Source organism: Melanotaenia boesemani, chromosome 13 (assembly GCF_017639745.1).
Source record: "Melanotaenia boesemani isolate fMelBoe1 chromosome 13, fMelBoe1.pri, whole genome shotgun sequence".
In the NCBI taxonomy this organism is placed as follows: Eukaryota; Metazoa; Chordata; class Actinopteri; order Atheriniformes; family Melanotaeniidae; genus Melanotaenia; species Melanotaenia boesemani.
Genome location: NC_055694.1, coordinates 30,852,481 through 30,924,569, shown reverse-complemented (window position 1 = coordinate 30,924,569; position 72,089 = coordinate 30,852,481). Strand labels below are relative to the sequence as shown.

At 39.9% G+C, this 72,089-nt stretch overlaps 3 protein-coding genes, 1 long non-coding RNA gene and 1 other non-coding gene across 5 annotated transcripts; all 5 read right to left on the bottom strand.

Annotated features, from left to right (window-relative positions):
* Positions 1–19,460: 19,460 nt before the first annotated feature.
* On the bottom strand, positions 19,461–22,315 carry LOC121651938. Its single transcript, XM_042004413.1, has 3 exons — positions 22,051–22,315; positions 20,472–21,376; positions 19,461–20,207 (listed from the first exon to the last, which is right to left on the bottom strand). The coding sequence occupies exons 2-3, from the start codon at positions 21,300–21,302 to the stop codon at positions 19,869–19,871; spliced, it is 1,170 nt and encodes a 389-aa protein (XP_041860347.1). The 5' UTR covers positions 21,303–21,376; positions 22,051–22,315; the 3' UTR covers positions 19,461–19,868.
* A 13,580-nt stretch (positions 22,316–35,895) lies between these two features.
* LOC121650998 (flocculation protein FLO11-like) lies at positions 35,896–36,719 on the bottom strand. Its single transcript, XM_042002839.1, has one exon. It carries the CDS (start codon positions 36,697–36,699, stop codon positions 35,896–35,898), a length of 804 nt encoding a protein of 267 aa, XP_041858773.1. The 5' UTR covers positions 36,700–36,719.
* A 6,580-nt stretch (positions 36,720–43,299) lies between these two features.
* On the bottom strand, positions 43,300–62,865 carry LOC121651950 (inositol 1,4,5-trisphosphate receptor type 3-like). Its single transcript, XM_042004429.1, has 15 exons — positions 62,748–62,865; positions 61,210–61,264; positions 60,967–61,132; positions 56,690–56,821; positions 51,820–51,939; positions 50,271–50,393; positions 47,532–47,732; positions 47,341–47,456; positions 45,822–45,957; positions 45,618–45,743; positions 44,720–44,845; positions 44,520–44,640; positions 43,681–43,862; positions 43,452–43,600; positions 43,300–43,375 (listed from the first exon to the last, which is right to left on the bottom strand). The coding sequence occupies exons 1-15, from the start codon at positions 62,848–62,850 to the stop codon at positions 43,306–43,308; spliced, it is 1,926 nt and encodes a 641-aa protein (XP_041860363.1). The 5' UTR covers positions 62,851–62,865; the 3' UTR covers positions 43,300–43,305.
* Positions 54,037–54,109, bottom strand: trnak-uuu. The gene has a single exon. It is a non-coding gene; the product is annotated as a tRNA-Lys (tRNA).
* Positions 62,866–68,803: 5,938 nt separating the features above from the next.
* Positions 68,804–69,244, bottom strand: LOC121651956. The gene is made up of 3 exons (XR_006012544.1): positions 69,171–69,244; positions 68,970–69,059; positions 68,804–68,863 (listed from the first exon to the last, which is right to left on the bottom strand). It is a non-coding gene; the product is annotated as an uncharacterized LOC121651956 (long non-coding RNA).
* Between the last annotated feature and the right edge of the window lie 2,845 nt (positions 69,245–72,089).

The window sequence follows — 72,089 nt, the reverse complement described above, 5'->3', positions numbered from 1 at the left end:
AAGTCTTACTAAAAGAAAAAAATAAACACTGCAGAGAGAAATGAAAGCAGTAAATGATTTGGGATCAAGGAGAGATCTGACTTCTTTTTTTTAGAGAGAGAGAGTCTGTAAAAAAAAGCCTGGTTTTCAAATTATTAATTAAAAAAAAGAAAAAATAAGGGGAAAAAAGCATTGCAGCACCCATGGAGGAAAAACCCAACAGAACTTCCACCTCCAGATGTATTTTCATCCTGTGAAGCTCTTTGGTTAACCTGGTTGGTTTTACATGTTCTGTACAGATGAATGTTACTTGATTTGATGTTACTTGCATCTAGCATCATTGCAGAACTTTGATTTGATCTGATTTTAAATTGTTCAAGAGAAATGAATATAAATATGAATATAAAAGACGCATCCAGCACAGGGGGTGTAATGCAGCTCAGTGACGGTCAGGGAACGTCCCACCAAAACCGCCTGGATATTCACTGGAATTTTAGATGATGTAACTCTGCTCAGAAATGATGTCAGCGATCAGATCAGCTGATCGTCTGACGATGCTCACAGCAGAGTGTAAGTTTGAAGTATTATTTGATATTTGATGAGTTTTCACCTGTCTGTCACAGGTGTCTTTTGTAAGTTTTGAAAATAAGTAAAATCTCTTGTTGTTTTTCTTCTAAAAGATTAACTAAGTAATTATTATTTCCACCAAATAAAGACTGCATATGCTTAGATCACTATGACACCTGCAGAAATAATGCTTTTTCCATTTTCTACCACTAGATTCTGTGCATACGTATGTCGGAGCTGTTCTTATATTTCAGAACATTTCTAAATATATACACTTTGCGTAAAAATGCACAAAATGCCTGCAACTGTGCATAAAAGCGATTAATAAATGAGAGCCCAGGTTTGTGAGAGTATGTGACATGAGAATTTGGATTTGGGCTGCCTTGTCTTTGCTTAAGCTCCACTAGAATCTGTGACGGTGTTTATCTGCTGAGCCTCCCTGTCTGACTGTATTTTGTTAATGAATCTGGTTTTCAACAGCTCTGTGGGGTTGGGATGGAGGATAGAATTGGATAAACCAATCACGGAGTGGCCATATGTGAATTAATCTTTTAAACGTGATCTTTAAGGTGAGATCCATAAAGGCCAGAATGCCTGATGCTGGATGTAGGCTGGTGAAAGGAGGTCTGCTGGCCATGGGACACCGTGTCACATGGAGTAGAGTCAAGTCATCCTTGCAGCGTGTTGATGGAGCAGGCGTCGTCTCAAGAATGATCCAGCTGACATGCACTGCCAGACGGACATACTCTGTCCCGGCTCCATTGTCTCTTGTCCACATTGATACCAATCACAAGTTGATCAGGTAGTGTGTGTGTGTGTGTGTGTGTGTGTGTGTGTGTGTATATACATATCCTATATTATGGTCCTTTTTAACGGTTCTTTAAAATGGAAACAATTTAAACTCCGCAGGGAAAACGGCTTCATGCTTGCTGTGTTGATTTCTGGGTCCAGCATTTTATCCTGAACAGGTGTTCAGCTAAAGCGTGTCGTTCTCTTGTGAAAGAGGCGGGGCTACAGGGGGAGCGGATCTTAAACACAACGGAACATCATACATAATTCCCTGGGAAGCCGAAGTCCTGACAAACATGAGATTTTAATAACAGATTGGGATCTTCAAGCTCTGGTTTCATCTTGAAACTGTTGCTAGTCATAACGTCCACTCATCAGAGCCACTGGCTGTGTCCGAATGTGCACCCTACTCCCTACATAGTGCCCTATATAGGGAACACGCCATTTTGTAGGGGTGTCCGAATGTCCAGAAAGAAAAAAGTAGGGCACTCAAAATTACCCACAATGCATCTTGAAAAGTAGTGAGCCTCGATGGTCACTAGACGGGCTAATATAGACCACAATGCATTGCGGGCAGAAGCTCAACATGGCGCAAGGAGGCGAAAAAAACGAGTGGCGCGAAATGACCTATAAGTGTAAGTATTTTATTAATCATATTCAATAAATGAGTGTTGTTAATGCATTGAAATAAAAAACAACTTGTGATGTGAAGGTTTTTGGTCATTGTGACCACGTATATATATATGTATATATATATATATATATATATATATACATATATATAAATAAATTGAGGATAGTCAACGATCGCATTCAGCTTTTGTTAGCTTTCCGTGTATCTGCTCAGCGATGTTCATGACATCTTCTAACACTAATTATTAATTAACTGCTTATCAGAAAATAAGTTGGGTACATGTTTAGGTTATGTTGTAGTATATGATATATGCCGTTTTTTGTCTTTTTAGGGATGGATGAGGACGTGGAGAGGCTGGTCCGCCACCTCTTTAATGGGAGGAGGTTTGCTTCGGCTGCCGGCTGGAAGTAAGCTTATTATTTTAATTTAATGTAAGTACTACTGCTGCTGCAATTATTTAATACTGTGTGTGGTGTGTGGTTTAAGGGCTGTGCTGCAGAAAATGGGCCTGAGCCGGGAGGTCAGTCCTGCCCGGGCAGCCAAAGAGTGGGAAAACCTTAAAAAAACCTACAAGGTTTGTGACTTTTGTAGTTTCAAATGTGATCGGTATATACAGTACACTGTAAATACCATGTTACAGTTACTTAAAATTCCATGTTTGAAGGAGCTCAGGAAACCACCCACAGGAACTGGTACTGAGACGGAGGAGCCCACTGCTGCATCATGGAAGTGGTTCTCCCTGATGGACCAGGCGATAGGCAGCAAGCTGTCTGTACGGCCTCCCTGCCTTATTGCTTCATCCTGGGAGGAGAGCCCTTCCACGTCTGTGGCACCCTCCTCTGTCTCAGTGCCACATGATGAGGAAGATGAGGGCGAGAGCAGCACCCCTGCCAAGCGGCCGAGGCGCGAGAGTCTTCTCCATTTTCTGGAGAAGGCAGAGAAGAGAGAGGAAGAGAGAGAAAAGAGAGAAGAGGAAAGGGAGAAAAAGGAGGAGAAAAAGGAGGAGAGATTGTTGTCATTATTAGAAAAAATAGTTCAGAAAATTAAATAAAATATTGGAACATTTAATGATGAGTTCTTTTTATTTAAAATAAAAATCTCAGTGTTGTTTGTTGTTAAGCATGTTATTCTGTTGGTTAATTTCCAATGTGGTGTATTTTTTTAACCAATAAAGTTCATTCTATGTAAATAGTCATTTCATTTAGTGTCTCAATTTATTCTTTGTTTAAATCCAGTGTACATACAATTTATAACATGTATAACTAAGATGTGATATAAGCTGGAGTTGAGGCCTGTTCATGGTCGACATAAAGGCCAACAGTGTTCTCTATAGAGAAAGGAGACTGATCGCCCATAAAACTAGCTGTAACATCAGCTTTTAATTTGAGATGAGGACCAAAAGTACATTTAACTTTGCCCAGAAGATGGCGTTGTCTGATTGTGATAAACAGGATACAAATAAAAAAACTATTTACTTACGTGGTGTCTTGCTAACACAACAAGTGCCATTCTCCTCATCCGTATTCTCCTCATCACATGTCTCCTTAGTCTTCTCTGCCGTTGTTTACTTATTTGGATGATTAAAAGCTGGATTAGCGTCAATACGAAGATATTTAAAACTTGTGCCATTTCTCCGATGGAGAATACTGCATCGAGTCAGGCGGGTTGTTGTTGCCGTGGTGACGGCGGTAGTCACGTGGTTTCCAGCGAAGAAAAAATAGGGAGCTTCGTGTCCGAATCACTAAGAGAATGAGTCACTATGTAGTGTGCTATGTAGTGCAGCCCTATGTAGTGAACGAGGGGTTAGGGAGTAGGGTGCACATTCGGACACAGCCACTTTTTTTGAGGATATGTCTGTAACGCAGTTACTTTTCCGTGTGGGAACGTTCGGTGTGCCTCCGTTACATACAAAAAAAAAAAATCCGAATACGGATAAATATACCGTTACACCCCATACACTGTCTTCATTACTTATTTGCACATAGCCTATTATGGACACGTATGTATAAAGAGTATATTTACCAGCCATCTAGTGTTTGCACTGCCAGCAGTGAATAAAGCTAAAAAGCATCACTTTTTCTATTTAAATTAAGAGCTATTATGGTAAATGTACAACTGCAGGAACTATAAACCACCACCAGATGGCACAACACTAAACCCTGGTTGAAAATCAAGTTGAACTTCCAGCTCTATATTTTTATCCTGTCATCTATCCATGTACCACACCAAACATATTACCTTTTATCAATAGCCAAAACCTTTAAGCCTGAGGGTTTTTGGAGGTGTGGTTTGCCTGAACAGACCTACCCAAATTAAATCAACAATAACTCTGTAATTTTTAGGTCAATATACATAAGCTTGGTTTCAATGGATAAGTAAGACCCTATGGAATATAAATCCAGTGTCAGAAACATTGTGAATGTTAATATGCCTGCGCAAATTGTCATAAACCATAGGTAAAACAAAAATATCCATGGCAAATGTTTTTGTTTTTTTGTACACCGATGAAAACATCATGATAGAAATCATTCTGTGCATAAAGATACCACTGCATGCATTCAGCAACTCCTTGACTACAACTGTACAAAGTTTCATGAGAACAGAACAAAGCTCATAGCTTTTATGCAGGTTTTAGTGTGGATAGGACCAGGTGGACTTTCTATTTGTTCACTTGGATACGCAAACTGTGCCAGATTGTGCTGTGTCTGTATTTTCTCCACAACTTCCAACACTGTGTATTTGGTTTTTTGTAATTTCTTGGACATGTTTCTGGCTTTTATCCTTCGTTCTAAATGGATAAAAAGTTATAATGAAGCAAAGACATGAACGCTGTTCGATATTCGCTCTTTCCGGTGCGCCCACGTGCGTAACTACAGCAAAATGGCAATGATGCTCCTTTGTTTACGCGCAAGCATTTATACCTGACAGATAAAGTGTCGTTCAAGTGTAAGATATCGTTGGAAAGCTTGTAGGATGTAGAATTTGACCGAACTTTATTTACACTGCCAAGACCCACAACAAGACAACAAAATGGTTGTGAATGGGAGCACATGAAATGTTAGCGCGTGACGCAGTTTCATAATTATGGATTACTACGCTGTGAGTTTTGGTCGAAGAACAATGTGGATAGACTGAAAATGACCACAAAAAGGTAAGGAAATAAAAAATATCGCTGTTTGTGAGAACAGCTTTGGGATTTGGTGCTGTATTTGGTGATAAACATGCTGTCTGATAAGGCTGCCGTGATATGCGACGGTTAGCTTTGTGTTTGTTTTGAGACTGACGGGAGGTGCTTGGTGAATATCTTTTTAGTCTTGGTATCATATGAAAGTGCAGCTTTTCTAGTTTCATTTGATACCCAATATGTTTGGGTGGAGTGAACGGATTACGCGTTGTGTTGCATTTTGTTTCGGGTGTTACTGGTTATGGTGGCGCTGTTGTTTGTGGCATACATATTTTAAAGTTGTTATTAAACAAATTCTTTGTTGACCAAATGCACTTGAAGAGTTGATTTAGTGGCATTAGGTATTCTTCTTTAAGACACATTATAAATAAAATATCCTAACATCACTACTGTTACAATCTGTCCTGTCACTCCAGCACTCCCCTGTCCTGCCGCTCCTCCAGTCTCTCTTCACTTCCCTGATCCTCCACACCAGTTCCAGATCCTCATCAGTAATCTAGTCAACCTGCCACACCTGTCTTCCTTTGTTCCCCAGTCCTTTATATACCCCACCAGTTCAGTCACTCCTTGTCGGACCTTAAACCACACACCTCAAGGACTCACTCCCGTTCTGTCTCCAGATTCCTCACGTCCCTGTTGGTAATTGTATGTGTATCTGCAATATTCCATTCTGTCAATAAATCTGTTAAACGTCCCCTTGTCTCCCCGGAGTCCAAGTGTAACAACTACAGTAACTCTTTTTACACACATGAACTTGTTGGACCCACTGGTGGGTTCGTCGGGCTTAACAGGTTAATGAAGACTGAATGTAGTCTCAATTGATAAACTGGTACAAACAGCCTATTAGCCCATTTATTAACTACATACTTCATTGACCCTCCTGCTAGGATTTTAGAATTTTAGAGGTATTTATAAAAGTTTTTCTTGTAACAGTTTATAATTACAGTTTGCATGAATGTAAATAGGCAAAGGTACAGGTACACATATTCACGGGCTGCTAATGTAGCCCTAGACCTGCAATTTAACTTGTCAGTTCTAGACCTGGTCAGCCGGTGCGCCACAAAAAAAAAAAAAAGGCCCCGTGGAGCTGCGTTCGTGAACTACACATGTAGTGAGATTAAACGTGTAACGTTAGTACAACAACCAGACTCAAAACGAGGTGGGACACCTGCAAGCGGTAGACATCCTTGGAAGCGCTTACTGTACACAGACTTGTCAAAGCACCGGCATTATTAAAGTACCATTAATATCTAAGTATAAAGTAAAAATCTAAAAATGTGACCTGAATGTTCCGCCTATTGTGATTTAATTTGGCGGTCCTAAATATCCGATCTAAATATCCCTTTTAAAGACTTGCCTGCTTATCATACTGTATGGCCTGGTAGTGCTAAGTGTGCTCTGAGTTATATTTGGTTGTATGAGAGGCGCCATAAAACAAACGGAGCAATTTCTTTTGAGTTAATCATTTCTTTTTACAGCTTAAAGCATTTTTTTAGAATGTAACACAAAATAGTTCTAATATTTGTTATTTCCAAACATGTTCAAGGCAAACATGAGCTTGTGCTCGGTGAATCACCAGGTTTAGCTAGCTAAGTTAACACTAGCTTGTTATTATAGTTACAGAGGATCTCGGTGAAAACAACTCATATAAAAAGGGGGATAATGATTATAGAAATTATTTTTATAATCAACTTACCCAAATATTAAAGTCTCCGCCGCCAAAAACAACAGATTATGGCTTATATGTCCACCATGCAGTTTTTGACATCAGTAAGGCAAGGCAAATTTATTTGTATAGCACATTTCATGTACAAGACAATTCAAAGTGCTTTACATAAAACATTTCAACAGGGTGCACAAAGCAATAAAAAAATAAAAAATAAAAAAAACTATTAAAAGATTAAAAGAAATGCAATTAATGAAATCAAACAGATAAAATGCAAGAAATAAAATTTCAGTGTGGGGAAAGACAATAAAATAATAAATTACATTAAAATGATTAAAAGCAAGATAAGTTAAAAAGTTATCGTGCAGATTTCATTCATAGGCGCATGAGAAAAGAAATGTTTTTAACCTGGATTTAAAAATGTCGACATTTGGTGAAAGTTTAATCTCCACTGACAGTTTGTTCCACTTGTTTGCAGCATAACAGCTAAATGCTGCTTCTCCATGTTTAGTCTGGACTCTGGTCTGGACTAGTTGACCAGAGTCTTTGGATCTAAGAGCTCTGCTAGGTTTATATTCTCTGAACATATCACAGATGTATTCTGGGCCTAAACCATTCTGGGATTTGTAAACAAGCAGAAGGGTTTTAAAATCTATTCTGTGACTGACTGGAAACCAGTGTAAAGATTTCAAAACTGGTGTGATGTGTTCAGATCTCTTAGTCCTGGTTAAAACTCTAGCAGCAGCGTTTCGGATGAGCTGCAGATGTTTAATGCTCTTTTTAGGAAGTCCTGTTAAAGACCATTACAGTAATCCAGCCTACTACATACGTAGCTTATCGAAGAATTAGGATGAATTTGTACATTTACTATATACACTCAAACATGATTTTACTGCAATAGCCTTGTCAGAAACGTGGCTCTCAGAAGATACTAAAGATTTTTTTAAATTGTCAAATTACCAGTCCTGCCACTATGTAAGAGAGGCTAGACCAGGAGGTGGTGTGTCTCTTTTCATTCATAATGATTTTGAATTTCAGCTAAGAAATGATTTAATCCTAAATTCTGACAATAGGGAAATACAATCATTGTTTGTTGAGCTTGCTGGGGCCTCTGGTGGCAAAAATGTGATTATTGGTGTCATTTATCATCCACCAGTTTCATGTATCAGACATTTCATTGAAAGTTTATCTGCAACCCTTGACTTAATAAATTCTGAAAATAAATTATGTTATCTTTTAGGTGATTTTAATATAAATATACTAAAAAGTAAAATTAATGTACAGACTAATGAATTCACTAATATTTTGTTTTCCAATTACTTTATTCCTCTAATTAATAAACCAACTAGAGTGAAAGATAAGTCTTTTTCATTAATTGATAATATTTTTACAAACAATCTTAATAGTGAAACTAAATCAGGGGTTATATATTCAGATTTGTCTGATCACTATCCTATTTTTCAGCATTGCTCTCTTAAAGTAAAGAATCTGGAACCCAACAAGAAGATAATGATAAAGAGGAACATGAGTAAACAAAATATGGAAAGATTTAGGCTTAAAATTAGTCATACTGCTTGGGATGAGTTATATTCAATAACCAATGCTAATGATGCATATAAATGTTTCATGCAGCAAATTGAAATGCATTTTAATAAATGTTTTCCAGCTTGTAAAACTATTAAAAAAACAAGTCAAAGATCTAAAAAGCCATGGTTTACATCTGATTTGTTAAAAATGCTAAGGAAAAAGAATAAATTGTATAAGAAATATATATTGAATCCTACACCTCTTACCCACAGCAGTTACAAAGAACAAAGAAATAACTATATTCATTCTCTTAGATCAGCAAAAAGGAAGTATTTCTTTGACAAATTTAAAAAGTGTTCCAGTGATATCAAAACTACATGGACAGTAATCAATGAGTTGCTGCAAAGAAATACTTTACCTACAGCACTACCTCAGGGATTTGTTGATGGTCAAACAATGTTAGAAAATCAATATTTTGTAAATTCTGGTTTAGAACTGGTAAAAAATATGTCAGCCTCTTCTGAGGATCCATTAGAATACATCAAATCATGTTGTCCTCCAATTTTATTCTTTCAGTCACCAAGTACAAATGAAATAAGTGAAATAATTGATGAATTAAAGCCATCTTCAGCTGGGCACGATAACATGTCTGTAATTCTAATGAAAATAATTAAACAGTCTATACTGAAACCATTAGCTTACATTTATTCCTTATCTTTAAACACAGGTGTAGTACCAGAAGACCTAAAGATAGCCAAGGTCATTCCTTTGTTTAAAGCAGATGACCAACAGTGTTTTAATAACTATAGACCCATATCAATCCTGCCATGCTTTTCAAAAGTATTAGAAAAAATTGTCTATAAAAGAATTTTTTGTCATTTAAGCACACATTCCTTTTTTTATAGACATCAATGTGGCTTCCGAAAAAATCATAGCACCTATATGGCTTTAATTCATTTATTAGATAATATTACCTCTGCATTAGACAATAATAAATTCATTTGTAGTATCTTTCTTGATTTATCAAAGGCATTTGATTCTGTTTCACATGACATTTTACTTGCAAAATTACATAAATATGGTTTTCATAAAACTGCATTTAAATGGTTACAAAGTTATATTTGCAATAGATCTCAGTTTGTTTGTTTTAATGGTTGCAATTCTGACAGGGCAGATATTCAGTGTGGAGTTCCACAGGGATCCACATTAGGTCCGTTATTATTTTTAATTTATATAAATGATTTATCTAATGTTTCTAATGAACTTACTCCAATAATGTTTGCTGACGATACAACATTACTTATATCTAATTCAAATTGTAATTTACTTATGAACCAGGCAAATGCCAGATTGTCTGCTTATGACAAATTGTTTAAATTGAACAAATTATGTCTGAATTTAAAAAAAATCTAATTACATTATTTTTAGTGGTAAAAAAAAATATCATATTTTAACAAATAAACTTAAAATTGCTTCTGCTGAGCTAACTCAGGTCTCTGCCACAAGATTCTTAGGTGTAATTGTTGATGAGAACCTGAGTTGGAGGGAACATATTGATTGGGTTACTAGTAAACTCAATAAATCATTAGGAATCATATGGAAAGTTAGTCGTTTGGTTGATACAAAATGCTTACTTACTCTATATTACAGTTTGATTTATCCTTATTTATCATATTGCAATATTGTTTGGGCAAGCACCTATCCATCTGCTTTGAATAAAATCTTGATCCTTCAAAAGCGTTTTGTCAGAATTGCAACTCATTCTAAGCCTTTGACTCCATCCCATGGTTTATTTTACAAACTTAATATTGTTAATATTTATGATCTCAATATTATGTTTCTTCATGTATAAAATGTAATTCCATCCAAGTACTATTCCTGAACATTTTATACTTTATTTTAAAACTAATGCAGAGGTTCACAGGCACAATACTCGTCAATTACAACACTTTCATGTACCTAAATATGTCACAACCAGAGCTCAGTTTTCTTGAAGATACAGAGGCTGCATATTATGGAAACAATTTTCACATCTGGCGGAAAGTAATAGATTATTTAAATCTTATAAGAAATGTTTGAAAAAAGTTCTAATTAAATCCCATTGATCTGTGGAACTGTAACTTATATTGTATAAATTGTAAATTAACAAAAATGTAATTCTTCTGTAAAGTGACTTTGAGGTGGAGGCTTTAAAATAAGCCCGTATGGGTTTTTTGCCTCTCCCTGCACTTGTACTGTTTTTTATATAAATAATCTTTGTATTATGTCTTTTAACATGTGCTAAATAAATTTAAAAAAAAAAATAAATAAATAAATAATAAAAATGCATGGATGAGTTTCTCTTGGTCTTTCTGGGAGAATAAACTTTTAATTCTGTTGATGTTTCTGAGCTGGTAAAAAGCTGTCTTAGTGACAGCTTTGATGGGGCTGCTGAAAGTCAGGTCTGAGTCTATCAACACTTGGTATCAACACAAGGTTACAAACTTGGACAGTGATTTTAAGAGCCCGAGTCTCCAGGTGTTTGCCAGTGCTGACCCTCTTCTCTTTGCTACCAAACAGAATAATCTCAGTTTTGTCTTCATTCATTTCATTGGGGCGGCAGTGGCTCAGGCGGTAGAGCAGGTCGTCCAATGATCGGAAGGTCGGCGGTTCGATTCCCGCTCCCGCAGTCATCTGTCGTTGTGTTGCCTTGGGCAAGACACTTAACCCTCCTTGCCTCCAGTGTTGGCATCGCTGGTGTATGAATGTGTGGATGAATGTTCGGTGATGGTCGGAGAGGCCGTAGGCGCAGAATGGCAGCCACGTTTCCGTCAGCTTGCCCCAGGGCAGCTGTGGCTACACACGTAGCTTACCATCACCAGGTATGAGTGAGGAGTGGATGAATAATGGATTCACACAATGTAAAGCGCTTTGGGTGCCTTGAAAAGCGCTATATAAATCTAATCCATTATTATTATTTAATTGTAGGAAATTCTCCTTCATCCAGGTGTTTATTTGCTCCAGACACTGACACAATAAGTCTATTGGACTGCAGTCATCTGGTGACAGAGACACATAAAGTTGTGTATCATCTGCATAACTTTGATAATTAATGCTATAGTTCTGTAATATTTGACCCAAAGGGAGCATATACAAGTTGAACAGAAGAGGTCCAAGGACTGACCCCTGGGGGACTCCACCAGTCATGGCCACTCGCTCAGTTCATAGCTGCCGATCGTAACTAAATAACTCCGGCCTTTTAAATAGGACCTGAACCAGTTAAGGACCGCTCCAGAAAGTCCAACCCAGTTTTCTAGCCTGTGCAACAGGATTCTGTGATCTACAGTATCAAACGCAGCACTGAGATCCAACAGAACCAGGACTGATACTTGACCAGAATCAGTATTCAACCTAATGTCATTTAACACTTTGACCAGAGCTGTTTCAGTGCTGTGATGAGGTCGGAAGCCGGACTGAAATTTATCAAGATTTCCACATTTCATTTAAAAAGTCATGAAGCTGGTGAAATACAACTTTCTCAATAGTCTTGGAAATAAAAGAGAGTTTAGAGACAGGTCTATAGTTGTTCATTATAGAGGCATCTAGAGTCCTTTTCTTTAGGAGTGGCTTAATAGCAGCTATCTTTAGTGACTTGGGAAAAATGCCTGATGCCAGTGAGCTGTTAACTATCAGTACTCACTTTCTACTGAGGTAAAAACTGAGGTAAAAACTGTTTTTAGAAAGTCGGATGGTATCATGTCCAGAGTGCATGTTGTTGATTTCAAATGCCAAACTGTTTCTTGTAGGATTTTTAAATCAACCGTTTTAAATTGTGACATAACATCAGAATTATTTCTGGGTTTTAGACACAGACTACTTTTCTTGTGTGACTGTGTGGAATTAATATTTTGCCTAATTGTTTTAATTTTTTGGCTAAAAAAATTTGCAAATTGGTTGCATTTCTCAGTGGAAAGGAGCTCTGGGCTTATCTGTATAGGAAGATTTGTAAGTTTTTCAATCATAGCAAACAGAGTGCGAGAATTGTTGACATTCCTGTTAATCATTTCAGATAAATGCAGCTCTCTGGCCTTGCAATTCATAGTGAATTTGAAGTTTATTTTGCCGCCATTTCCGCTCAGTTTTTCTGCTTTCTCTCTTTAGGCTGGTAACCACAGTGGTGTTTCTCCATGGTGTTTTCTGTTTGCTCAAGTTGCTCTTGATTCTTATCGGTGCAACAGCATCCATTACATTCAAGGCTTTCAGATTGAAATGATCCAGGAGTCCATCAACTGACTCTGCACTGGTTGTTGGTAACATAGCTATGGCCTCCACAAAGTTAGCACTTGTTCTTTCATTAATGTACCTCTTCCTAACGGAGAAGCAGGTTGGTTGGACATTCTGAGTGATCAGTAAATCAAACGAAATACAAAAATGGTCAGACAAGGCCAAGCCAGCGACTGCAACAGAAAAAATATCAACACCCTTTGAAATGACCAGGTCCAGAATGTGACCTTGAATGTGGGTCGGTTCTTTTACATGCTGCCACAAACCAAACATCCAATATGGAAGAAAATTCCTTGACATTGCCATCCATCATGTTATCTATGTGAATGTTTAAATCCCCAGTTAAGATGAAATTGTTAAAATCAGTAAAGATAACCGACAATAATTCAGAAAATTCATCAATAAAATTTACACAGTGTCCTCGACGTCTGTAGATGATTAGAAATAGGATTTTAGGAATGCCCCTTAAAATAAAACTAAGATATTCAAAAGAAGTAAAATCACCAAATGACATTTCTTTACACTGGAATGAATCTTTAAATAAGGCAGCTTCTCCTCCCCCTTTCCTCTCGTTTCGACATTTATTCATAAAACTAAAATGAGGGGGGGCTGTTTCATTAAGAACTGTAGCACTTGTGTCTTCTGTTAACCATGTTTCTGTCAGAAAAAGAAAATCTAAACTGTGAGAAATGATGAAGTCATTAACTAACAGTGACTTGTTGGACAGAGATCTAACATTTAGTACAGCAGCTTTATGAAGTTTACACTGGTCTCTGTTGTATTCTGAGTTATACAAGGTACAGTTAACAGATTAGATCGATTCACCCCACAAACTGACCGTGTTCGATTCCTTATTTTACTAACACAGGAATCCTACTGGGTCCAGGCTTGATCTCAGAACAGCTGTCAGCAGTAGCAAAACTACAGCAAGGACCCTGAACGCATCATGGCATGTTATCTTTGTTGTGAATTCTGCTGCTCTGTGAACCTCCTACACTTCCTCCCATGCCCTGGTCTGCCAGGACAGATGATCTAAGAGGAGGATGAGGAGGGGGAGCCCTGTATTTCTTGGTAGATGGTGGTCGCTGGGGTTCAGACCTGGATAGAGACATCCTTTTAAGACCTTGGGTGATGTGGAGAAGAGGGTCTGGTGAGGGGGGAGAACTGGCAGTTGATCGCTTCTCTGCTGTGTCCTTCGCTCTTATCTGTACACTCATGTTTGGGTTTGCCGTCCCAACAGCATGACGCAAGTGTGCACCAAGTAATCTGCATCCAGTTAGATTTGGATGCACACCATCAGGTCTGAATCGCTCCTTACAGTTCCAAAAGATATTGAAGTTATCAATGAACTTTATCCCATGGGTGATACATGCGTTTGATAACCATGTGTTCAGACCAGGAAGTCTACTGAAAAGTTCAATTCCTTTACCCGCTGTAGGAATGGGTCCTGAAATGTAAACATGGTGCTCCAAACTGACACAGTCTCTCCAACAGCAGAGAAAAGTCTTTCTTCCGGATCTCAGAGCCAGTTTTCCTCCTCAGAATATCAAAAGACCCAGTGTGGACAATAATCTTCATACCATCTGGATGTGAAGACAGAATGGTCGGCAACATCTCTGTCAGTTCCCTGACTGATGTATCAAAAAGTGTTAAATTTTCCGTCTTTGTCATCCTCACATGCTGTTATGGAGTCCCCAATCAGAACTGTGTCTATTTGTTTTTGTGTGGAGGCGCCGATAGCTTCTCTAGTCCTCCTGTTTGTGGAATTTTGGCCTCTCCTCCTGGTCTGGTTAGCCCTGGGCTGAGTTTTAGGGCTATTTCTTGAATTTTGATATATCCTTGCATTACATTCATCATCATTCATTTTAATATGACTCAACACATCATATTTATTACACAGTGAGACTTCAGGTGGTGAAGTGAGTGCTGGAGCTTTAAATTTCAGACCACGTTCTGGCGGGGGTTGATGACTTTGGTCTGGCACCAACAGTGTTCCAGAAGGAGAGATCAGTCTGATGTTCCGGATTTTCCTCAGCTATTCCAATGTCATTTGAACACATCCAGGGAAGTGTATCAGCCAGGTCTGTAGTGGGAGGCTCCACATTCGACATGCCTTCGCGTATGAAGATTTGACTCAATCCATTTGACAACTCAGTAGCTTGTACAGAAGCTACTACAGAGTCAATAAATTCTTCATTCACACGAATGTCTTGCAGTGTTTCAATCCTCTTCTCCAGCTGTGTTATCCTCAAAGAAAGTTGCTCACACTCGATACTGCAGGGTTAGGAGACATCATTCCACTAGTTCCCGATGGCAATCAACTAAATTTATCAAAAAATAAATTCGTTCCAGTGATTTATAAGTGACCAAGAGTCCTTGTTCCTAAATTTCTTGCCGGTAAAGATAAGAAAAAAGAAGAAAAAAAGAAGAAAAATGCAAGCAGAAAGGAGAGCAAAGCAGGAAGCGTCCGCACGGCAGCAAAGCATAAACATCTACAAGAGCTAAACAATAATATCATAATAAATGTTTTATTCACCAGTCACAAAATGATCCGAACAAATTGTCAGAAGTTAACATGCTTAAAAGCTGCTAGTCAGTCATAGCATTTTTCTTTTTATCTGTAGAATAATTATGTTTATTGCAGCCAACCACAACACAATTTTTGACATATTTATTAGAATTTTCTTGATCATCAAAGACAAATCAAAGAGGGTTGACACTGCAAATCCAGTGGTTTTATGTTTTATCAGCCCTGCGGTTTCACCGACAAAAGAACCCAATGTGACAAAATTCAAGGAAGTTCACAGATTTTTGCTCCTGCCCAAAATATTTTTTCCCTCCCATATTATTTTGTGAGTATTGTTGGTAACCATCTGGTTTGTACTTTCTAAGTCAGGTCAGGCTTTGAGCATCAGTCATTTGGAAATTTAAAAGAATAACTGAATGAATCCATCATGATTTTTACAGGAGCAAAGCGAGCCTACAGATGTTGATGAAGACAATGAACATGACATTTGTGAGGGGCATGAAACAACCATGGACGATTTGGGGGAAAGAGAGCTATTTTTACATATGGATTATTAAGAGAGTGGAAAAGTGGGATGATTGTTTACAGTGTATAAAGTTTCACGTTTGGTTCCTCGTTTTTGCCTTTGTTTTGATTTTACTCTCGTCTATTAATGTACAGATCTGCCCAACATGCCAGGGGAACTTCTTAAAGTAAGTGCTCCCTTATCATGCCAGTGAAAGCTGTGACAAGCATTAGAATTATTGTTTGTTTTTTGTTGTTTTTGTTTTTGTTTTTATCAAAACTAAATTGGTTTGTCATAATGTGCAAAAGAAAAGGAGTTTACCAAAAAATTGGCCTAAAAAGTTATAATGAACTTGTAGACAGATATGCTTGTAACTTAGTGCAAATATCTAAATCTCAGAATATTATATTTATTTTAAAGAGCATTCAACAGTGAAGCAGTGTTGGAGGTAGTCCCGGACCTTCCAGGGCCGTCACCTGTAACGCCTGTACCTTATTCACCAGCAGAAACTGGAAATACTAAGGGTAAACATGGCATTATTTAGTGAATTATGGTTTTTCTTTCTCCAAAGGTCACAGCTCACTTTATTAATTGATGCAGGATGGCTGGTTTTACTGTCTGAATGGTAATTTACATAAACAATAGGGTCTTGATGTATGTTGTAGGATTTTCTTTTGATGTGTGATCATTTTTTTAATGAAGGTGCTTCCTAAATAAATACTTTGTGGTCATGCTCAGTCAGCCTTGTCCATTTTCAAAGTTCCAGCTCTTACAGCTCTGTGGCTCGATGTAGCAGATTATCATGAAAGTAATCCTAAAAAAGACATTTTGCTATTTCGCCCTAACATTAAAGACTGGATGTATAAATATTCTAATTAGCAACAAATAAAGCTTTTGTTCAAATCAATTTGTTAGTGTGGAAAGAGGTGAAGAAGTGCTGTAATCTTTAACAACCTGACAAGAAATAAATCCCAGAGACAGGCACACGAGATAGTAGTTGTTGTGTTGTGTATTTGTTGTGGATGGAAGTAATAAAACCCAACATTTGATGTGTAAAATGTAAACTGCTCAACAAAGGAAGGCACTACATAATCATTAGCATGTAAATAATTCAGTCCCACTTCTGGGATTTCAATCTGTCCTGTTAGGAAGGAACACTGATTATGAATCAATATCACCTGCTGTTGTACAAATGGAGCACACAACAGTGTGTTTAGTGTGAGGCCTTGTTTAATCCCAATACAAGACACAGAAAGATACCAGAGATCATTCCTGCCAGCAGCCATCACCCTCAAGGCCTTATCTAATTAACTGTTTTATTTTAAAAAATAATAAAGAAAAAAAAAAAAAAAAACAGCTCTATGACAACATTGAAATTTCCCTCTGGGACATAAAATATATATATATTTTTTTTTTCTAGGAAATGCTGCAGTGACTGCAATGTTTGAAGGGGAAACTGATCATCTTGTACCAACCACATCAGCAGTGCTTGTTGAGAGTGAGCATTTTGTGATTTCTGGTCGGCTGATTAGCCGCTCAGTGATTAACGGAGGTGCAGCCCTGTCAGGGCTCAGCTTGGCAGTGGTGCATGCCTGGACAGATGGTTCAAAGGAACTGGCCACAACATACCTTTCTCTAAAGGACTGCCCAGATATCGACCACCGGGAGACCATTGGTCTTGTAAACACATTAAATTAACTTTGTCACACTTTTTTTAAAATATCATATAAGGCAGAAAGAAGGAATCCACTAATCTCTGGTTCTGTTCAGAAATATAATAATAGTGTCTTCTAGCTGCTGAAAGAAGAAATGACTGAGGAAGAGACTTCAAGGGCGTCCAGTCTATGTATGGAATGGTATTTCCCTGTACCAACCAAAGGGACAAATAAACTCCTCCTCTTACAGCAGCTTCTCTCTCATGTGGTAGGAAATATGTCCCCTTCTTTCTTTATGTTATTTATTTTATTATATCAGCTAGTTTCAGTAAATTCCCTAGTGTACCTGGAGAAATAAGTAATGTGTTCTGAAAGCTCTTGAATAGAACAAAAATGAAGTTAAAATCAACAGGTCCTCAGTCGACTCAGTGTGCAAGTAAAGCACCTTAAAAAGGGATTAAAAGAAACGGGCATCTGGCCACCGATTACCTCCAGACCTGATGTGGTGCCACTCCTTTTCCCCTGAGAATGTGAAGCTGAAATCACCCCCCAGGTACACTGACAGCACATTACAGAGAAATATATCTAAATAGTGTGTGTTGTATTCTAAAGAACAGTTTTGTAAGGTACATATCTTGGCTATTTATTAAAAACTTTTCCATCAAATTATTACAGATGTTCCTGCAGTCAATCATTTGGCCTCAGGCGAGGCAAACTGATGAGTGAGGACAGCGATGACCTGGAATCAGAATCCATGCAGGTGGCAGGGTTCTTCTGTCAGTTTGTCCAAGAAGGTACAATGTCTGTAGAAATTTGGGCAATATGCTTGTCTTTGTTTTTCTAAGATCAGTTAAAGGTATGTGCATTACAAACCAGAGTTATTAAATTGCTTTTAAGTTGGTTCTGAAGATAATCATATTGGACAACTACACAGATTGGCCAAAACATTAAAACCTCTGCCAGGTAACTTGGGTAAATGTCCATGTATTTACAATGTAATGCTCACTGAAAAAAAACTGAAAAAACTGACATTTTGACATTCCAAACAAAAGTGCCAATTGCCCTAACGGCAAAATATGTATGGACACATTTTTGGTCAACATTAAAGCAAAATTTCTACATATGTTGTGTAGAGACATGCAAATTTATGATCCAGTAATGTACAATTTTCACAAAGCTGCAAAATGCTGACAGGAAAAGTTAACATGCATCTGAAATGCCAAATGTCTTTATTAAACCTTTTCATAGCATCTTCAGACAATCTGCGCCAGCTCATGAGATTCTAGGTTGGCTGGGAGGTTCCATGCCAAGACCTCAAACTGGAAATAATGCAGTCCACTGGACCAAGACACCTGCCCTCCTCCTCCACCTGTAACAAGCGTTTACTCCTTCCAAGCTATTACAGTACTTATTCTGCTCTACTGGCAGACATGATGGTGTGTCTTAAATCTGTAGAGACAGGCTTTGGTCTGGTTTGAAAACTGAGTTCTGGTATTTTCTTTTGTTAAATGATCAGTTAAAAGTTGAAAAGATGTTAAAAAGACATTTAAATGTTAACCCAGTCACTTTTCACACACTGTTCATGGTTCACTACATTAAGTCTGACATTACTCTTTTGTGAAAAATGTGTATTCCTGGAAGCAGCTATTTGAAGTACTTAAAACTTTTTGAGTTAGAAAGATTTCTCAACCACCGAATTAACTCTTTGTAGCTAATTTGTTGAGTTTCAAAAAAAGTTTGGAGCAATCATAAAAATGGTTAATCTGCACCTTGTGTGCATTGAGGTGTACATTAAAGTCCATTCAGTAAACATTTTTATTGTGGTTTTTTTGTCCATACTGAAATATGCCTTTGTCTCACACTCAGCTTTCACAGGTGATATGTAGGAAGTTGAAATCTTTACTACCAGGAAAGCTGCAAACAATCAACATCTGGAAGTTACGGAGCCCGTCTAGTGTCAGTGGTGAAAAAAATAAAGACCGGTAGGATTCCGTGCACGCGGATTATGAAACCGTGCTCACAGTTTAACAACCCGTTAGCACAGATTATGAAACCGTGCTCACAGTTTAACAACCCGTTAGCACAGATTATGAAACCGTGCTCTCTGTTTTGCAAACGGTGCGCGCGAATTGTGCGCATGGACATCTGCGGCAGATTGTGCAGAGCAAAATTTTAGTTGTTTTCCATTGTTATTGAAACATTCAGATATGTTTCCAACTGAATCCAGTAGCACAATATTTCTCAGTCATAAAAATGAAATAGGTGAATGTACGTTCACTGATTTGAGAAGACGTGGTTTCTTTATCAACCAACCCCAAGCCCCAATAAAAAAAAACTGTATATACACTTATGAAGATATAGATGTGAAGACTGAATATCAATGAAGTTACTTTGACTTTATCAATGATTTTTTTTTTTGCATTCATCTTGAAAAAATATGTTCACTTCAGAAGTCCAAAAATTCATTCCTTTATTCGTTTTCTGTAGCGCCTGATCCAGTTCATGGTCACAAGGAAGATAGACTCTATTCTAGCAATTGGTTTGTTTACATCAAAAAACACTCCATTTGCTATTATCTATCAGGATTTAAAATTGTGATCAGTTCTCTTCTTAAAAAAAGATAGAGGTCTATGGCCATGTGTACATCAGCAGGAATGGGAAGATTGTTTTGTGCCATAATGTGGGTGCAGAGGATGAACACATCTTCATCACAAGCAATGTCACTGCGGTGAATACAGTCATCTTCACACCTGATCAAATCCTCTTCTGACACTTTGCATAGATAATCTTGAGTATCATAAAGTTCAGGAATCAAGTACATTGCATCAGGACGCCCATGTGGAACCAATTCATTACTTGATGGACGTATTACATGGCTGTTCCATGATTCCTTGGTGGAATCTAACTCATCCTGCAGAGGTGAGAACAAAAAGATCAATATTAAAATACTGGAATTAATAAAATGAGCAAGTCATGAAAATACTATAAATACATATTTTCTCTTTAAATATTTTTGGAGGTATATTTCCTCATACGATTCTCATAATCCAGTTAAAACAATAGCTCCAAATACTGCAGTGTGTGTTATCCATTTTTTTCACTTTAAAATGATAAATCAAGAACAAAAGGAGGCTGGACATATACACCGCATCATGCAGTCATTTTCGTCACTTACCTGTATCAAACCACAGAAGCAGAACAACATGAGGTTTTTGTCCAAAAAGTCCCCAGCATAATTCCCCTCATGTTTCAGTCTATGAAAGTGGTCAAGCCAAAAGTCCACACACTCTTTTCGGAGAAAGCCCCACCAGCTTTCAATTCTCTGATTAGCTGTGCTTCTTCCATAAATAAAGCTTTTGTCACCAGCCTGATTATCATCATCGTTACGACGAAGGTAACGCTGCATATCCCGAACTGAGCTGTTTTCTGTCCCCATATCTGTCCTCAGGATACAAGCACATCCACCTATCTCCCTTATAGTTTCAAGGAAATAACCTCCAATAACTTTGGGGTCACTGCTGGTATGGTATGCATTAAGCCACAGTATTCTTCTTGAAAATCCGTCAATGGCTCCATTGATGCAAATACCAAAGGGTTTCAGCTTGTCATACGAGTCAGCATGCCATACAAAATTTGGTCCTTTGGCAAAGTATGTTCGTCTTTGCAGTCTTCTTCTTCGTCGTGTTTCTGTGCCGTCTGGGTCCAAAGTTGAAAGAATGAGGCGTACATCCTCTTTTCTGACATGCAAACCATTTTCTTTACATTTAGCATACATCCACCTGTAGCCATGCAAAGCACCTGAACCTTGGAGCTGCTCCCTAATGAATCCAACTGTTTCCTCTAAAGTGTCAAAATGGATTCGACGAAATAGTCCATTCTGTTTCAAAATTCGCTTAAGGGTTCTCAAACTGAGAATAGTTTGATGTTTTGTACTCAGAATATACAGTATGTCTTTATAGTTCAGGCCCAACTTGAAGTAAAGTTTTATTAAGTTGAGTTTTTCCATTGTGGAACGACTGACAAACTTTGAAGGACTAAGAAGTCAAGGGTCAATTGTCCCAGCTCTCACAAAGGAATTGCCTAGGGAAAGAAAGGGAGAATTATTACTATGGTTTAAAAACAATCTTCATCTTATTCTAGCACCTCTAATTGAGGAGTCGGCTCTCAGATATTCACAATGATTTAGCAAGTATTTGAGTCAATTTTAAGGTTAAGAAATTCACCAGCAGTCATAAATAAAGAATTTAGATGTCCTCAAATAATAAAAGACCTTACCAAATGAGTGTCAAACTGGTCCCCTAAAGGGCCCTGTGGCTGCAGGTTTTCATGTGCCACATGAGGCAAATTATTGATTTGTTGTTTGTACTGGTCTTTCAGTCTGAAAGACCACAATATATTATGTTGTTACAGCTTTGATTAGATATTAAATGTCTTTATTCCAAACATAATATGAAATTAAAATAGAGTACAAGGACAGCAATATACTATATATATATATAGTTATATAACTATATATATGTATAGTTAAAAAAAAAAAAAGAGTTTCATAGGAAGCGGAAACCATCACTTTTACAAGCAAATCTCCAGCCAACCAGTTTGGCTAACGAGGACGGCCCTAACGCGCATCTGCGCAAATGCAAAAGTCTTATCTCAGTGTAACATAGCCTAAATAGTCATTTTGTAGTGCGCTGATTGAAATATGACACTGCTTCAAGTTTATAAAGAAATTACTTGGAAGAATCCACTTGACTTACCTGGCAGCAGCGGGTCATGCGTCCGAGCTCATCATTCAACTGAAGTCCAAGCTCTCCGCAGATGTCCATGCGCACAACTCGCGCGCACAGTTTGCAAAACAGAGAGCACGGTTTCATAATCTGTGCTAACGGGTTGTTAAACTGTGAGCACGGTTTCATAATCTGTGCTAACGGGTTGTTAAACTGTGAGCACGGTTTCATAATCCGCGTGCACGGAATCCTACCGGTCTTTATTTTTTTCACCATTGACACTAGACGGGCTCCGTAGGAAGTTCCCTGTGAAATGAAAAAAAAAAAAAAAAATGTAATCGGATCCAGGAAGTGATCCGGATCACCCCCGAAATCTAATCACTTGTTGCATGGCACAATGCCATTAAGTGTTTATTCAAAGAGAAAAGTCTAGGTTTCTAAAGAATGGTAAATGGACTTGTACTTGTATAGCGCTTTTCCAGTCAGTTTGACCACTCAAAGCGCTTTACACTACTTATCACATTCACCCATTCACACACACATTCACACCCCGATAGGCACATCGGGAGGCAACGTGGGGTTAAGTGTCTTGCCTAAGGACACTTCGGCATGTAGTCAGTGGAAGCCTGGAATCGATCCGCCTACCTTCCGGTTGAAAGCCGACTGCTCTTCCTCCTGAGCTACAGCCGCCCCTAAAGAAGAGGTTTCTATTTTTTTTATGTTCCATGATTTGTGTGAATAATGTATGCATTAATAACATAAATGGGAATCACTTGATTTAACACACTAGTGTAAATATAGAATGAAAAAAAAACTAATAATAACATGTACTGAGGTGTACCATAGCTGGACTGTTGGCTAAATATTTTTAACCTAAAATATAATGACCCTATTGTACTTACTATACCAGGTCATTGCATCGTTTTGGTGTTTCCAACAAACCAAATTTATATTTTAAAGGGTCCTGGAATCTTGCAGTGTTGCTCTCTGCCGGGTATTTCTGGACCTCAATAATCTAAAAAAATGAAAAAAATTGGCATTTTAGTTTTAGTCATCAATTACAAATCAGTACAGGATTTGCAAGCAACTAAATGCAAACAAAAACTGATCATACTGAATAAGATGCCTGAAGTGGGCACTGACATCTGTTGTGAAGAAGGTCCAGGCTGTGGCCCTGTTGATGTGTGCCCAATTACAGCCGTACACTCCTGTTTCAGTCTATTGACTGCTCGACTGCATTTGGAGGAACTAGAAACCCGAGTGATTTAAATCTGGGGTCTAGAAGTGCTGATAGGGACCTACGTGAAGCTGGAACCCCACCCCATGCAAAACACAGTGGAAATGGTCTCGATCGTTTGTGCTGCAAAAGTTTCCGTTTGTGCTGCTTTGGTTTTTAAGATATTACAAGTTTATTATGGGGCGATGACGTCACCCAGCCCCCCCCCCCCCGATATTGTCCAAATTGAACATTGAGCGTTTGTGCTGCTAGTTGACAGAGAGACATCTAGTTAGTTTAATCACTTTAATATTTTTTACTAATTTGCATCCCACTTTATTGAGGACTTTATTTATCCCTCAGTAGAGGAAATTAAATAATATTGACGTCATACTCTTGTATGAGTAAACTGGTAAATACTATGAAATATTAAACATATTAAATATATTTCATATAACTTAGAAAATACATGTAAGGGGCTTGATTTGGTTGCAGGTAAGGCCTAAATAAACTTGAATGGTTTTGAATTTATTGACATAATTCTGTCATGTATATGCCATCAACAACTTTAAGTAGTTATAACCTAGTATTCTCATTAAGCTGTTAAGAATCTAGTGCCGTCAAATGAAAGAATGAAACATCCAAAGTTACACATTTTGATCATTTTCAGTCATCTGGGTGTATTATACTAAATATATGTGAATCCCCAAGAAAATGTAATTGGTTTGTCTTCGCATTCATTAGATGAACCTTTTTTGCATTATGCTAAGTTACTGCATCTAAATAAGAATAATGTAGCTCTATAAAGTCAGCATTGTATAAACTGAGAGTATTACCACATTTTACTTACCTTTAAATCTTTTGGGAACCAGTAAAAACTGATCTGCTGTTTAAGGCTAAGGAAAAAATAGTTAAGGTTGCAGTGACTTTCCGTTATTAAATGTTAGGGCTGACAAGTAAACTACAAGTAAACTGTTGAGCCATAAACTGGTTTTACGCCACAAACTTCAGGTTTTCCGACACAAAAACTGACACAAACATTTTTCAGATTTTTACAACAAACTTTATTGAATACTGGATTAAAACAAGGAAGCAGCTGGATGATGAAACTGTCGATGGCTATCATCCAAACACAATTACATTCTTCTAAAACACACTACAACACATTTCTCTGTAAAGTGAATTATTTGTCCAGTTTTCTGTATAATGAAATGTTGCACATCGGACGAATCAAAAACGAGCATTTTCGTGGGGTTGCATGAACGATTTGACCTTTTAAAATATTATTTAGTCTTTAGAAACTAAAGCGACACAAACCAACATTTTTAATCGGTGTTAAGTGTTTATTATTAATGCAGCTGGGATGGTGGGCTTGAGTAATCAGTCTGAGAAAACGCTGTCTGAACACAAGATGCTGCTTCTTATTACCAGTTGGCATCACCGTCACAAAAGAACATGATTTGTCTAAACCGTATCACTTCACCTCCGACCCATCGCGCTCCTCGAACAACAACTTTAACTTGTGGTCACCCAAAACAAAAGTTCATCTTATCTTCCACAAACCAGCACTAACGCAGCACAAACAAATCAGACCATTTTTGTTCAGTTTGGACCATGTGGGGGGCTGGGTGAACTTAGACTGACCTTAAAAATATGTTTTAATATCTTAAAAACAAAAGCAGCACAAACGAAATTTTTTTCTGCACAAACCAGCGCTAACGCAGCACAAAAGATCGAGACCACTTCCACTGTGTTTTGCGTGGGGTGGGGGGGACAGCTTCACGCAGGTTTCAATCAGATGTCATCTGCATGTCATTCAGCTCTGCAGAGGCCTGGTAACGAGACAGTCGTTTGATTCAAGTGTGTTGGAGAAGGGTTGCATCTCAGGCTTGTGTGTGTGACTATGTGTGACTGTGTGAAAGATTTCATTGAGTGTTTAATCATGTAAAGAACTTTGTGTTGCCTATGGCATGAAAAGCGCTTTATAAATAAAGTTTGATTTGATTTGATTTGATTTGATTCACAACTGTGAATCGGTTCCCATCGTTCATTTAAAAGAGTCGTTCAAAAGAATCGATTCGTTTAAGAATGTCACATCTCTACAAGCTTTTAACTTATGTTAATGAGGTGTGCGCTGATTGGCCACAGGAAGGCCAGAGTCGGAAGGGGGGCTGGCCCAGTGCGTCCGAGTCCAAAACATCAACAAAGTGTTATCAGTTATTTATTTACACTCTAGTTACAGTGTGTAGTTACACGCATTTCTGCAGGTGTTGCAGGGAAGGCTGAGAGAGTGGAAAGGGCTACATTAGTGGTGTGTGTAAAAAAGTGGTCTCTGTCTTCATCTACTTAAAGAAGAAAAAGTTTTTTTAAAGCTCAAGAACGCCTCCACCTCCAAAAACACCAGCTGGTCACAGAGTCACCACCCAGGTGGGGTTCAAGACAGAAGATGGTGGCAAGAGCAACAAAAGGCAATCACTACAGTTTTGTCTTCAGACAAAAACAACAGGCGCCTGATTCCACTGCATGAGGCCTTAACTCCTCTTCTGGAGTTCACTGAGCTGAAGACCACGATAATGACCTATCTTGATGAGAAATGGCAACTCTGCAACAGATGATCTCCTCAACATGGCTGCCTATGTGGATCCTAGATTCAAGCCACTCTAATTTCTATTTTACAAACTACTCTGCATATTTGGTTTGGTTAAGCATTTATTTAATGTCTATTTTTGCAAATTGGCCAGTATGTTTATTTATTTGATAGTTTTTGGGTTAAAGGTTACTTTAAAATTAAAGTATTTAAATTAAACCTTTTTTTCTCCTGGTCCAGATTTTGAAAAGGTAAAAAAAAAAACAAATCAGTAATTATTAATGTAGACTTGTATGAAACATTTATACATACATTTTTCAGCCATATTGCCCTTTTTCGGCTGTGCCCCAGAAGCTCTATGTCTAGCAACGTCCCTGTCTGCTACTGGCTCTGCCGTTCCGAGCCAGTTTTCTCCAACCAGTACATCCTACCATCACTTCCTACACATGCACACATCACGAAAACATCATTTAAATGTGGGGTAAGGATACGCCAATAAACCCATACTGCTCCACGTCCATATTTAACAACTGTACCTCCGCATCGTGAAATAAACAAACTTTCATTATTTACATATATTTACTGTATTTTCATAGCAAATTTATATTTAAATTATTTCGGGTTATTCATTATTGTGAAACCTAATTAATTTATAACATTGAGACATTCTACCTTCATAAATAGATATCATTTACAGTTCATCCTACCTTTATACATTTATAAGGCAGCATCTTTTGAAGAATTCATTTATACTCTCCAGACATCACAACTGTACCTTCATGTCATGAGACTTTTGTGTTGTGAAATAAACTTGATAACTTCAATGCATGTTCATAAAAAGTGGTATATTATAACTGTCGAGGCATCTTACCGGCATCTCTTTACTGTATGAGTCAGCATACTTTTATAGGCTAATCTACAGTGTGGAGGCATCCTATCTTTATGAATTCATTTGTTCTTTGATTCTTTTAACACTCCTGATGTCATTTCTGAAGACCTTATCTACAGATCTCCGGTCAGTGTAAAGGCAGTTAATCCACATATAAGGAAACATATGTAGATTAATGGTCTTTACACTAACTAACTCATTTTGATAGCTCAACACTGAACTGAAAAAGGTGCACAGTAACCTATTCTGACTCAGACCTGCAGTTTTCTGGGAGTTTGTTCCACATGTGAGGAGCATAAAAGCTGAACGCTGTATTTCCATGTTTAGCTCTGACTCTGGGAACAGAAAGTAGACCTGACCCTGATGACCTGAGGCATCTGGTTGGTTCATAACGAACCAGAAGATCCTGAATGTATTTTGGACCTTCAGGTCTTTGTAAACTAGCAGCAGATTTTGAAGTAAAGTCTTTGACAGACAGGAAGCCAGTGTAAAAATCTAAGGACTGGAGTTCTAGGATCTACTTTCTTGTCTCGTGAGGACTCGAGTAGCAGCGTTCTGGACTAACTGCAGCTGTCTGATGGACTTTTTAGGGAGACCAGTGAGGACAGCATCACAGTAGTCCAGTCTGCTGTAGATAAATGCATGGACAAGTTTTTCTAAATTCTACTGAGTCATCAGCCTAAAAGCAGAGACGTGTTTACAATGTGGAAGATATGTAAGGCCATGCATCCTGATACATTCTTAAAAAACCCAGTTGGCAGGACGTCAAGACAACAAGTGGTGGTTTTCAGATGATCAGTGAACTCATCCAGGTTTTTAGAACAGATTAAAGAAAAGTGTGTCATGGTGTTCATGTCTCTGGACACTATTGATGTCCCATCCGCGAAAGAGCCGGCTTTGTAGTGAATCAGAAGAGCCGGCTCCCATCGAGTGAAGGGCGGCTCCCAGTTTATTTTTTTATTTTATTTATTTTTTATTTTGCTGTGTGCTTAGCTCTCAGTGCTCAGCCCCAGCTCTGCCCATGGCACTGCTTTGTTTGGATTGGCCCGCATGGAGAAGTGTCCAATTACATGTGGGGATATAGGATCATACCATTATGTAAAAAAAGGGGGGGGGGGGGGGGGGGGGGGGGCACTACACTGCAAGTAAGACAGCAAACCTCTTGTCATCAAGCCCTACTCACAGAGGGGGGAAACCGGATCAGAAGTTCTAGGTTTACTGACCCAGGAGGATTAGTTAGCCTGTCAACAGTAACGAAACAAGGCACAAGCTTTATTGCTGTTCTTAGCAATGATGTCAAAAATGAAAGATGGTCTTGCATTGCATGGCAGCTGGGTAGCTCAGCTGGCAGAGCATCAGTCTTCCATGTGGGAGACCAAGATTCAAATCCGCCCTGGAAAAATAACACCATCCCCTTGGGTTCTTAGGCAAGACCCTTAATGCTAGTGCCTAACTGTTGTATGTTGCTTTGGATAAAAGCATCTGCTAAAAAAAGGCTGTAATGTAATAAGTTCTCAGTTCTAGCTTATAAATCTTCAGTCTCTCTTTATAGCTCTCATAGTGAACCTGCAGCTTTGTTTTACACAACCTGCGTTCAGCTTTCGACATTCAAGTTTTTCAGCTTTTACCAGCGTGGCATTTTTCCATGGAGCTCTCTTTTTGGCAGCGATCACTTTCACCCTGGTGGGAGCAATAATGCTGTAATTTTACCACTGAAATGATCCACAAGCTCATCAGCTGAAGGCCAGGGGAGGGGTGATGGAGAGAAAGCTTGTATAAATATTTCAGTGGTATTTATTTTCACCAATATACCGTTTCTTGATAACCTCTGGCTGGGCTCTTTTGTTGACACTTTAGAAGAAAACACAGGAATGATCAGACAGAGCAACATCCATCCCCACAACCTTGGAAATATTCAGACCTTTAGAGATGACTAGATCCAGACAGGGTCCTCTGTTGTTTTAATGCACTAAGATGAACATGGGATTTTTTTTCTGTCATTTGTTTTTGAATTTACATTTCTGTTTCTGCATTTTGTAGTTTAAATAAATATGGACACTAAGTCATCAAAACCATCAGTCCAAAACATGAGTTCGTCTCACCGTGCACAGGCAGGTGATGTACCGTGGTGACCATGACTGTCCCACATTCCTACGTGTATAACCACAGGGTCCTACTGTCCCATACAAATAGGCCGATAACCACTGATCATGTCCATTTAATCGAGTGGTAACAATCGAATCGGATATAAGAATATGTGTTTGAACAAGTGTGCTCTGTAATGATTTAATATTACAATAAATACGATAAAATATTTATATAGATAAAAAAATTGAAAAATACCTGTATATAAATGATGAAATAAATATGGTAAATGGACTTTACTTATATAGCACTTTCCAGTCATGGTTACTACTCAAAGCACTTCACGCTACATATTACATTCACTCATTCACACCCCAATAGACACATCAGGAGGCAAACTGGGGTTCAGTGTCTTGCCCAAGGACACTTTGGCATGGAATCAGGGGAAGCCTGAAATGAATCCACCAACTTCCCGGCTGGTGGACAACTGCTCCTCCTTCTGAGCTACAGCCGCTGGTTTATCGTTTTTATAAAATAAATATAATTAAAAAAAATTACTACAACATTGAAATCACTCTCTGAGATAAAACAAAAAAACATTCTATTTAGAAAAGAATAAATTATTCAAATATTTTTATTGATTTTTATAAATTTGCTAGAAAAGAATAAATATTTAAAAAATCTAAATATGTGAAATTTCAGGCACTTTAACAAGAAAAGAGAAAAATCACTAAAAACTACTGCATGTGTTGTAAAAGGTGCTGCAAAATCCAACAGGTAAGATTCACAAAAACACAAAAAATTGCTTCAAATCCTGGAGAGACTGTAGAGTTTCTCTGAGGCTTAATGATGGAGCAGCTGCAGCCATCTGACGGTGAACAGCCAATCAGAATCAGTCACTCTGTAAAAATACCTGAATCCCATCAGAGGTGACCCTGACCACTAAAACCAGTAAAACCAGGTATCTGGGTCACACATACAGACTGTGTGTGTGTCTAAGTTTATCAGGGTCTATAAATAGTGTTTATTGTTCTCTGCAGTGTGTGTGATGTAACATATATGAAGTATACATGTCTGACCTAACTCATTGTTCCTATTTGTTTCCAGAATAACAGCTGATGTTATTGTGATATCTATGGACTCTGTGTGTGTGTGTGTGTGTGTGTGTGTGTGTGTGTGTGTGTGTGTGTGTGTGTGTGTGTGTGTGTGTGTGTGTGTGTGTGTGTGTGTGTATTTGCGTGTGTACGCCTGCCAGAGGATTTAAAGCTTTGGTGTGGAGCCTCATGTGAATGCCGACCAGATTCTGCCTGAACAATCCAGCTAATTCCTGTGTGTGAGTGTGTTGTTGGATTACTTGTGTGACTGAAACATGTGTTCTCATGGTCGCACCATGTGGACTGGTCTGTGGGATTGACAGCTGCCTCAGTAGAGGGTGAAGACGAGGGTGTCACCAGGAAGTGGACCAGAGTCAACGTCAGTGTTTAATCCAGAAAACAACAAACTGTGTCCCTGCTGCTGACAGTGACGTCGCTACATAGCAACTTGCTAAATTACAGGAACTTTCTGATGATCAAGTCATCAGGAACGGTCCTGCCTTGTGGGTTGCTGGTTTGGGGTTGGACTAGTTTATCTGTAGCTGAGTTTCTGACTCGCTTCCCGTTTAATTTTGTTGAGTTTGCCCCTTGGGTTTCATGTTTGCTTTCTGCTTCCTGTTTGTTTGTACACCTGCTTCAATTTGCTAATGTGCTTCACTTGCTCCCTATTAGTTCCTCAGTGTATTTATAGCCCTCGGTTTCAGTTTTCCTCTGCCTCGGCCATGTCTTCATATCATGTTGCTGCATTTCCCCAGTTTCGGCTTTCAGAGTCATTTGGTTCTTTGTTGGATTAAAACTGTAATTAGTGTTGCTGGCAGTAGAGTGTGTGTGAAGTGTGTGTGGGCGTGACAAAGTTGTGGAGAAGAACAAATCAGGGTTTAGGTATTAAAAATATCTAAAACTTTAAAAATCTCAGAGCTCCATAAAATCCATCATCACTGAATGGCAAGAATATGGAACCATAACAAATCTGGTGAGACTCCACAAACATCTGGAAGAAGGTCCTGTGGTCAGAGACTAGAAAACGAACCCAACACCTCTCATCCCCACAGGGAAGCATGGTGGTGGCAGCATCATGATGTAGGGATGTTTGGTCAGAATTTGGGGAATGATGGATGGAGATAGATCCAAGGAAATTCTAGAGGAAAACCTGTTGTGAGTCTTGCTTCTTATTGCATGTATTTGTTTAACCATCTAGATCAGGGGTGCCCAAGTCCAGTCCTTGAAATCTACTATCCTGCAACTTTTACATGCAACTCTTCTCCAACACACTTGAATCAGATGTCATCTGCATGTCATTCAGCTCTGCAGAGGCCTGGTAACGAGCCAATCATTTGATTCAGGTGTGTTGGAGAAGGGTTGCATCTAAAGGTTGCAGGATGGTAGATCTTGAAGACCGGACTTGGGCACCCCATGTCTATTCAAATACTTTTGGAGTCATAAATATGAAAGATTTGTAAATATCAGCATATGTGTTACTGGTGGAGATTAAATGAAGATGGCACATAGCACAAACACTTTCAGGATGAATATGTCTTTGGAATGATGCAGCTGTAGCTGTAAACTTCTATAAATCAGATCATAGAACAATATGTGAACATTATCTCTGCAAAGGACTACAATAAAATGAAGCAGAAAAAAATAGTCCCCTAACGTGGGACCTCAGGTTCTGGTAGGTCAACTCTGTTGTAGTTTTACAATTTTGTTCTGAGGACAAATCAGAAAATGTGTGTCCGCTCTTTATCTCACAGAGGAAAGTTCGTACGAGTGTTTGCAGCTAAATCTTTATTCTCTGATGCCGTAACAAAGTTTGACTGGAGTGGCGGTCCTGACTTTCAGGAGTACCTTGACCGGAGTCGTAGGGGTAGAAAAAGACGATGATAAGGTTGATGAAGAGGGCCAGTTTGAAGGAGATGGTCCCCCACAGACTCATCCTCCTGGAGAACCAGTACAGTACCGGCATACCTGCACACACACACAAATGTAACACACCTGTTACACACAGAGCAGCTTCATCATGTCTTTGTGTGTGTGCGTGCACTCACTCCTCAGCTTCTTCTGCCACTCCATCTCTCCGTGCAGGAAGGAGGTTTGCTCAAAGTAGTGCGTGACCTTTGACCCCTGCTCGTTCTGCTCGGTGGTGGCGAAAACTCTGACCTTAGACTCCTCGGTCAGAAACTCACAGATCGGGTGAACCGGAAACACGATCTGCTCCATGCTGCGATCCTCACGAACAATCTGGACACATAGATAAAACGTTCACCATCCACAGAAGAACAAACTTCTACCACACATCTGATCATCTAACCTTCTCTCAAACCGTTTCTACAGAGAAAAGCGAAAGAAAATATTTGTCAGTAGGAATCAGTTGTGAGGCACGGTGGTGGAAGTGTTATGGTTTGGACTCCCTTTACCTTCTAAAGATGCTTAATCACTGAGACCACCTGTATGAACCTTTACCTGGAGGTGGAGCCTTCAGTAGGATCATCATCTTCAAGTGTTTTATAGTGCTTCTCATTCACATCAACACCCTTAAGTCACCTCTCATACCACACACACACTCAAAGTCTACATCGTCAAGTCCATCTGTTGCACTGCTTGTTAACATAAATATCTAACCAGCCAACCACAACGCAGCAACTCAATACATTCAGATGGTTGGGTCAAATTTAGTAGAGACAAAATGAAAGCCTTGGATCAAAGCTTCAGGCTGCTGCTGGTGTAATGGTGGGGGATATTTTCTTGGCCCACTTTGGACCCCTTACTACCAACGTGACCTGGTTTAACCACCACAGCCTTCTTGAGTATTGTTGCTGACCATGTCCATCCCATTATGACCATAGTGGAGCATCTTCTGATGCTACTTCCAGCAGGATAATGCACCATGTCACAAAGCTCAGATCATCTCCAGCTGCTTTCTAGAAGATAACGATGAGTTCACTGGACTCCAACGTCCTCCACAGCCACCAGATCTCAGTCCAGTAGAGCAGCTTTGGAATGTAGTGGAACGGGAGATTCTCACCATGGATGCAGCCGACAAACCTGCAGCAGCTGTGTGATGCTGTCATGTCAACATGGAGCAAAACCTCTGAGGAATGTTTCCACCACCTTGATTAATCTATGACACCAAAAATTAAAGCAGTTCGGAAGGAAAAGGGAGTCTGACTTGGTACTTGCAAGGTGGATCTGATGAAGTGGGAGTAAATATATGTGAAGCCTTTTTTCTCTAAATCCCACAGCAATGAGCTCATCAGAGGGTAATGTTGGGGTTGAGTGTCGGGGCCTGGGGATTAAACCATCAGTCTACTAACAACAACTTCTGAACATCCAGTTTAACACTTTTGCATTGGGCTGTAGTAAGGGATACAGAGCTTTGAACCTGCATTTTTCAGGGCCCTTTGGTCCCAGACATCTGGAAACACCTTAGATCACTCGACACGGCCTCCAGCTACCACGGGAGGCCCTGTGGAGGCAAAAAAAAAAATAAAAATTGGGGGCACTAGGAGCACCCCGGGGCACCCCCAGCCGAAAACAGGCAAATCATGGTCCCTCTCGTGTCCCGAGGCCCCAACAGTGTCCCTGGGCGATTTGGGGTGGATTCGACCCTTGGGGTCCAAAATAGGAGGGGTCAAAAATCTACCCAAATCCCCCAATGCAAATACAATGCAAATACAATGCAGCTTCACTGCAGCTTTATTGAGGTGACCTTTCACCTGCTTATCAATTAAGGCCATAACTTTTTGGTTCTGTGTCTGATTGTCGTCAGACTGGACAGGGGTCATCAGGGGGACATGCTGAGTGGGCCATCATTGACGCCACAATGCTACGATGCTCAGAAAAGGAAGTAGCCTCCAGGAGGGTTTGTGGCCCCCTCTTGAATTCTGATTGGGGCCCTGGAGAAAGGGCGAGCTGTCCAAATTCCATCAAAATTGGACAAATTTTGTCCAAAAAAATGACCGTCCACGTCCAATAAATTTCCAATAGGCTTTGCCCTACCAAAAACACCTATTCATTTTTATAGACATGTGGAAAGCCTCCCGCGGGCACACCGTGTGACGTAGGGGTCTGGGGACACCTGGAACGCGTCCGGGGCGGCCCCCCGAACAACATATTGAACCCGCGTCGCACAGCAACGCCCAGAAAATTTTCCCTCAACAAGTAAACAACTTTTCAAAAAAATGCTCTCGGAGTCTCAGAATAGAAGGGAGCCTGAGATTTTTTTGGGTGGAAAATGGGGAAAAAATTTTCTGGCTCCCTGTGGGCCCTGAAACTTTCTGGGGTGGGAGAGGGGGTGGCCTGGCACACCCACGCTGAATCTGGGGCCTCTCGGACCCTCAGGGGCTGCGCAGGACCCCCAAAACTGCTCCATTATAACCCCATAGACCACTACAATCGCCCCCGTGTCGTGGTCCTACGCGGCCCCCGAACGGGCTAGACACCCCAAAATCGGGTCAGTATAACCTGAGGTCATGCCCTACGAAGGTGAAGTGGAATGGTGGAGATAAGTTATTTGTGTGCGAAAAGCCACTCCGTTTTATACTTGCAAACCCGGCCTCCATGTTAAAGTATGGGCGATGGAGGTCAACCTCACCTTTTTGGGCCGTACGCGGCCTGGGAAGGGGATAGACACCCCAAAATTGGGTCAGTATAATCTGAGGTCATGCCCTACGAGGTTGAAGTCGAATGGTGGAGATAGATCATTTGTTTGCGAAAAGCCACCCCGTTTTAAACTTCAGAAAACAGGCCTCTCCTGACCTCTATGTTAATAAATAGGGAAAGAAACACACACCTGAATATCTCGGCCCGGGAAGGGGCTTGAGACCCCAAACTCGGGTCATTAATCACTAATATTATGCCCTACAAGTGTGCGGTGGGAGGGTGACGCCAAATCATTTGTGTGCGGAAAGCCACCCCGTTTCTCACTTCAGAAAGCAGGCCTCCATAGGCCTCAGTGTTAAAGTACAGGAAGAAACACACACCTGAATATCTCGGCCTGGGAAGGGGCTAGAGACCCCAAACTCGTGTCATTAATCACTAATTTTATGCCCTACAAGTGTGCGGTGGGAGGGTGAAGCTAACTAGTCTGTGTGCAAAACGCCAGCCTTCTACACACATGTAAACAAAATGGCGGCCATGTGCCTACTTTCCACGTCCATAACTACCCCGTCCTGGGGTCTAGGGGGGTGAAATTTAAACCACATATTCCTGGATCTTGGAGTCAAACATAGTATGCATGGTTCATTTGGGAGTACCAGGGACCCGACCACACTTAGTGAATATTTTCAAAGTGTTTCACTGAGGAGTACCAGGGGAAGAGTGAACATACTTATAACTATACTTATAACAGGGACACAATAAAGTATTTATTTCATGTTTTACTTAATTTTACTCACCTTTACATCTTTTTTCATATAGTACCAGGGGCATGAACACAGTTTTTGAATATTTTATGTGTTTTATGCTGGAGTACCAGGGGCACAAAGGGGACTGTCTTCTACCATAGGGACACAACAGTGTTGATTAAAGTTTTCCACTCACGTTTATTCATTTTAATGTTTTATTCTAGAGGACCACAGGAATCCACAGTCAACACCACCATAACCAAAACACAGTTCAGGAGCCACAGAGGAAGCAAAAATAAGAAACAAAATTAAAGCCTAACAAAAATGAGATTCTTGACTTTAGCAGAAGTTGTGTGGTCCCAATCCAACGTATAAACCACAGAGGACCAAAGTGCTGTACAGAAGACTAAAAGCACAAACAATAAAATTAATCAAAACAATAAAATCTAATAAATAAGACAAGTTAAAATATAAAAAAAGGGGTTAGGGTTAGAGCGTGAAAAAGCCAAGGAAAATATGTGAGTTTTAAGAAGAGACTTCAAATTAGGTGAGGAGGAGACCTGTTTTATATGCTGAGGCAGATCGTTCCACAATCTGGCACCAGCAACAGCAAAGGCCCGATCTCCTCAGAGCTTACGCATCATTCTCAGCATCATCAAGAGTTAGTTGGTGTCTATTGCAAAAGTGGAAGTAAAAGTAGCAGCCTCATAAATTGAGGTGGAAGGAGCAGATGCAGAGGTGGAGGTAGCAGTTATAACGTGGAGGTGGCAGCCACAGAGATGGAGGTAGCAGCTGTAGTGGTGGAGGGAGCAGGCATAGATGTCAAGGTACAAGCCATAGACATCAAGGAAGCAGCCATAGAGGTGGAGGGAGCAGCTGTAGATGTCAAGGTAGCAGCCATAGAGGTGGAGGTAGCAGCCATAGACGAGGATGTAGCAGCTGCAGGTGGATGGAGCAGCTGTAGAGTTGGCGGGAGTGGCCACAGATGTCAAGGTAGCAGCTATAGAGTTGGACGGAGCAGCAACAGACGTAGAGGTAGTAGCCATAGACATAGAGGTAGCAGCCGTAGAAGTGGAGGGAGCAGCCACAGGTGTGAAGGGAGCAGCCATAGAGTTTGAGGGAGCAGCAAAAGAAGTGGTGTCGGCAGCCATAGAGGTGGAAGTTGCAACCATAGAGGTGCAGGAAGAAGCCGTAGAGGTGGAGGGAGTAGCTGTAGAGTTGGAGGGAGCAGCCATAGACATCAAGGTAGCAGCCATAGATGTGGAGGTAGGACCCGTAGAATTACAGGAAGCAGCTGTAGAGGTGAATGGAGCAGCCGCAGATGTGAAGGGAGCAGCCATAGAGTTTGAGAGAGCAGCCATAGATGAGGATGTAGCATCCGCAGAGGTGGAGGGAGCAGCTGTAGAGTTGGAAGCAGCAGCCATAGATGTTAAGGTAGCAGCTGTAGAGATGGAGGTAGCAGCCATAGACTAGGAGGTAGCAGCTGCAGAGGTAGCAGCTGTAGAGGTGGAATTAGCAGCTGCTGAAGTGGAGATAGCAGCTACAGAAGTGGAGGGAGCAGCTGAAGAAGTGGAGTCAGCAGCCATAGAGGTGGAAGTAGCAACCATAGAGGTGCAGGAAGAAGCTGTAGAGGTGGAGGGAGCAGCTGTAGAGTTGGAGGGAGAAGCCATAAACGTCAAGGTAGCTGCCATAGTTGTGAAGGTAGCAGCCATAGAGGTGGAGGGAACAGCCGTAGAGGTGGAGGGAGCAGTCTTAGACATCAAGTGAGCAGCCGTAGACGTAGATGTCAACGTAGCAGTGATAGACTTGAGGTAGCAGCTGTAGAAGTGCAGGAAGCAGCCATAGAGGTTGAGGGAGCAGCCACAGACATGGAGGGAGAAGCCGTAAAGTGAAGGTAAAAAGGAGCGGTAACACCACCCTGGTACTGGTTCTTTCCAGCTGTCGTTCCATGTTTTTCTTGTTTTTTAACCTATATCATATCGGTATCCTTTTCATCTCCTTTTGTCTCAGCTTTAAGAAGAATTTCTATATTCTTCTCCTTATTCCCATCCTGGAATGCCGTCTTTTTCTGGTCTGTGAGACCCTTGATGTCACTGGTGTGCATTAATGTCCAATATATTTAAATAACCTTGACGTTGACCTTTGTTCATGTTCAGGATCATGTGCCCAATTAATTCAGCAGCTATTATGCCTCAGAGACGTTTCCATGTTGTAGAGGGCCAGTTATTAGTCTGTTTTCTATGTTATTTTGGCTTTCGAAGAATTCTTCATGATGAAGATGGTCCTGTTAGCTAGTTTGGGTCAATGCTGGTTTAAGTCGTTTACTCAACTTTGCTGTATGGTGAACATGGAGTACTATTAGCTTTTTAAGTTAATGTGGTTCTGTTATGTCATATCTTTGAACTTTCCAGCTTTTCATGCTCAAAACTCATTGTTGTATGTATTAATGTGCTCTACTCCAGAGCCTTGTGTACCTAGCTTCTTATGCTTCCAAGACCAATTTCTCATGGCACCTTTTCAGAGTTCTGTTAACTGACCAACATTTGTCTGTACTTTTTTTTACTTTCAAACATTTTTCTCCAAGGAGGGTATTTATTGCATGTGGCAGACTTAATCTTGTATAACTGTTGCAGTGGTGTACATTTCATCATTGTTTTTCTAATGTTCCATTTCCTCTGAAAATAAGGTTTTAAACTTGAACATCTTTATGTGAGTTTCATGTGTTACAAAATATATTATGCACAATATAACCTAACAGTATTATGGCTAGGATTTCTAATGAAAACAAACTAAAATCAAAGACTGATACCATTTTACAGCACATCAAGGAATGATATAAAAAATAAATAAATCAGAGTCAGGATCAGAGTACTTTATTAATCCCGGAAGAAACTGTGTGCACACAGTCGCTCCATACCAAATAAAGAAAGGATAAGATAAAGATAATAATCACAATAGGAAGAATTTACAGATTAGTAATAATATATATATTAACAGATACAGGATAAATCCTGTGAATGAGTAACATGTACAGTATTATCAATATGATAGGGAATGAATTGGGAAAGATGGCGCCGGTGTACGTGGCTGCTCGTCTGTTGCTCTCCCTTTGGTTTAAGTTTTTGCTGATTTTATGCTTGGGCTCACTTCTTTCGGAATGTCTGCTGATGTATGATCGTAAGTTTCTTCTGGAACTTCAGTATAATGCTGTAGTTCCATCAACGGTCTGCTACAGCCATCATACAACTCTCCCCCCGTTGCTATCGGGCATTCCGGCTCACCTGTTCAGGGCGTCGGCCCTCCTCCTGCGGCAGAGACGCTCCCGCAAACGCGGCAAACGCGGTGGTCATCTGGTGAGGCTTAAGACATCCCTGGCTCGCTTCTCCTCGCTTTTCCAACTGGGATCTGGATCGTATGCGGTGCCCTGGCGTTCCCTGGATCCTCCTGATGTCTGCCTTGTACCTGTCGCTGGCTTTGTGGGCCAACCCCGCCGCTCCTCTTCTCCTCGACTCCGTCGGCGCGGGGTGAATCCCGGGAATCTGAGGATTTGCCGTGCAGCTGATCACGCTGTGGTAGCCCGCCTGGCTAGGTTGGCTAACCCCGTCACCACACTCCACCTCGGTCTCCTCAACATCCGTTCTCTTACAAACAAGGGGGATCTCATCCAGGATCTCATCTCGGACTGTAAGTTGGATTTTTTCTGTTTAACCGAAACATGGCAACAGCCCAATGACTTTATTCATCTGAACTCATCCGCTCCACCTGAGTTTGTTTACATGTGTAAACCTCGCGGCTCCGGTAGGGGGGGTGGTCTCGCGATGATTCACCGCCAGCAGTGGAAAGTAAAGCCACTTGAGGCTCTGGCGCTTAATTCATTCGAATACATGGCCTTACAACTCTCTGGTTCATCTCCTATTATTCTATGTATTGTGTACCGACCACCTAAACCCAACAAGGACTTTTTGAATGACTTTGCTGCTCTTCTGGCCCATCTATCCTCACTCTCTCCAAATCTGATAATACTTGGTGACTTCAACATTCATATGGACAAGGACAATAATCCTCTTTCCAGAGACTTTGGTTCCTGTCTAAACAGTTTTGGACTGCACCAATATATAAATTTCTCTACTCACTCCAAAAATCATATTCTGGACTTGGTTTGCTGCTCTGGTGTAATTCCCTCAGATTCTATAGCCCATCACATTCCCTTCTCCGATCACAAATTAATCTCCTTTAAAATAAGTGTGTCTCTTTATAAAACCCACCCTCCCCGTTTAATTTCCTTCAGGAAAATTAAGGATATCAATCTTGACACACTGTCTTCTGCCATAAATAACCTCCCAACTCCCTGCAATGTTTCCACTCCTGATAATTTAGTTTCTCAATACAATGACAACCTCAAGAACCTTCTAAACATCTTTGCTCCACTGAAACACAGATGTGTTTCCTTCTCCCGCTCTGCTCCATGGTTCACTCCCGCCCTGCGCCAACTTAAAGCCGAAGGACGCCGGCTTGAACGCCTTTCCAAGAAAACTGGACTCACCATTCACAAGGACATGTACAATAGCCACATTCTTCTGTATAAGGACTGTATTGCTTCAGCAAAATCCACATACTATTCTGGTTTAATCTGCTCTAATGAAGGAAATTCCAAATCTCTCTTTTCACTGTTCAAAAATATCACCAAACCTCCGGACATGTTCCCTCCTCATCTTTACTCAACTGACGTCTGCAGTTCCCTTTTGTCCTTCTTTACCTCAAAAATCTCTGACATCCATCAACAGCTTGCCACTGGAGGAGCTGCTGTCTCCATCACAGACCCTCTACCTCCATTTCTTTCTATCCCACACCCGTTCTCAGATTTCACTCTTCCATCCCCTTCTGATATTTCTGAACTGATTCTGAAATCCAAACCTTCCACCTGCCTGCTCGACCCTCTCCCTACAGTCCTAGTCAAAGCTTGTCTCCCTTCATTGGTTCCTCACATCACTGCCGTCATTCATTCCTCCCTCACCACCGGATATGTTCCACTAGCCTTCAAGACTGCTGCTGTCACTCCGATCATCAAAAAACCTGGTGCTGATCCATCTGACTTCAATAACCTTCGTCCCATTTCCAATCTTCCCTTTCTCTCCAAAATTCTGGAAAAGGTTGTCGCCTCTCAGCTCCACAAACACCTCACTAACAATAACCTTTATGAACAATTCCAGTCTGGCTTTCGTCCTTTTCACAGCACAGAATCTGCTCTGCTAAAAATCACCAACGACCTGCTGATGGCGGCTGACTCCGGTCTCCTCACAATCCTCATCCTCTTAGATCTCAGTGCAGCATTTGACACCATCTCACACAACATCCTCCTCAATAGACTGGCAACCCTTGGTGTTTCTCATACTCCTCTCACTTGGTTCTCCTCCTATCTCTCTAACCGCACACAGTTTATTCAACTCAAGACCCACACTTCAGAGTCACTCCCTGTCTCGGCCGGTGTACCCCAGGGATCAGTCCTGGGCCCCCTTCTGTTCATCACATATCTTCTCCCCCTTGGCTACATTTTCCGTAAACATAATATCAACTTCCACTCCTACGCAGACGACACCCAGCTCTACATCTCCTCCAAACCACACTCCTCTCTTCCTCCTTCCTCTCTTTCCGACTGCCTCCAGGAAATTAAAGCATGGTTCTCCTCCAATTTTCTCAAACTCAACAGCAGTAAAACTGAAGTTCTACTTGTCGGCACGCCCTCCACTCTAACCAAATCTCACAGTTTCTCCATCAACATTGACAGTTCTACCATTTTCCCCTCTCCTCAGGTCAAGAGTCTCGGCGTCATTCTCGACAGCACCCTATCATTTCAAGCCCACATCAATAGCATTACTCGGTCTGCCTACTTCCACCTTCGTAATATCAATCGTCTACGCTCTTCACTCACTCCACATGCTGCTGCAATCCTTATCCATAGTCTTGTCACATCCCGCATCGACTACTGTAACTCACTCCTCTTCGGTCTTCCCAATAAATCACTTCAGAAACTGCAGCTTCTCCAGAACTCTGCTGCTCGTATCCTGACTCGCACCTCTTCCTTTCAACATATTTCCCCTGTCCTTCAACAACTTCACTGGCTCCCAATAAAATACAGAATTAATTATAAGTTACTGGTCCTCACTTTCAAAGGTATTCACCATCTGGCCCCTCCTTATCTGTCTGATCTCCTCCATATTGCCACTCCCTCCCGTGCTCTCAGGTCATCCTCCTCCGTTCACCTTACTGTTCCCTCTGCCCGTCTCTCTACCATGGGGAGCAGAGCCTTCAGTCGCTCTGCTCCCCAGCTCTGGAACTCACTTCCATCCGAGATTAGGAACATCAACTCCCTTCCATCATTCACATCTGCACTCAAAACCCACCTGTTTAAACTAGCATACTCCCTATAACCCATGTATACTGACTGTTTTGTGTAATTTTTATATCAATGTCCGTTATCTCTTTTAACTCTTATGTAATTTATGTTTTTATTGTCTTTTTATTTATTTTTTATTTTTGTGTACGGCGACCTTGGGTGTTTGAAAGGCGCCAAGAAATAAAATGCATTATCATTATTATTATTATTATTATTATTATTATAGACAGTAAAATGTAAATGTAGTGCAAGGTGTAAATGTATAATAGTGGGTGTTGTTGCAATCTGAAGTTGTACAGTTTTAACAGACACAGGTAGGAAAGATTTCATAAAAATGTTAAACTTAAATTTAGATTTAATATGAATTAACTGAAAAACACTTAATTGATCTCAGAAATTGCAAGAAAAAAGTAAAAAGATATCTTTAAAAAGTTTAAGTTCAAAATTGACCACAAAACTGCAATACTCTTTCCGACCATTATGGGTCACTAGAGAGTAAGCAGGCAGTGACGCACTCTTCCAAGAACACAAGCCTAATGAGGACTGCAGTACCACTGTGTGAACACTAGGATCGCATGGCTATACACTCACACAAATGTAATCTTGAATTGAAGTTCATGGGGACATTTGAGAAAACTGCATAGGGCACATCTACACACTATTTTAAGATGAAAGATGGGGTTGTGCCGGTGGGGACCTAAAATGGAGTCCCCACGGGTCATCAGGTCCCCATGTGTATGCATACGTCAGGCCAAAGTCCCCACGTAATCGGAAAAACGAGATCACACACACACACACACACACACACACACACACACACACACACACACACACACACACACACACACACACACACACACACACACACACACACACACCAGCATATGAACAAGACTATTGAAAAAAACAATGCTTAATTTTATCTTCAGGGCTTATTTACCGGGAGATCCTAGTTCAGCCAGGTCGTTCTTCTGGTTGTTCTTCTTGTTTGGAAACAAGTAGTTCTGCAGCAAAACCTTCCGCAGTGAAATTCCCTGAAAGGAAGCAACAGGAAGTGATGTAAACCTCCATCCTCTCCTCCTGCCTCTCCATCTATTTTAGCATCTCCTCCTTTCTCTGAAACACCTAGCAGCTTTGATTCTGTCACCTAACAAAATAACTTCTTGATTCATGCTATGAAAACAAGTTATTTTATGCATAGAGCTGAGCTGCTATTTAAGAAATATTTCTTAGTAACTTGAACTTTAATTTAAACTCATTCAAAAATAACTCTTGAAGTCCTCCTCTCTTTTCCTAGATCTTGAAATTCTAAGACAGAACCACTGTTAGCAGCCCTCTCTAGGACTTTTAACATAATGAGTTACAGCAGGGACAGACAATCATGCTAGCAAGAAATGAAAGAGCACGGCCAATCGTGTCAGTTGAAATGGGTTTTTGAGGCGGGAGTTATAGCAGCGGTGTTGCTGATCATGTTGAGGAAATTAAAACAAACACATTGAGATGTCTGTTTCCCCAACATGGTAGTTATTGGTCTGGTTCTATTTCTGTCCAAGAAAACTGAGGACCACAGTGTTGCCTCCTGATGGATCAGTGATGAGTGAGGTTTGGGTTGATCAGAGAGCTGCAGATTAACTTGGTCTCCATCAACTTACCTTCTCATCAAAGTCCAGAGTCCTGATCAGCATTGCAGGACTTTGATGCACAGCTTCTCCTCTGAGTTCATCAGCGCTTTGGTGTGTTGGATCAACCTGCAGAGCACACACACATCGGTTTACATCATACCTATGAGACCTTGTCGGTGGCTTTTACAGTCAGGAAACATACTTGGAGATGAAGCCTCCAGACTCGCAGCGCTGTCGGGCGTCGGTTCCCTCCAGGAACAGCAGCTCTGGCTGGTGGAGGACATCCACTAACACCGAGAGCTCAGCATTCACCAGTGGCTTCAGACGGTCCTCCAGGGTGTTAATAATGTCCTGAGGAGCAGAAATAAACAGTTAGATGTTGGCACTGTAATCTAAAGTCTTTCTCCTGGTTTCTGGGCAGCTCTGAGTACCTGCAGCTTCTCTATGATGTTCTTGTAATCCCAGGGGTTGGAGGAGATGTTGGGTCTGGAGGAACGGGTGGAGGATTTGTAGTTAGGGTTGTTTCTGGACAAGGAGCTCAGAGCCGAGTTGGACAACATGGAGCCGATCTGAGCTTCCAGTTCCAGAGGAAGAGAGATGGAACGGCTCTTTGCTGAACAGAACAAAAAAAAAAAAAACACAATCTGTGGTCAAACTGTAGACGAAGAAGAGGAATGACTCCTTCCTTCCCAACGAGAAGCTTCTACTTGTTTAGTTGTTAAATGGTCGGTAAAGACAGCAAGATTAAAGATGATTAAGAATATAAATGAAAATAAACTAAATTCGTGCAGCCTTGAGAAAATGAAAAATAAATGGTTCAATGTGATGTTTCATGTTGTATTTGTCTTGGACTTTGTGTGTATGAATCATGTTGCTGCAAAAATAATCTAAAAAATACAGCACAAATAAAGGAACCTGAATCTTAATGTGATCCTGGTTCTCAACCTGAGCCATCGGCCCTCTAGAGCCCATGGTTCAATGATGATATACAATGGAAATTAAAGGTCACAGGAACTGAACGAACAAAAAAATCACTACCTCGTAGTCAAGTGCTCAACTCTGGTTTAAAATGTCTGACATTACATTAGCAGGATGACACCAGGTTAACCGGATGATACGAGGTTAGCAGGATAACCTCCACAAACCTCAAAATTTAAAAATATTCCTTCTTTTCTTTGCTTCTAAAGAAAAGCAAAACAAAGTCACTTGATGAGGAGGAACTCCTGTCAGACCTGAACTGCTGGAAGGGGGCGGAGCCAGCGTGTGCTACCTGTCATGGCGAGCGTCTTGATGCAGACCTCCACTTGTCCTCTGTGCTGCTGCTGCAGCCAGGGACAGTCCAGCAGCCTGACGGACGACTGCAGCAGCTGAGTCACGATGGTGTGATGAGTCTGATGAAAAGAGAGTAAGAGGTAAACGAAGGACGGGTGCAAACAGAGATCCACTAACCAACGTCTTCCTGGGCTTCACCTGCAGAGAGGTGCTGTTTTCAGAGAATGGGGAGCTGAAGAAGGCGTTGATGGTGTCAAACACCACGTTGATGATGTATTTCTCCAGGACTGGGTCAGTCAGACGCTTCTCTCGTTTATTACAAACCTAAAGAAGGAAAACACACAGTGATTAATCCGGTCCTGGATAAAACCTGTGACTGTACTGATTATCATAGAAAACAGCTGGAGAAACATCTGGAAACAAACCATCTATAATTTGGTTTATAAAAACAGAAAATATGTATAATGAGGAAAAGCTCCCAACTTATCATGTTACGTTTAGATTAGAGGGAATAAAAGTGATCATTTAAAAAGAGACAAAACTTCTGAATTTCATCTCCTTTAGTAAATCAAAGATCTCATAGTTCCATATATTCTCAAAGGAACACTCCGCTCTCAGTCTGCAGGTTCACTTGTGGTTCCTAGAGGTTCTAAAAGTAGAATGGGAGGCAGAGCCTTCATTTCAAATGTCTCTGAGGGACGTCCCATGATGCACTGGGCTCTTCCTTCCCTTTCATCTCTCTCATCTTTATTTATTTTTCATTTATAAACTTGACATGACAATATTGGCATCATTATTGTATTTCTCCTCTTCTCTCTCTGGCTAAAAGCTGTGGCATCTGTTGGTCTCTCTTTCCTCTCCACTCATACCGGTCGGGGTAGACGGCCGCCCTCCCAGAGACGGGTTCCGCCGGAGGTTTTTCCTTCCTGTTAAAAGGGAGTTTTTTCCTTTCTACTGCCCCCCATACAGCTCAGGATGGGGGATTGAATTGAAGTAAAGATTCGATACAGACCATTGGTTAACTGTGCTATTATTTATTATGAATTGTCTTGTATGTTTACTGACTGGATGACAGTGTGTGTGTACTCAGTGTTACCCGAGCCATGTCCACTGTAAAGTCCTCAAACAGCTTCCAGATGTGGTTGGACGTGTAGATTTCCTTCATTTCCACCTCAGTGTCCACGTAGCAGTGATTCACAAAGTTTACATAGGCAATTTTCACCTGGACACACACACACAACACACGTTAGCTTCCCTGCTGCTCTGATGTCCTGGTTACAGCTGCACACACTCAGATCACCTCGGTGATGCAGTCCTCATGGGTCACCACTCTGACCACGTCCTCCAGTGGCAGCAGAGATGTACATTTAATCTCTGTGTAAACGTTCTTCCCCTCAGCACACGCCGCCAGCAGCTCCACCAGAGAGATGTGGTACCTGCAGAGGAAATGACATCATCACTGGAAAGGTCTGGAGCCTCTGGTGGTCACTGGAACAGGTTGACTGTCTCATTCAAATAAATATATCAGCTGTATTTTCTTTCAATGGCTAAAAATGAAGCTGGAAATAACAAAGACAATCCAAAATCTTTAAAACTGTCTTCAGCTGAGGGACTCAAAGAAGAGAAAACACACTGCGGCATCTTGCTGCAGATCATCGTGCAACTCGCTCGCACCTCATCAAAAGAAAGTGAAAAAACTGTGTCTGATCAGTCATATTATGATGTTAAAACCACAGAACAACCAATCAGAACGGGCAGGACAGCAAACATCAGACTTATCAAGATTAATTAGAGGCTTTGTGATTAATTAATCCTGATAAATCACATTTAAGAAATAGAAAATATCCCTGGCCAAAAATGAACAGACTTAAAGTTAAAGTGCCATTTTAAGTACTTTAACTAACAGTTCCCGCTGTTCTCTGATTAAGTCTACAAGACGTTACAGTACCAGGGTTTCCACTACAGTAATGATCGTGGCGCATCATCACAGCAAAATAAAAGTCGCCATGCCTTCAGAATTAGGATTTTTATTCCGATGTTACTAATGTAAATTATGTTGGATGAATGGATCCATATGAACATTAAGTCTCTATTTGCGTACATTTACAGACCATAATAAGAGTGAAACTGTAGTCAAAAAATGTGACAGTGTCGTGCAAAGAACTCAATTTCTTCCTGTCCGGTTCTAGTGCAGCTTGCTCAAGTGGTGGCAAAGAGGAGGAGTAAATGTCATAATCCACCAGAAGTGAGAACTTCTCAAGACTGGAAGACCAATAAGAAAAAAGAAGAAAACAAGTTTGTTTTGGTCCAGCTTTTGGGTGGGGGTTACTGCCGGGTGGTCTGTGTCTTTATGTGCAATGAACAACTGACCCGGTTATTTCATGTTTAATGTGAAACTTTGTCTTGTGGCAGGGCGGTGTCCGTGTCTTTAAAGGTCCCATATTATACAAAATTCATTTTCTAAAGGTTTTCTAACAGTCATATCTGTCCTCATAGCCTGTACATGAGGCCCCAAAATGAGAAGATTCTGTCACCTCTCTCACTTGCTTGCTCCACGTTTTAGCAAACGTGTGCTCAAACGGGTGAGTCTGAGAGCTTTCCCTTTGTGACCTCACAATGGTCACGAATGGTTATGGTGTTACCATAGCCAAGTAGTATATAACAGCCTTCTTCCTAAACAGTTAGAGTCACTCTGAGGTGCAGAGGTTTTACTGCTAAGGAGAAAATAGGAAATATATGACTGACTTTCTTTTGCAGGCGATACAGCTGTGAACCAATAGCTGAAAAGTCACTGGACAAGACACCGTTGCCAAGGTTACCTGAGGGGGCTGTTCTCGCCAACTCCCTCCCTGCTCTCAGCCATCAGCTCCAACATGGTGTTGAAGGAGGCCTTGTCGTTGTAAAAGACGACCACGTCTTCGCCAGCGTTCGTCAACTACGAGAAAACAAACAACATCAGCACAAACACGTTTCATTAGATGTGAAGCTCTGGGATTTGACTCATCCTCACCTCCGTCATGATCATGTCCTGGCACTTCTTCACGTACTTGCCCTCGGCCTTGATGATGGTGTGGAGGAAGTTAAGGTACTGGACGTGGCGGCCGTGCGTCGCCAGACAGTGGACGAAGTGCTGCAGGACGCTCTCAGAGATCTCGCTGCACAGCTGGTAGTTGTTACTGAAGATGTGCTGCACCGTCTCCGCCTCCAGCAGCTGTAGTGGTGAGAAAACATCAAAATGGTTCCTGTATGGTCCATCATGGGACTATGACTATATATCTGACATTTCTCTTAACTTTGTTGTAATTTTGTTAGAGTGACTTAGCATTATTACAGACAGAATGAACCCAAGATGCTTGATGTTTTGGTTATAAATCCATCTCAGGACTACAAAGCATTCCAGAGAAGTTGAAACAAGACAATAGTCAGTAATGAAGTCAAATATTATGACGGGTGAAAGGTCGAGTCTTTGATTAGCAAATATGTTGAGAGGGTCCAGTTTGTCTTCAAATGTGAGAAAATGGGAAAATCTAAAGTTCTTCAAAGACAGACTAAAGAAGGTCCATATTTCTCCTCTACAGTCAGAATATCATTAAACCATTTTATCTGGTGGCATTCTAGTGTGTAAAGGACAAGGGAGAAAGTCCGATCTCTGATCCCTCAAACAGACCTGCATCAAGAACCGTCATTCATCACCAGCTGATAGAACCACATGAACAAGGATAACTGTGGAAACCTTCACCAGCTCTACACTACAGTTACATTTACTAACTTTACTGAGCAGAAAAGAAGTCATGTGTTAACCTGGTCCAAAGATGCAGACGTGGCGTCGACTCTGGGGTCAGAGTTTCATCAAAAACCTGAACTGTGGTCAGACAGACCAATCAGTATTCCAGATCTTGGTCTGGGGTCAGATCAGAGTCCTTTGATAGTATGGGGAACGATCAGGGTTCTCTGATGGTCTGGGGAAGGATCAGGGTTCTGTGATGGTCTGGGGAAGGATCAGGGGTTCTGTGATGGTCTGGGGAAGGATCAGGTTTTTGTGATGATCTGGGGAAGGATCAGAGTTCTGTGATGGTCTGGGGAAGGATCAGGGTTCTGTGATGGTCTGGGGAAGGATCAGGGTTCTGTGATGGTCTGGGGAAGGATCAGGGTTCTGTGATGGTCTGGGGAAGGATCAGGTTTTTGTGATGGTCTGGGGAAGGATCAGGGGTTCTGTGATGGTCTGGGGAAGGATCAGGGTTCTGTGATGGTCTGGGGAAGGCTCAGGTTTTTGTGATGGTCTGGGGAAGGATCAGGTTCTGTGATGGTCTGGGGAAGGATCAGGTTTTTGTGATGGTCTGGGGAAGGATCAGGTTCTGTGATGGTCTGGGGAAGGATCAGGGTTCTGTGATGGTCTGGGGAAGGATCAGGTTTTTGTGATGGTCTGGGGAAGGATCAGGGTTCTGTGATGGTCTGGGGAAGGATCAGGTTTTTGTGATGGTCTGGGGAAGGATCAGGGTTCTGTGATGGTCTGGGGAAGGATCAGGTTCTGTGATGGTCTGGGGAAGGATCAGGTTTTGTGATGGTCTGGGGAAGGATCAGGTTTTTGTGATGGTCTGGGGAAGGCTCAGGTTTTTGTGATGGTCTGGGGAAGGATCAGGGGTTCTGTGATGGTCTGGGGAAGGATCAGGGTTCTGTGATGGTCTGGGGAAGGCTCAGGGTTCTGTGATGGTCTGGGGAAGGATCAGGTTTTTGTGATGGTCTGGGGAAGGATCAGGTTCTGTGATGGTCTGGGGAAGGATCAGGTTCTGTGATGGTCTGGGGAAGGATCAGGTTTTTGTGATGGTCTGGGGAAGGCTCAGGTTTTTGTGATGGTCTGGGGAAGGATCAGGGGTTCTGTGATGGTCTGGGGAAGGATCAGGGTTCTGTGATGGTCTGGGGAAGGCTCAGGGTTCTGTGATGGTCTGGGGAAGGCTCAGGGTTCTGTGATGGTCTGGGGAAGGATCAGGGTTCTGTGATGGTCTGGGGAAGGATCAGGGTTCTGTGATGGTCTGGGGAAGGATCAGGGTTCTGTGATGGTCTGGGGAAGGATCAGGGTTCTGTGATGGTCTGGGGAAGGATCAGGGTTCTGTGATGGTCTGGGGAAGGATCAGGGTTCTGTGATGGTCTGGGGAAGGCTCAGGGTTCTGTGATGGTCTGGGGAAGGATCAGGTTTTTGTGATGGTCTGGGGAAGGCTCAGGGTTCTGTGATGGTCTGGGGAAGGATCAGGGTTCTGTGATGGTCTGGGGAAGGATCAGGTTTCTGTGATGGTCTGGGGAAGGATCAGGGTTCTCTTTGTTGTTCAGCTTAAAAGCACAAATCTCATTTATTTTGCTTGAATCTTGAAGAAAAACTTTACACTATAACAAAATGTTTGGTTCTGCTGCTTTGACTGACGTGTAACTTGGTTTGCTGCTGGCTTGGCCAAGACACTCTTGTAAAGGAGACTCTTAATCTCAATGAGGCTTCTATAATAATAGTATAATAAATAATTTTATTATAATAAATAAAAAATATATAAATAAAATAACCTATCAGGACAAACATAACATTTTTGCTCTGATGGACGAGGCTGAGATGATCATCAGCGGGTTGTTGGCTGTAGTAAACACCATCGCCTGCAGGGGGCGTCTGTCCAGACTGTCGGGGCTCGTTCCCACCAATGAAATCTAATCAATTCTAGCTGAAGTTGTTGATTAAACTTGTCGATGTGTCATTAAAGCAGCGTACCCCCGGGTTGAGGAACAGGTTGAGGTTCTTGTGCAGCAAAGCCTGGTTCTCTTGGTTCCCCATACAGAACTTCTGCAGGAACAGGTGAGTGTACTTGATGATCTCCTGCATCTTCACGTCGCTCTGCACACACACACAGACACACACAGACAGTGTTGGTGAAAAATAAATACAATGGCTTCATGCCATTGAATAAAAAAATCTAAAAACAAAAAACTGGTGGGCTGCATGGTGGTGTGGTGGTTAGCACCGCGGCTGGTTTGAGCCTCAGCTGGGGGCAGTTTGAACATTGACCTTTCTTGGTAGAGTTTGCATGTGTTCCCCGTGTATACGTGGGGGTACTCAGGCTTCCTCCCACTGTCCAAAGACATGCGTGTTAGGTTAATTGGTCACTCTAAACTCCTAGTGAGTGTGAGTGATTGTCTGTTGGCCCTGCGATGGACTGGCCACCGGTCACGGGTGCACCTGCCTCACGCCGGTTCATTGCTGGGACAGGCTCCAAATTCTTCGCGACACTTAATGGACGAAGTGGTACAGAAAACCAGTTAATAAAAAAACTGCTAAAGTTGTGTCCACGTTCTATTGTGTTCTAACATCATTTTCCTCAGGACAATATTAAACTTCTTTTTACTCATTTAATTCATTCAAGAACAATCCCAGTCAAGACTGGATATAACTCTGTTGTTGGTCTTCCTAAACGCATCAGTGTAATACACTGAACACACACCAGATCTGTTCCCTCAACCAAAAGAATATCACTCCATAAATACGAAACCACCTGGGACTCCCACATCCATCTGCTGAATGTGGTATAAAATAATTCAAATTTCCTACAACATCATCTTTGTTTTATAATGATTAGTTTTATGACCCGATCGCCTCGTTAATAACATCACCAGGACGTTTTATTTCATATATATACATATATATATTTCATATATCATTTATATCAGATCCACAGCATCATCATGGCATCTTAGGATGCTGGATGTGTTTGGAAATAGCAGGAGGTCATTTGCTTTACAAACTGTAGAAGGTTCAGAACATAAACGGATAAAAATTCAATCTACGGCGTACCACTTTCCTCTTCAGCCACGACACCTGGAGGTTCGAGGAACCAGACTGCAGGCTGATGTCAAAGTTCAGGAGTAATTAATCAGTCGTTGGTACATAAAGCTGCTTTTATATGATCTGTATCTCACCGTTTTATTATTTATAACCAAGTTACCACTTTATAAATGATGACAATCAGGTTTCTGTGCACACCGTTATTTATTTATTTTTATTTATTCTTTTGGCTTTATGTTTGTTCATTTTCATCAACTTTTTTCTAACTGCACACAATGTTCTTTTTGGGGACAATATTTAAAATATTTTTATGTAGTCTGAATCTCATATTAAAACATAATTCACCACATGGACAGCACTCGTCTCCTTTTAAAGTCTTGTTAACCGCAGAAAACTTGCAGCAAACCAAACAGCTCCACCGACCTCCACGTCAGGCTCAGATAATCTACTCAGCTTTTATTTTGGTGGTCTCCATCCTCACCTTGTCGTAGGAGACCTGCAGAAGATCCAACATGACTTTATGAGCTCCCATATTTTTCAGCAACCTCTGCTGCTTTTTCCAAACTCCAGTGCTGCACATCTTATTCAGGCGCTCCAGGATCTACAGCAGACAAAGGATGGACAAAAAATACCACATTTTACTCTGATATGTTTCTTGTTGTGTGAATGTGAAAATGCACGTTGTCCCTGCAGAAAAGGCACCGATTAAAATAATTTATATCTAAGTAATTTATGTTTACACACAGAACAGACTGGACTAAACGTTGGTTCTAAGTTGTCGAATTTATTTTATTTGGGGGAGATCAGAGGCTTTTTGTTCGCTCTGAAAACTAGAGGTAGATACACCTGTAAAATAATAAAACATCAATATCATGTTGATACGACAAATATGAAACTATAGTGGTTTGATTTTAGCTGATAAAATAAAAACATTCATGAACATAGATTGTTCTTTTGTATGTTTTTTCCTTGTGTTCCTTACAACACATTTTTATCTAACTGGATTGGCAAAACTAAGAATAAAATATCAAATATTTCTGTTAATGTCAAAATAATTATGTTATTCTAACAGATATAAAAGTCTTACGTGGACTTTTCAGTCCTCAAAAAACTATATAAAACATTACCAGTAAATTTTTCCCACTTCTTTGATCAAATCTTTCAATTAAATTCAGTCCTGCTCAAAACAACAAACTATATAATTACTGTATTTTAATTAATATAACCCATTAAATGCTAAACTGATCACAAAATATAAAATATTCAATAAATATCAAATATAAAACAGACAAATATTATATATATTCCATATATTACATGTCAGGGAGCTGGGCTTTCTAAGATCTGTAATGGTTTTATTTTCTTTATTTATTTATTTTTTGAGGGCATTTTTGTCCCTTAGGAGTCCAACAGGGTAGTAAATCTTAAATCTGACACTGCAAAAACACTAACAATGCATCTAAATAAACATACATTTTCCCCCTAGCTTATCTAAAAAAAAAAAAAAAAAAAAACCCCAACATCTACTACATGGAAAATAAATCTTATTTGGCTTTTTTGGATAATAAAAACACTGACATCTTGTCATGAAATTTGCATTAAAAATGTTAAATAATTTAAATAATTGCTTCTTTGGCAGTTTTCATAAGGACTGAAGTTCATTGAAAGATTCAAGCAAAAAATAAATAAAAAAATAAAAAAAATAAATAAATAAAATCAAATTTAAAAAGAAAGGATTTTTGGAAGAGGACTTTTTTGTCCACTAAGGTACTGAAAGGGAAGTTAACTTAAGTGAAGACTTGCTAGGGTAAAATAATAAATATCTAAAAAGTTGGGCATTCGCACCATCTTGTATCATGTTCAAACTAAAGAAACTGTTGTTTGCTATAATCATGTGTTGAAGTAAATTTATAATAGTAGAAATTTAAAACAAAAGAAATTACCATGTTCATTTCACACTGAAGCAAATGGAAACTCACATGAATAAAAACTTATCTTCTGTTCAGACTTGTTTAAATTAACAAAAATAAAATAAAAAAAAGAAATTAATAGTAAATCACTTTTTAATAATTCCACAAAAAGTGCAAAGTGCATGATTAGGCAGGTGTCTGGTGCCCATGTGGATGAATTTTTCTGTAAATAACATCAATAGTTACCAGGCGTCTCTTTAAAAAGATTTCTTTTAAGAGAGAATCAGAACGACTGATCAGTCAGTTTAAGAGATGGAAGATGAAATGTTTCCTGACAGTAAAATCAAAGCAAAGATCCAGTTGTTTTCCAGCGTTTCTGGAATTCTCTGTCAAAGGTTTGGACTGGAAGTGGAGATTTGTGTTAAAACTGGTCATTCAGAAAATGGAGAAAAGATAATTTAATCAATCATCTGTTTGGTTTTGAAGTGCTTGAATTATTCTCTTTGTGTTTGGGACATGTTGTGGATGCTGTAGGTAAAGTGATTTTGTTTAATCAACCTAAACCGTAAAAAAAAAAAAAAAACCTATTTTCAACATATCATTGAGATAAAGGATTTGCTCTAATAGCACAGATTTTTCTGAAGTAGTTGTGCCCATCTTCATTCTTCCACTGGTTTTTGTTTCTTTCCTGAAGGATTTTCTTCTCTCTTCTCTTCTGTAACTGAGGCAGGAGACAGACAAATCCCTCCATCTTCCGTATTGAACAGTGAAAGACAAAGACAATGCTCCGCCTGAACAGGGACTTGAACCCTGGACCCTCAGATTAAAAGTCTGATGCTCTACCAACTGAGCTATCCAGGCCCTGCTAAAGGTGAGAACAATCAGATCTGAATGCCTGAAGGCCTGTTTCTGCACAATTAATCTGTTATTTTCATAAACAAAACTGTTTTATTTTGTTTCAATTTAATTAATTTAAACAATCTTAATTTTCCGGGTTAGTATGTTAGATTTTGGTCAAAATGTCATATTGTTGAACTCCAGAAATGGCAGGTGCGATAGAGGCCTTCAGCAGACGTATGGCAAGCATGACTCAGCGTCCTGAAGAATTTATTCTTTTTATTTTTGTTGTTCCACATGTTCTAGCTGTTCGTCACGTCTGCCACAAAGAACACCACATCCTCCAGCAGCTTAATGGCAGACCTGAAGAAAACAAACAGCAGTGGGTGTGGGCTCCTGCTTCTTGGCATGTCCTGAGCATCACGGCGTTGTACCTGCGGTCGTTCTGGCTGATGAAGCCCTTGCTGAACTGGTCCACCACGGTACCCAGCATGGCGCTGGCATCGTTTGCAAAGTCCAGATCTCTGATCTCCATCACTGGAACTGAGACGATGGCGAACGCCTCCTTGTCTTCTTTAGTGGGACACGTCCCCAACTGTAGGACGAGCACAACCAACACATCAAACAGGAAGTGTGTCAGTCTTTTTTACTTTAAATTTAACTGAATCTTTTGACTTGGGTCACATTTCATGGCAAAAATTTACAACAGACTGAAAGAATGTCAATCCTTAATACACCACATTTATTAGAGCTGTAAATTACAGGTTTGATCACCATAAGATAGCAGGTATATCGATTCAGTGTTCTCCCATAATACGATTGGATTTGGATTCAGAGATCGATAACACAATCATTTCCATTCAGCAATCATGTGTAAAATGTGTTAGAACAAAGAACATGTTCAATTATTTACTTTTGCTAATTTTGAACAACCAAGCAACTTTAACATCATTATGAGATTCCCCTACACAGGGGCCAGCATGAGATACTAAAGTACAGAAGCTGGTTGCAGACACTAGGAGGCAGCAGTGCTAACATGTAACATAACATAGCAACATGATGGGGAGAAACTCAGCTAAAAGACTCTACCAAGCATCGGCATCCAAACCAAACAGTTCCAGCCCCAATCAGTTATATGAGAATGTAAGAAAAACCAGAGAACAGCTCTGGCCACTTTAGAGCTTCTGCTAATTTCTCCACTTCAAGCAAACCACACAAAGAAGGAGTCATATGAAAACAGGGACAGAAACTCTGGAGCTAGCAGCCAGAATCAGAAATCATGTCTAACTTTGATTCCAGCTGTACATAAATCTGCTAATGTGTTCTCCTATGACTCTGCCTTAGTTTGAAATGAATCATGAAGGTCTTGCTGGTTTCCATGGAGATAAAGGAGGTTTTAAGTGAAGGATTCACTCTTCCTATCATAGACTATGTTGGTCTTCACTTCTTTCTGGATCCTCATAGTGTTTCTAAGGTGAATGTGGGGGCTATCCCTGGGTCCTCCTGACTCTGACTGTTGATAGAGGTGTCCATCATCAACATCGGATGATGGCTTCCTGAGATATTTACCTGTGTAACACCTCTATTAAACCACCTGGAAAACTGCTCAGGTTCACTTTTGACCTTCTACTGTAGCACAGTCCCTCATCAGACATGACTTTACTCATTCCTAGATGAACTGGACTGCTGTCCTCTGGCTTCTGGTTTTCACTGAAAGTAAAGTTGTTTTCAGGAGGAGATAACCATTTACATTTTCTACTGTGTTCCAGGTGAATTTTCTCTGACACAGTAACATGTATGGATCTAGACACTTCTGTAATAATCTCATATGTCTCAGCCTTCTGTTGTATGTTTTTTCCTTGTGTTCCTTACAACACATTTTTATTTAAATGGATTGGCAAAACTAAGAATAAACTATCAAATATTTCTGTTAATGTCAAAATAATTATGTTATTCTAACAGATATAAAAGTCTTACGTGGACTTTTCAGTCCTCAAAAAACTATATAAAACATTACCAGTAAATTTTCCCCACTTCTTTGCTCAAATCTTTCAATTAAATTCAGTCCTGCTCAAAACAACAAAATATATAATGAATTAATTTTTTTAATTTTTAATCCTTAAATTGCCAAGTTTTTGTCATGTGCAAAACCATTTTATAGTCAATAATATACAACATATTGTTTTCAATATACATGCAAACTCACATAGTACAGCCCTCTTTATGTAAAATTTTAGCAACAACATTAATTTATCATTTTTAATACATTCTGCTCATTGTTAATGTCTGCGCACAAAATTGTGCTTATTGAAACTTATTTAAGTCACTCTTTTTGACTCAACTCAAGTTAAAAAGTATAACTCATGCACTATTTAGCATTAATCATCAACTATATGCATGAAAAAATGATCAAATATAATAGAAATTAAAAGCAAAAAACAAGAAAAATGGGCATGAGTGTGATTGAGAGTTAATGATCTAATCTAAAATTCTACATCTTCTTGTGATTCTGAAACTCCGAGATCTTAAACTTCTCTTCAGCTTTGCAAACCTCCAGCCAGTTTTAAAGATGGAGCTGATCCTAACCATCTCACTGCTTCTTACCTCTACTTTCTCCTTTTTGTCTTTCTTCTCCACCCACAGTTCAGACTTCTCCACCAGTGTCCTCAGGCGATCCAGGTCTGCCTTGATCAGCTTGTAGTTCTCCACATCCTGAGCGGAGATCAGCAGCTGGACCTGCAGACAGAAGGAGTTGTCACAATTCAACGGCTCAGGTCTGATAAGCAGATTTATTTGCAGTCAGAGAGAAAGAGTGTCTCAGTGGAGTCACTGAGATCAACAAAACTGCTATTATAACCAGAGTTTATTCATAACAATTATCTTCTTTTTAAAGGATTTAAAAAATATATTTATGGTACTCCCCAAGACTTAATGTTGGGCCCATTCTAGTCAACTTTCCAGATACTGAACAAAACAGGATGGACGGAATGTGTTTTTCTTAAATGTCAAATTTATTCTATTTGGGGGTGATAAGAGGGTTTTTCCTGCTATGAAAACTGGATGTAATAATAATAATAATAATAATAATAATAACTTTATTTATAAAGCACTTTTCATGCTGGGGCAACACAAAGTGCTTTAGATGAAAAATCAATTCATCCATATTAGAAAAAAAAAGAACACAAATTAAAAAGAAATTACAGTTGCACGCAGGAACATGCATAAATACACACAAAGCAAATACCCCCCGAACAACCCCCAACCCATATTCGGCACACGTCTCTTTGACTTCTTTCTCTGTACTAAAAGTAGTATAAAACACTAAGAGTGATAACCACCTGGCTTGATGTTGCTGCTGTGAGGAAACAATACCATGGGGATCCATCCACACCAGTAGCAAGTCTACCCATGTCCTACAGAGGCCACCATCATGACAACCACTCGATCAGGGCAGACCGGGGCCCACACCACAGCCATCAAGCTGCAGTATAGGGCCCCAGCCACCCAGACAAGGGCGATCACCACAGCAACAACCCCAGACTGAGCAGGCAGAACCCCCCAGCATGGAGGATCCCCATGAGGAAAACACTGGAGTAAAAACAAATATTAAATAACCTTAAGAAACAATAAGCTAAGAGTAAGTAAATAAATAAATAAACAGATAAATAAAATAAATACAGTTTAGTAAAATGCCATGAAAATAAAAAAAGATATAAAATTTAAAAGCTTAAGATCAAATAAAATTTAGTTAAAAGCTAAGCTAAAAAGGTAGGTCTTAAGCCTCTTTTTAAAAACATCAACAGTCTCTGCAGCACTGAGGTTCTCTGGCAGACTGTTCCACAGACGAGGGCCGTAACAATGGAAAGAGGCCTCGCCGTATGTCTTGGTCCTCACCCTTGGAACAACTAATAGACTGCTACCAGAGGACCTCAGGGTCCGCAAGGGTTCATAATTTAAAAGCAAGTCGGATAAATAAGAGGGCCCAAAACCATTAAGACATTTATAAACTACTAAAAGAACCTTAAAATTAATCCTGAAACGCACGGGGAGCCAATGCAGCGATTTTAAAACTGGTGTAATGTGTTCCCGCCCTCTGGTCCTCGTCAGAACTCATGCCGCCGAGTTCTGAAGTAGCTGTAGGTTTAAGATGGACTTTTTAGGAAGACCAGTGAGCAGGGCATTACAGTAATCTAATCTACTGAAAATAAAGGCATGCATCAGCACCTCCGTTTTGGCAAGAGACAGAAATGGGCGGACTCTGGCGATGTTTTTAAGATGATAAAATCCAGTATTTGTGACATTTCTGATGTGTGTAATAAAATCAAGCTCAGAGTCGAAAAGAACACCCAGATTTCTCACACACTGAGAGGGATTAAAATGATGTACTTTCGGTAAAATGATCTCTCTCTTGTCTGCAGGACCAATAATTAAAACTTTTGTCCTGATTGAGCTGTAAGAAGTTCTCTGCCATCCATGACTTAATATCTAAAATACAGTTTAAAAGGACGTTAACTGGCTCCAGGTCATCAGGAGACACAGCGATGTAAAGATGTGTGTCATCAGCATAGCTGTGGAAATCAATGCCATGTCGTAATGCCGTAATAATAATTATGATGTATTAGATTTATGTAGAGCTTTTCTGAAGCACCAAAGTGCTTTACATTGTATTCATTATTCATTTATTGAGGAGAAAGCTGGCAACTTTAGCATCAATTTGAAAATCGTTCTGCTTTTTGAGCTCCTTTTACCAGAGAAGGCTAGCTAGATGATTTTCCTTTTTGTTTTTGTCCTTTTTGTATCGTCTGGTCATGCTACCTATTAAGTCCTCTTTTTCGCGTTTTTGGTGATGGTGGAAACGGCTACCGTGCTGCTGCAGCTGCATTTTTGTGAACGACAATTTAACAAACTTTGCTTGCCGGGGTAGTAAATCGTTCTTGTTTATCTTCTCTTCCCGGGTCTCAATCACTCTGCACTGGTTTGCAGGGAAAATGCGTAGTTGGTGCTATTTGTCTCTTGCCGGTGGCTGTAGTTTCAAGATGGCAGGCCGTCATGGCGCTACCCTACCGGGTAACCTGTCATATGTATGAGCAAATCTAAAATTATTCACTTACGAGAATAAACAAGAGAAAAAGTTACAAAATATAATAAGTCGCATCAAAAAAAACAAACAAAAAAACAAAAACAAGTCACACTGGACTATAAGTTGCTTGTATTTAGAATTTTATTTCACAAAATCCAAGACCAAGAATATTTAATCTGGAAAGGCAAGTTATTTAACTGCACAATACCACACGGAACAACTGGCTGAATATGTGTCCGGTATATTAACACAACACCAGGGTTTCCACCAGGATCTTTTTAAACTGTGAGGGAGAACTAGTCTCCTTATTACACTCAATGAACCGCTGACTGAGATGCTGAGAAAGTACAAAAATGTATACATCACATTTGTCATTTAAAGACACGAGAGCACTACGTGCACAACTCCACCCTGCCACCGTTGAAGTTTCATGTTAAATATGAAATAACTGGGTCAAGCATAAAGAATGTACCTGGGAGGCTGAATAGGCTAAGTTAACATTACAAGCCAAGTTACTGGTAAGCACATTCACCAAGCTCACGATCTCATTCCACATCACTGAATCCACCGGATTCCTCATTGGTGTTGTTTCTTAACAACTCTGCCAACTGCTGCTTGACTGCCATTTTTTCCAATCGAATACTTGTCTTTGGGCCCCTAATGAATACCTTTTACACTACAATAATTCACACAGTAATACAGTAATAATCATACACATCTACAAATTATTTTTATTTTTTTATTTTTTTTAATGTTGTTAAATGGACAAAGACTTCGGATTAAACAAAAATATAAATTTATGCCCATTATTTCTTGAATCAATCTTTAAAGGGTTAAGTCCATGTTCCTCCTCTCATATATTACTCTGAATATTAAGAAGTTCAAATTAATATCAGACCATTTATTCAGACTTTTTTTGCTGTCCTTGTAATGTTAAAAACCAGAGTCAGAGTAGCACTGTTATGATGTAAGCCAATTACAAATAAAGCAAATGGATGGGTGTGTTATATTTGTAGTATATAAAATAATTAAGCACCACTAATACTTAAGGGCCAGTGGTGCTGTGGTGGTCGGGGCCACAAATCATATCCTGCTTAGGGTTCCATGAAGACCTGGCTGGCTCTTTTTACACTCACTGTCCACATTATCACGTCCACCTTTTCAACTGCTTGTTAACACAAATATCAGATCAGCCAATCACATGGCACCAACTCAATGCATGTAGTCATGTCGACATGGTGAAGACGACTTGCTGAAGTTCAATCTGAGCATCAGAATAAGGAAGAAAGAGGATTTAAGTACCTTTGAACGTGGCATGGTTGTTGGTCTGAGTATTTCAGAAACTGCTGATCTACTGGGATTTTCACACAAACCATCTCTAGGGTTTACAGAGAATGTTCTGAAGAAGAGAAAATATCCAGTGAGCAGCAGTTGTCTGGACCATAATGTCTGAGAATGGGCAGACTGGTTGGAGATGATAGAAAGGCAACAGGAAGACCACTGGTTCCAACCAGGATCTGCAGAACAGCATCTCTGAACATACAACACGTCCAACCTTGAAGCAGATGGGCTACAGCAGGTTCAGGTTTCCTATTTCTTTCCCAATTCCGTAAATTTTTCTTCAGTATGTTTAGAATAAATAAATAAAACCTTTAGAAATCTTTTTCTTTCTCTCAAACTCGCTTTCATTTTTCCTTTTTCTTTTCTTTGGGTTGCAGGTTCCCAACTTTCTTTGAAAACACACATTTAATTTCAGCTTACCATGAGTGGTCATATATGGAAATTATGTGTGTGTGCTCACCTGTTTAAAGGTGTGGAGCACTTCCTGTCTCTGGCTGAAGTGTCTGAAGAGCAGCTGCAGCGCTCCGGACACCAGAGGAGGGTATTCGTGCATGGTGAGGTGGATCAGCACCCGCAGGAACATTCGACCACCCTCATCATCCACTTCTAGGATGCTGTTTCCCTTCCTGCATGCAGACACACAGCACCTGACACACCTCTGAACTTTTATCTGTGGGCAGGTAAATGTGACGTCTGTACGTACCCAACTCCAAACATGGCCTCGGCCTGCTCTCCGATGAGCTGGAGGTTGATGTTGGCTGAAGAGGAGCAAAAAGGTTACAGATCACAAACAGAACATCCCATTTCTTCTGTAAAGTCTCTGAGTTTATGTTGGTTCTACCTGCCATCTCCATGTTGACTGGGACGTCTGACAGCAGGGAAAAGTAACAACGCACAAGTTTGTCAAAAATGCAGGAAAAGTTCTGCCCCTATTTAATCACATTTACATCAAATCTGTAGTTTTATTTGACCAACAGCTTTCTGCTGCATGTAGAAGGCAGAAAAAAACTGCTGAGTCACACTGTTACACATTAATGATGTTAAAGTGAAAAATGAAAGAAATCTTTTTGGCTTCTTTTAAATTTTCATCAGAGAAATTTGATCCAATTTCAGCAAATATTAGCTGGCGAATATGTGACATCGACGAGGATTTTGACAATAAGGAAACAGATGTGATGGAGCAAACGACTGCATAGAGTGGTGTCACAAATTTGAAAAAGAAAAACTTTATTTTTTTATTTTTATCTAGTAATTACTTGTATTTATTTGCTTTAATTTACTATTATTTATTTACTTATATTTATACACTGCCTGGCCAAATAAAAGTCACCACCAAAAAAAGGTCAGACACTCTATTTTATTGGATCGCCTTCAGCTTTGATTACAGCAGCTTTCGCTGTGGTATTGTTTAGATAAGCTTCTGCAATGTAACAAGATCTATTTCTATTCAGTGTTGCATTAATTTTTCACCATGATTTTGTAATGATGATGAAGAGTCCGACCACTGCACAAAGCCTTCTCCAGCACATCCCAAAGATTTTCAGTGTAGTTTCGGTCTGAACTCTGTGGTGACGAGTCCATGTGTGAAAATGATGTCCCCTGCTCCCTGAACCACTCTTTCACAATCTGAGCCCCATGAATCCTGCATTGTCATCTTGGAATATGTCTGTGCTTTCAGGGAAGATGGAATAACCTGCTCATTCAGTATATTCAGGTTGTCAGTTGACCTCATTCTTTGGGCACATCATGTTGCTGAACCTGGACCTGAACATAGACCTGAGCAACTGCAGCAACCCCAGATCACAGACTGCCCCCACAGGCTTGTACAGGAGGCATCTCTTCATCCTCTTCTCTTCTTACCCTGATGCTTCCATGACTCGGTAGCAGGGTAAATCTGGACTCCTCAGACCAGAGTCCAATCTTCATGTTACTTAGCAAACTGAAGCCTTTTTCTCCGGCCAGTCTCACTGATTAGTGGTTTTTATATGGCTTGAATTCCCTTTCAGTCCATGTGGAATGTTCTTACTTTCACTATTAAACATAACCCTGAGTTCTACTGTTCATTCATTCAGGATTTGTTTTCCCCAAAATTCTTCCTGGAAAATGAAGGTTCCACACTATATTTGAAAAACTATAAAAGACTGTTTTCATCACATCAGAAAGAAAAAGGTTAAAGTGGGAAAAGAATATTCCTTCTAACACCGTTCCTGTTCACAGTGTTTTCACCAGCTGTGTGTTCACCTGCTTGCTCCATGCTAGTGGTGGCATCAGCGTCAGCCATGGGATAAATCTCCACAAACTCCTTCTTAAAGATGGACAGCAGGAAGGAGAGGCGGTAGTCCATACGAACATTCAGGATGAACTGACAGGATGCAAAAATCCTACAATAAAGTGTTAGTTTATTATCATTATTATTATTATTATTATTATTTTAGTTTTTCAGTAAGATGCTAAATCGATAATATAATTTTAAAAGGCAGATTTTATATGGAGAGGGGTTTTGTTTAAACAGCCGATTTAAATACAAAGAATCCCCAGTGGGAAATAAAAAGTAATAGAAAGAACTGTAGCTTGACATGCTTTATTTACCAGATAAACAGCACCTGGCTTTAGTTTTGCAGAATGAATAAGTATTCACATTATATCTAATTGCATGTTTTTTTTACAATGCATTTAAAACATTCAGCTGTTATACCTAAAAAAATATCATGTTTGATATGTGCATCATAATACATATCTTCAACTATGCTTTCTTTTGTCAATAGCTGAGATGTCATCTGCTTCAATGGCTTCTGCATAAAATACAAAGTGGATTCAGCACAACACCACTGAACCTTGATTACCTGGAGTTTTTATGTCGCCAGGAGCTGTACATCCTGGACACTCTATCCAATTATGTACAGATACCTGCTGTCATCACAGAGGCTTTGCAAGAGCTGTTTGACCTTGTGAAGAAAAAGCTGGAATGTCCAGCTTCATTTGTCACATTTGAAGTCCACGGCACCACCGGGCGACCAAAACTCTTTGTTGAAGAACAGCGCCTAGCAGAAATGCTACATGCTCGACTACCTGTGCCATGCATAGCCAGGCTCATGGGTGTTTCCAGAAGCACAATCTTCAGAAGAATGCAAGAATATGAGATGTCCGTCAAAGATATGTATAGTTCCCTCACGGATGATGAACTGGACAATTTGGTTGCCTCCATCAAGAATGATTTACCAAATGCTGGCTACAGGATGGTCAGAGGAAGACTTGAGTCTATGGGGCACAGGGTTCAGTGGAGAAGAGTTGCAGCCTCCATGCATAAGGTTGACTCCATTGGTGTTATGTCCAGGCTGTCAAGTCTTGGCTGTGTTGTATGCAGAGAATACTCTGTACCAGGGCCCTTATCTCTGGTACATGTAGACACAAACCACAAGTTGATCAGGTTTGTACTGAAGTAACATTTAACTGAATATTAATTTTCTCCACCTTGAATGTATGCTTAATCAATGGGGAGCATGTTGATAAAATTTATTTCCTGTTTGTTTTTGTTCTTCAACAAGATATATTTCTTATAAAACACAGTAACTGCATTTCCTGTAGATATTTGGAGAGCTGTGTGTCATTGTATTTCGAATTAAAGAGAAATTAAATAATTTTAGGGATTCAGTTCTTAATACAAAATATTGAATCCTTATGTTCACAATCCTTTAGATGAAAGGATTTGTTTTAAACAGCTTTATTTAATTCAACAGTATTCTGGACAGTTTAAAACTGATTACCAAATCTTTATTTTGTGGTTTCTAAAAAATACTAAGACCATGACACACTGCCAGATGAGGATAATCTTTCATCTTTAAATTACTAGCAAATTTGATGTTTTATTTTTATTGTTTAAAAATCAAAGTTTGTCTTGAAAATTATGCAATACACACGTGGACAAAATTGTCAGTTCCCTTCGGTTAATGAAAGAAAAACTCACAATGGGCACAGAAATAACTTGAACCTGACATAATAAATAAAAATTCTATGAAATTTAACCAATGAAAATCAGACATTGCTTTTCAACCTTGCTTTAACAGCTACATGCCTCATACATAGGAGTTGAAACATGGCGTCTGGAAAAGGCTTCCTTCAAACCTGAGACAACTGGAGCAGTTTGCTTATGAGGAGTGGATTAAAATACCTGTTGAGAGGTGAAGAAGTCTCATTGACAGTTACAGGAATCGTTGGATTGCAGTGATTCCCTCAAAAGGTTGTACAACAAAATATTAAGTTAAGGGTACCATCATTGTTGTCCAGGCCTGTTTCATGAGTTTATTTTTTTAAGTTATTCTTTTGAAACATGGTTGAAAAGCAACGTCTGACTTTCATTGGTTAAATTTCATAGAATTTTTATTTATTAATTTAGTCAGATTCAAGTTATTTCTGTCACCATTGTGAGTTTTTCTTTCATTAACCGAAGGGAACCAACAATTTTGTCTACGTCTGTATGTGTTACTCTAGGCTTGAAACTTAAAATGACACACACATCCCCTCAAGTCATGACTTAATTACCTATGATCAGAAATAACTGCCATTTATTTCCTCATGCTAACATTTCATATTTATTGGCTTCATAGGTACAACATTGTGATATTTGGAGGAGTGGATGGCTTCTCCAGAAAGGTATTTGATCTTTATTAAAAACAAATGTTCTAAATGTGCAGTATTGTTCTGCCTTTATAATTTTATTAAAACTCTGTGGTCAGTAAGAAAAAAATGATTTTTATTACAATTTAAATTTTGACTTTATAATAGATTACATCATTCTATACTTCTTTTTTTTCAAATCTATAACACATAACTCCAAACTGCCTTGTATACATTTGCCCAACATTTTCTTGATCGAAATGGTTTTGATGCATTTTAACTGAATTCCTTTGAATTGATTTTTTTAGGTTTTGTACCTGAATGCAGCCACAAACAACCGTGCTTCAACAGCATTTCAGTTCTTTCTAGAGGCAACTAGGCAACATGGTTTACCCTCAAGGTAGATTATTATTCTTCTTTTTTTCTTCTTTTTCTTTTCTAAAAAGGAGTGGTCTGTAACCACTAGGTGGGCTTGGGTCTGGAGAACCTGGGTTCAAGTCCTTGTGCTGGCAACTAAGGTAAACCACTGTTGGTCCCTGAGGAAGGCCCTTTGCCCCCAACTACTCCCTGGACTCTGGAATCTAGCAGCCTACTGCTCCTAGAAATTAGGATTTTTATTTTATATTTTTAATGTATTTATTTAGGACAATGCATAGTGATCAACATCTGAGCAAAAGCTTCACAGTACATATGCCAGAATTAGCTACAAAAGCTAAATGGCATCTGTTGACACACTGTCATAAACAAAGTCTTAAAAACATCACAGGAAAAATAAAATGGAATGGGGCAGCCAGTGCACATCCTTTTTTAAGTGTGTGTACTGTCAGTTATACCAAACCAGTCAGCAAGGGGATGGTTTAAATGCAGAGAAAAAATTTCTCATCTTGGGATTAATAAAGCATTATAAAATAATTTTTTTTTCAGGTTTTTGTTTTCCGTATACAACCTTTTACCCAGTAAGAAGTTTTAACCAGTCATTACCAAAAAATAAACATGTAATAATGCTCCACTTTCACTGTAATATTGTGTTTCCAGGGTAAGAGCAGACCAGGGCATTGAGAACGTGGACATCGCCCGGTTCATGTTTAGTGCTCGCGGTACTGACAGAGGAAGCTTCATCTCTGGTAAAAGTGTGCATAACTAAAGGTATATTTATGCCTTTCTCCATGGACAATGCATTACTTGAAATTCACATCATTTTTTTTGCATTCATGTTATTTAAATTTATTGGACAGCAGTTTGAGTTGTAAAAATGCCAGCGTAACACTCATGTTGTCCTTTTGTGTATATGTGTTTGTTTGTTTTTTTTTGCACTAAATAAATCTTCAGCTGTCAAACTTTCTATTCCTCATATGGACTGAAATAAAGAGATTTTTCTATGCACTTCTTTATCATTCATTTATGTAAACCTAAAGGTGTAACAGCTGCTTTAAATAACAAACTAGGTAGTGACATGTTGACCTTACATGGTAAAAGGTGTTAGAAAATCATAATGCCATTATAAAAGTTATATGTTTAGGTACAGTCCTGTCTTTTAATCATTTTTTTGACTGTATTTGGTCTGTTCTCTAACCCTCTAGGATAGAACGGTTATGGCGTGATGTGTGGATGTCAGTGACATCAAAGTACTACAACCTCTTACACACTCTTGAAGAGGAAGGCCTGCTGGACATCTCTTGCACAAATGACATTTTCTGTGTGCATTATACAATTCTTCCAAGACTCAAACGAGATTTACAAATATTTGTGGAGGGCTGGAACCACCATCCACTCCGTACTGAGGGAAATCGGAGTCCAGTGCAGATCTGGGATATTGCCCAGATGCTTCATACCAATGTCCACCTTGAAAACCTTGAAGTATGTTAATTTTTTGTTGATTTCCACAAAAATATAATTTCCATAAATAAAGAACAAGCTTGGCAGGTCAAGAGATGAGAGAATCCTAGCTGTCTAAAATATGTCATTTTCATAAGATGTCACTTGAGTCCGTCAGTCTGTGCTGCCAGGTAATTATTTAAGACAGATGTTTCTCTCCAACATCTGATCATAGGATCAGAAAATATAAATTTGACAGTAGTGAGGACATACTGTCATAAACAAAGTCATAAAAACATCACAGGACAAATAAAATGGAATGGGGCAGCCAGTACACATCCTTTGTAAGGGTGTGTACTGTCAGCTAGACCAAACCAGTCAGCAAGGGTTAAACACTTGGATAGATGTGTTCTAATATCAATATGAAAGTCCAAGTGTGAAATTTGTTTTGCATGATCAAAGATCAATTTTTTAAGTGATAATACTATTGTAATGTGGAAGAAACTCTTGAATATAACTAAGGGTATGTTTTTGTTTTGTATATATACATTTACAGGACCTACAAGAACCAGACATTGACTGGGAGGCTGCTGTCGACTATGATGGCTTTGACGCAGAAACGGGCATTGTAGTGCCTGAATATGAGTGCCCTCTTACAGAAGATGAGATGGGTGAACTCCAGACTTCAGTAGATCCTACCGATCTAAACATTACTGATGAACAGCTCTATGTTTTCTGCCATGAGCATGTGAGACGACCGCGCTCGCAGCCTTAGGGCCTCTTCACTGTTGATGTAATCACATTTTCAAGATGACCCAGGTGGGACAGCACAAAACTGGCTGCTCATACATGGCAATATTCCACATGCATCTTAATACCTTCAGCATACTAGAATTCAAACAGATCCTTAGTTTTGCAGTTAGGTTTTACAGAGACAGTCAGAAACACAACACGCTTCCCTGTTGTCTTTTTACCGCATGATGTCTTCCTTTCTTTGGATGGTTACTGGTCCTCTGTATCCACATGACAAAATCCTGCTAGTGTAGGTCTTTAGTGTTGTTTGATCTGCTGCTTGAATCTTGCAAACCAAAAACTTAAAATCAGCTGAAGTCAAGGCTACTATACAAAAAGATCTGTTTAGCATTTGAGTTACAAGGAAGGTTTTAATCCTTTTTTTTGTTGTTACTGAAGTCTCCTCAAACAGTTTGCAGAATGCAATGAAACAAGAATAAAGAAATCAACCCAATTCTATTTACTACCTCTTTGATGAGTTCCTGAAGTTCAGGATCAGTGACATCCATGTAGACATGTAGTTGTAGCACCACTGCATCAAGAAATTTGGTGGTGGTCCACCCTGTGTGATACTGACTGCAAATACCTCTCCAATCGTCCTAAATTACACAGAAATATGCCATTAAATTAATATTGAAAATTAAAGGAATTAAATATGTGTTACTTAAGTTATCCTACTTTTTAAGAAATTCCTAGCCAAGAGGAATATAAAAATGTTATAGATTAGAAAGTACAAAACAGAAGAAAAGAAAACCTACTTGAAGTTGTTTTTATCCATGTCACTCATTGAATATTTGGGGTTTTTGCCACACTGTCCCCCTTCAAAGAAGCGCTCCTCTATTCCTGCCATCATTTCTTTTTGAAACAGGGAAAAATAAGATACTTACATAGTTGTGCTATTAAAAAAACAACAACAAAAAAAAAACATACCAGTTAAATATTCCTTCCTCAGAGATCCACTATCAATGCCATTCTCTCCAATGAAAGAAACTCTGAGGGGGTGAAGGGGAGAAGATTTCTTCTGACCCTGCCATTGTTTCATGCCCCTTTCTACTATTTGATCCCTTGTAACGCATATGTTAAAGATGTTTGTTTCATCCACTCGTTCATTCAGGCTTTTGACTACATCAGCAATGCTTATGGTAACACAGCAAAGAGAAAAAAAGTTAATTTTGTGAAGGCTGTATACCAATATCTCTGGAATGCACAAGCTTTGATAGAAAAAGCATCGTCATAAAGTACCTTTTCATCTCTTGGTGCATCTTGAATTGTTTTGGATCCATCTCTGTTACATAACTTCTTTTGCCATCCATTGTCCATTCATCACAAGCTCTGCAATTACACATGCTTTAGATAAATTGCACAGCAAGACAACACTAAAATGCTTGAAAGCTTGTCTCTACAATTTTTTTTCTTTTTTTTTTAACAGGAAAACAGAACTACCTTTCACCACAGACGCTTGCATGGATTTCCAACATGTCACTTGGAAACACGTGCTCACAGATGGGACACGCTTCCTAAAACATACCCATAAAATTAATATATTTGTTTGGCTAGTTTTGTGGTACTGTCAGAATTATGATTCAGTTAATGATGTTGTGGAACAAAATTTTGCCCAGGGTAAAAAAAAAAATCATATTTAGAAAAGTACTTAAGATCGACAATTGAAGAATTTTTAAAGTCTTTATGGCCCCTGAAGTTCAACATTGTAAATTTTGATGGACCCTATGACTCTGTCACTAATCTTTGCACAGTGAAGACTTTAAAATTGTGATTTTATTTCAATAGCAATATGAGTCTATTTTTATTAGTCCAAGATTTAAGTACAAACTAATACTGCCAGTCTTTAAAATTGAATTTTGTTATTTGTCTCTTTATCATAATTAAATATATTACTGTCACAGTTCAAGTTTATTTATATAGCACATTTTCTGCAACAGCAGTTGCCCAAAGTGCTGAACAAAAGAACAAACACTCCACAGTTGAAAATAAAACACTACACAATAAAACAATAAAAACCAATGAAAATAAAAACAAAAAACAAACAACAAAACTCAAATAAAAGCTAGAATAAAACTAAAATCAAATAAAACACGCGAATGTCACGCTCAGTTTTGATCAAATGCCAGCGCAAAGAAGTAGGTTTTGAGTAAAGACTGAAAACCAACGTCAGACTGAGCAGCTCTAATGTGAAGTTGTTCCACAGCTTAGGATCGGCAGCAGAGAAGGCTCAGAGAAGTCTAGCATATGGGACTGGGGACTGTGGAGAGCTGGAGAAACAGCAGTGGGGTGGAAGAAGTTCAGAAAAGGCAACAGACTCACCATCATGAAGCCAAGTCTCTGTTATAAACATAAAATCCCACTTCTGGGATTCAAAGAAGTCTTTGAGCAGGAAAGATTTGTTTGCCAGTGATCTGGCATTGACAAGAGCCAGATGCAGACCAAGATCCTGCTTTACCCGTAAATCCACATATCCCAGAGGACGAAGGTTGGAGAAATCCACTCTGCGCTTGCGAACTTGGGTGGCGGTGAGGAAGAGGAGCTGCCATAGGAAAGGGCCGGCACGAAGCAGGTAGCGGATCGAGAGCAACAGGCCAGATCCCCGTAAGCCAAACTCAGCTGATCAACAAGAGGGGCAGGATCCGGAGAAAAAATCCAAGAAACCACCACTGGTGGAGCACAAGCAGGCCCTGAGCCTCCCTACAACACCACCCACTTTCCCCGTTTCCTGATACGCTTCCTGTGGGGAATGACGCAGGGAGCATGACTCAGGTAAGCTGGAACCGCAGACAGGGGAGGAGGAGTACCAGCTGTACAAACCTCCAACCTGAACGGTGGAAGCCATTTACAAGCCACTTGGATGTTAAGAAGCGACTGGCGATCGTAAACAAAACGAGCAGGAGCAGTATAAAAGCAATCACTAACTGAGAGTACCAAAAATAAAAGCAGAAGGACAAGGAAACCTGACAGGAAACCTGAGAGATGGCGAGCTGTGCACACTGCTGGCGCCATCTTGTCAATCATTTCCATTTGAGATAATTAAATAAAAACTACACAATAAAAGGGAACATACTGGAAGCTTTTACTTTACAGTTTTGGGCTTACTTTGCTCAGAGGAACCTTGGCACACAAAGGAATATCTGAGTCCTGTACCTATGGAAAAATTATGTCAATGTATTACAAGATTGACAGTATTAATATTAATTATCATATTCTCTTTGGGAGCTTGTGTGTTTAACTACAGTTGCACTGCTGAAAAAGACTTACTGTCATTGACAAATCACTTGTGGGAGTGTCAGAGGGTTTTTCCAGGAAAACATCGAAGGCCGGCCTGTTATCTGACAACTCCTGTACATCTTCAGTCTGAAATAGAGCAAACAAAAACACTCACACGACAACAAAAACATGTTATAAATCATCCTCCTAACTAAAGATAAGTCTTCCTTGCCTGATCCTCCATGTCATTTGAGAAATCCTGAGCCTCACAACACGCCACATGTGCAGCCAGTAACTGGATCGGCATATTTACAGAACAGGTATGACATGTTGCTTTGGGCATTTTTTCAAACTCCTTTGCACAGTAAGGAAGAGGTGAGGTGTCAAGAGTTCCTTGGACAGGTACTATGTAAAGTGTTGACTTTCCACGTGCAACTGTACTGAGGTAAGCTCCGGTATAGCCCTCTGCTTCAGGAGGCACAATGCACAATTTTCTTTGTCCAGAGCCACCTACAAAAAACAAGAAGTTATATTGGTCCATTTCTTTTAGTTAAACTGCTGATTTTAAAAAATCTTAACTCTGTGTACGAAACTTAAATCTGTGAAAAAAGATAAAAATTTCCATGTGTTACCAACAGCCTTGTACAGCATCCATGCTCCTTTCAAAGTGGCCATTTTTGAGTAGGTATCCTCAAGTTTTCTGGACAACTGTATATGAGTAATATAATACCAAGCCTTTTTTTTTAAATATTTTGCACAATGTCAATTCCTAAATTACTTTAGCAAAATAAAATTAGTTAAAGTTGGTTTTACAGTGACAAGAGTATTGTTTTATTTTGATTTGCACAGTAATTTTCTTTTATATTTACCCATGAATGGTCAGCATCCTCAGTGACACTGATGGTTCTTCGACCCATCCCTGCCTGTAGAAGGGTCAACTCATCAGAAATCTTTGGGGTTTTCTCCATATATTTGTTGACAAGATAAAACTGTATGGGAAAACACTTGACAGGGTTCAGCCTCCTTTTGAAATCAATGACACTAGTATGTGGTCTCTTTTTTCCATAATTTCTTTTCCCAAACAGTCCTGGAAAGGATCTGCAGAAGAATAAAATCAGAGATTAAAACGTGTTACAGTCTGTGAAA

Excerpts from the sequence above, each read along its gene's own strand:
- LOC121651938 (XM_042004413.1), bottom strand. The coding sequence starts at position 21,302 with ATGGAAAAACTCAACTTAATAAAACTTTACTTCAAGTTGGGCCTGAAC. Across the intron at positions 20,208-20,471 it reads GCTTCTGTGGTTTGATACAG|GATGAGTTAGATTCCACCAA; the intron begins GTAAGTGACGAA and ends TCACCTCTGCAG.
- LOC121650998 (XM_042002839.1), bottom strand. The coding sequence starts at position 36,699 with ATGGCTGCTACCTCCATCTCTACAGCTGCTACCTTAACATCTATGGCT.
- LOC121651950 (XM_042004429.1), bottom strand. The coding sequence starts at position 62,850 with ATGGACTACCGCCTCTCCTTCCTGCTGTCCATCTTTAAGAAGGAGTTT. Across the intron at positions 50,394-51,819 it reads TGCAGGTCTCCTACGACAAG|AGCGACGTGAAGATGCAGGA; the intron begins GTGAGGATGGAG and ends GTGTGTGTGCAG. Across the intron at positions 45,958-47,340 it reads GGCGAGAACAGCCCCCTCAG|GTACCACATCTCTCTGGTGG; the intron begins GTAACCTTGGCA and ends TTTCCTCTGCAG.